Below are 69,212 nucleotides of genomic sequence, written 5' to 3'. Positions count from 1 at the left end.
ATCGGCCTCTGGGTAGCACACAGCAGGACAGACCAAAATAGTGCCGATTCAAAACTACATTGGTATTACATTGACATTCAAGCTCACAGACCACAAGAGTAAGCCGTGGTGTTCATTCTGAACTTGAACAAGTTGAATGCATACTAAAATAGATTCAAAAGGGAACCAGTGGGAACATAATACCCAAAAAGTCCAGGATAAAATAAAATATTATGCATCATACAAAAAGCCAGAAAAAGGCTGAACTGGAATGAGAAAGGGCAGTCAACAGATGCTAACATCAGGGGCCTGGCTGGCTCAGTCGGTAGAGCATGTGACTCTTGATCTCAGGGTCGTGAGTTTGAGCCCCATGTTGGGCGTAGAGCCTGTTTAATGAGAGCAAAACCAAAAACCAGATGCTAACATCAAGATGACACAGAAGTTGGGATTATCTGACAAGGATTTTAAAGTAGCTGTCCCCAAAAAAGGAGAAGAAGAAAGGGAGAAAAAGGAAAGCTTCAGCAAGCAACCATGAGCATTCCAGAAACGGGAAAATAGAAAATTTCAGCAAAGAAAAAGAAGATATAAAGAAAAACCAGATGAAAATTGTAAAACTAAAAAATACAGTAACAGGACCAACAAACTTACTGATGGACACTGTGAGCCATCGGAGATGACAGAGGAAAGAAGCAGTGACCTTGAAGATAGAGCACTAAAACTTCTACAACTTGAGCAGAGAAACCACGAATGAACAAAATGAACAGAACTTCAGGGGCCTGTGGGAAAATACCAACATCCGTGTATGTCACTGGAATCCCACAAGGAGAAGAGAAGGAGTGTGGTGTAGAAAATAGACTCAAATAATAGCCGAAAGCTTCCCACTTTGGGCAAAAGACATAAACCTACGGGTTTAAGAAGCTGCATGAATCCCAAACCAGGAAGTCATAAAAATCCTAAAATAGTGTGCACTAACAGCCAAGTAGAGTCATAGAGACAGAGTTTCCAAGGTTGGGGGACGAAGGAAAACAGAGATATTTGGTCAAATGTTACAAACTTCCAGTTACAAGATGAGTAAGTTTGGGGGATCTAACCTACAGCATAGTGACTGTCGTTAACAATATACTGTATTGTGTACTTGAAAGCTGCTAAGAGAGTAGATCTTAAATGTTCTTGGCTAGCCAGAAAAAAAAAAGTAATTATGCAAAATGATGGAGATGTTTACTAACCCTATTGTTGGTAATCATTTTGCAAAGTATAAGTATGTCAGATCATCACGCTGTACACCTTAAGGTTACACATTGTTACATGTCAATTATATCTCAGCAAAGCTGGACAAGAAAATGAGGTGAAAAGTAAAAAGGTAAAAAAACCTAGAACAGAGTATCTAGGAACTGTGGGACATTTACAGAAGGTGTAACGTACACAAAACAGGAAAACTAGAAGAGAAAGCAGAAGACTGTAATGGCTTACATTTTCCAAAATTAATGATAGATACCAGACCACAAATCCAGAAAGCTCAGAAAGTACCAAGCAGGGGCACCTGGGTGGCTCGCCGTTTAAGCGTCAGACTTCGGCTTGGGTCATGATCTCACAGTTCGTGGGTTCGAGCCCCGCGTTGGGCTCTGTGCTGACGGCTCAGAGCCTGGAGCCTGCTTTGGATTCTGTGTCACCCCCTCTCTCTGCCCCTCCCCCACTCACTCTGTCTCTTGCTCTCAAAAAATAAATAAAACATTTAAAAAATTAAAAAAAAAAGTACCAAAAATCTACACCTAAGCATAGCATATTCAAATTTCAGGAAAAGAAGGGCGTGTGGCTGGCTCAGTCAGAAAAGCATGCAATTCTTGATCTCAAGGTCATGAGTTTGAGCCCCACATTGGGTGTGGAGACTCAGAAAAGTAAACGTTAAAAAAAGAAAAGAAAAGTCAAATTGCAGGAAAACAAAGAGAATATCTTGAAAGAAGCCAAAGTGGGCGGGGGGGGGGGGGGGGAAACGCACCTTACCTATTGAGGAACAAGGATGAGAATTACATTAGACTTCTCATCAGAAACCATGCAAGCAAGAAGAGAGTGGAATGAAATATTTAAAGTGTTGAAAGAAAAACACCAGTCTAGGAGCACCTGGGTAGCTCAGTGGGTTAAGCGTCCAAACCTCGACTTTGGCTCAGGTCATGATCTCAGTTTGAGAGATCGAGCCCTGAGTCGGGCTCTGCGCTGACAGCCCGGAGCCTGCTTGGGATTCTTTCTCTCCCTGTCTTTCTATTCCTGCCCTGCTCGTAGAGGATCTCTCTCTCTCTCTCTCTCAAAAAATAAACTTAAAAAAAAAAAAAAAGTAAAAACTTCAACTTCGTGAAAGAATGAATGTTCTTCATTCTTTCTTCATTCTGGTTCTTCATTCACCAGAAACAGCCAAAATGTTCCTCAATTGGTGAGTGGGTCAACAAACTTTGTTACAGGCAGACAATGGAGTATTATTCCCCAATAAAAAGAAACGAGCTATCCAGCCGCACAAAGACCTGGAGAATCCTTCAATGCCTCGGGAGCTTGGGGAAACAGAGATCTAGGTCTTCGGAGGGCTGGAAACAGAGGTCCTGAAGCCTCAGGAACCAGGGGATTCAACTTCAGTAAACATTCCTTTTGAGGAACTGCCTACATGGTGATGTCCATTCTCCTGGAACGAATCCTGAGTACAAAAGACTTTCCGGCACAGCGAGAACTCGGCCTTTTTCCTCTGCTCTGGAAGGATCCTACCTACTCAGAGAAAGTAGCAACTGGGAGGCCCCGCCGAGAACCCTAAGGAAAGGGCGAAGGGGGGCCACCACCTGCTGTGCCTGCTCTTCCCCTGGGGCCACCTTGCTTCCCCGAGATCTACCCTTAGCTGAATCTGTAGGAAATTAGGGTGTACGTTTGAGTCAGCGTGCTGTTCCAGGGGATCCGGTGTTCCCACAGCCCTGTGGCGGCGGGTTGGAGAGCCATCAGCTTGAAACTGGGAAGGGAGCAGAGGTTCCGGACAGGGAGTGACGCTGCTTTCCAAACAAGCTCTGCTGTAGCACAGCCCATCAGAAAGGAGACGTCTGAGTGACAGGCTTGAAAGATGTCACTTGGGGCCCCAGCCGGGGCTGTAGGGCCTCTGCAGCAGCTGGACATTAGGAAGGCATTTCTTAGAGGCCGGACACGGGGTGGCCACAGTGGCAAACACGAGGTAAGTCCAGTGGCGGGAGTCACTGGGAGTTGGGGGCGTCCAGAGTGCTGGAGTTGCACCCCTTCATGCGAGGGGCCCCTATGGAACATTCAAGGCCTAAGGAAAGCTAGGCAGCCGTAGCAGCAGGCGAGGTGGGTTTGACTCCTAAACAGGGGCCCAGGGTTGGGGCCAGCCATGCGTTTGTCATGTGCTTCTGCCCCTGGGCCTGACATCTCTATCCTCCGGGCTGAGTAAGGCTGGGGGAAGGATGTCCCATCGCATCTGAAGCCCAGAGAAGGTACAACTTCCCTAAGATACACAGCATGTTATAACTGAGTTAGGCTTAGGACTCAGAAGGCATGGCTCCCTGTTCCAGGCTGCCTCCCTCCTTCCCTCCCTCATTCAACCCTTCCTGGGGATGCCCACTGGCTAAATCATTATACGACAGCTTGTCCTATGATACACACTGGGTTCCACATGGAAGTTAGTCCAGAAACCTCGTTCTACACCTGGCTCCCAACACAGACTCCACGACAGGCATTTGCTTCCTTTTTACCAAAAAAAAAAAATAAATAAATAAATAAAATTAATGTGACTTTAGAAGTATTAATTCATTACTGTTTTCCTTTTCCTATTTACAAAAGTATAATTTTGTAGCATTTAGTTTATTTATTTTTTTAAATTTTTTCATGTTCATTTATTTTTGAGAGAGAAACAGAGCATGAGCAGGGGAGGGGCAGAGAGAGAGGGAGACACAGAGTCCGAAGCAGGCTCCAGGCTGTGAGCTGTCAGCACAGAGCCCGACGTGGGGCTCGAACTCACAAACCGTGAGATCATGACCTGAGCCCAAGTAGGTCGCTCAACCGACTGAGCCACCCAGGTGCCCCGCATTTAGTTTATTTTTGACTGCCACTATTATATATGTGTGAAGTCCAATAAAAAATGTCACAATCTGCTTTTTTTTTTTTGCCCATTTCCCTTATTATGCATTTTATTTCGTGATTACTAAGGTCAATAATTATGTTGCATAGGGGCAAGGGAGGGAGGAAATGGCTGTTGCACAAAGGCTCTATGCCAGGTTGTGATCAGCCCTGACCTTTCCAGAAACTTCACGCTGACCCCATGAGATGGGCTTTTGTAGCCCGTTTTACAAGGGAGGACGCTAAGTGGCAGAAGGGGGATTCAAACCCAAGGTCGGCCTGACTCCAATGTGCACGTCCGAAATGCCAGCAAACGTTGAGATCCTGCCGGAGCAAGGTGTGGGGAGGTGGGTGATCAGGGACGGCTTCTCGGAGGATGCGGTGGCGGGAGAGATGCCCACAGGGGAGGGCAGTGAAGCATGAGGACATGTGAGGAGTCAGGGAACTCTGAGCCTGAGCTCTGTCACTCCCTGGCTATATGGCCTTGGACAAGTCCTATCTCTTCCGAGGCCTTGGTGTTTTCTCTCTGGAGTTTTCAAAGGCCTAGGGTTCCACAAATCAGACCAAGACACTGCGTGGTCTGGGCAGTGAGCTTGGCTGGTGAGTGAGCTTGACATTACCCTGCCCCATGTCTAAGAACTGGGCCCCCAAGTCCCCCTGGCCCAGCCCAGCCTATACCCTTGGAGGTGACCTAGGACATGCCCCCTTCTTGCCTCTGATGTCAGGGTCCTAAACCACCAAGTAGGATTATCCTGTTGACCTCCAAGGGTAGTTGTGAGAATTAAAATATCAATAGCTGATACGTATCGGACAATCCTTATATGCCAACGCTGTGCTAAGAGTTTTACACTGATGTTTCTCAATAAATCTTCCCAGCACCTCTGTGAAGTTGTTATTCTCATTGACAGATGTGGCAACACAGAACCAGAGTGGTGATAGTACTTGCCCAAGGTCATATCTCTGTCCTGCTTAGCTTGGTGCCTGTCCCGCAGGAAATGGTAATTCCATCAGAACTAGTTCTGACACATGGGCCCCACGCTGGCATCTTAACATTTCTGGAATGAGGATGTTGCCCCACAACTGATGTCCGAGGAACATGTGAGTCAGCGGGCGGAGGGGGACCAGGGGACTTCGCTGTCTGCTGTCCGGTTGTTCAGGGAGCTGCAGTCAAGCCTGATGGAATTTTACCAGATTGGATCCTTAGATGTCACTTGACATGACTTCTAAATTGATGCCGCGTAGAAATACAAGGCCATGAAGTATACAGAAGGCTATCGCCAGACAGGCAGTACAATTAGAAGTACAACGTGCCGAATGGACCCAAAGAAAGTTTAGACTCTGGATGTGAAGAACTTTGATCCGATCACCAAAGGAGACGATTTCATAAATAAAAACATACTACTGTCAGTCTTTGAAGGGCTTTGTTACGCCTTTTTCGTCAAAAAAGCTCTTATTTAAATGGATATCCTATTTGCCTTGAAAAAATTACCTTCCTATTGATGGCGCCATAGAGTCAAGAAAAATCCAACAAAGCAGTCATGATGCTTCCGGTTGTGAGCAACAGAAAACCCACTTCAAACTGGCTGGAAGTGGCAAAGGCGTATTGGCTCCCGGTCATGAAAAGCCCAGGGCAGTTGGCTTCGGGCACAGCTGGACTGGCGGGAGGAAGCGAACGGCAGCAGGTAGATCTCTCGGCCCCCAAGCTCTGCCTTCTCTGCCGCGGCTCCAGTCCCCGTGGAGGCAGAACGGATGCCAGCGACACCAGCCGCCAACCCTCCCAGGTTTTACGCTTCCAGACTCCTCAGCATTTGGGACCAAACCTGAACCTGACGCCGTTGGCTGGCATTGGGTCACATGACTACCCTGGGCAGCTCAGGGAACGGAAGGTAGGCATTGCCCCATCAGGTCACCTTCCTCCCAATGGACTCAGGCATGGAGTCCACTCCACTCACTGTACCTGGCCGAGGTGGAGGAGGGAGGCTCCTCCCAAGGAAACTTGGGGGCTGCTACCCTAAAGACGGGAAAGTGGATGCTGGGTGACCCCCAAGTAGCAGCCGTCCTTGGAAGGCAGTAATTACCGGTGAAAGGAAATTTCGGAGAGGTGACTTCTACCCGTTCATCCCCCTGACAGCTCAGGTGACCCCGGAAAGAAAAAGTACCACTGCCAGAGCCCCCATCAGAGCGGGAAGAGCCCTTGGAGGTCCCTGCCGAGGTAGGATTGGGAAGCTAGAGGCGGGAAGGACTGGTCCAAGGCCATAAGACGGCCCATAGTTGGGAATGAAACCAGAACACAAATCTCAGGTATCCTGGTTCCACACCCAGTGCTCCCAGCTGGCCTGTGAGGGCCAAAGGGGGCTCTGGAAGGGGACCTCAGCTGGTTCATCACTCTTGGATGAGAAGCCCCTCCACCTCTCCCGAGAGTTTCTCCCAGCAGCCTTAGTGGAGTGTCTTTAACAAGTGTCCTGGGGCACCTGGATGGCCAAGTCAGTTGAGCATCAGACTCTTGATCCCAGGGTCGTGAGATCGAGCCCTGAGTTGGGCTCTGTGCTGAGTGTGGAGCCTGCTTAAGATTCTCTCTCTCTCTCTCTCTCTCTCTCTCTCTCTCTCTCTCTCTCTCCCCCTCTCTCCCTCTCCCTCTGCCCTTCTTCCCCAACTCGTGCACACACTCTCTCTAAAATAAAAATAACAGGGGCGCCTGGGTGGCTCAGTTAAGCATCCGACTTCGGCTCAGGTCACTGTCTCGCGGTTGGTGGGTTCAGGCCCCCCATCAGGCTCTGTGCTGACAGCTCAGAGCCTGGAGCCTGCTTCAGATTCCCTCTCTGCACCTCCCCTGTTTGTGCTCTCTCAACAATAAATAACTGTTAAAAAAATTAATAAAATAAAAATAACAATAATAAAAGTAAATGAAAAATAAATAAAAAGCCTCCTGCTCTCCCCCCGCCCCCACGGCACTGGGGTCTCCCAGTCTGCCTCAGATGGAAGGGTGAGAAGTGCCCTAGATTTGCTCAGGCATTCTCAGTCATCGATGGCGCTGATCTAAGCCCTTGATCTTACGTAAAATGCAGGAAGCACAGCCCCTCTTCCAGCTCCAGCTGTCCCATCCTTTCTGGAGCTTCTGGACCCCCCCCCGCCCCCGCCACCCAGCCAGGCTGGGCCTTTATGGGTTTTCCGTGGCCCTGGGCCGGACCTGATTCTAAGAAACCTTCAGTGTGTCCACATATTGGGTTCAAAGCAGGACACCTGGTGAGCATGAACCCACCAGCCAGGCTGTCTCCAGAACTCCTCTGGGGGAGGGGCTTGGGCGCAGCAATCTCATGTGGGTGCGGGAGGGGGCCTGCCTTTAAGCCTCCTTTGCATAATAAGCCACTTCTATCCAGAAGATGCATCTGTTTGACTGGCAGAAGGGCTTTTCTGATGGACATGAGGAGGGGGTTAAGCACCCATCCGTCCACCCCTTGGTGCCACCACGGTCACCATCAATTTAGATTAGAGGAAGCCTACCTTAACTCGATGACAGGGTGCCAGTGGTGGGAATCCAAGTCCCTTAGCGGGTGGGGAAGATGGGGTGGGGCGGGGTACAGGACGAGATCTTCCCTAGCACGTCAGGACTTTGAACAAGGATCGCTGAGGGCTGTATTTATGGCACAGAAAGCTGTCAATGATGTAAGTGAAAAGGAAAAATATGAGAAAGCATATATATATATATATATATATATATATATACCATGAGTGTGTGTGTGGGTGGGTGGGGGTGCGCGCACGCGCGCGTAATAGCTAAGAACTCAGGATCTGGAGCCAGATTGTCTAGGTTCAGAACTCACTTTCACCTCTTCCTTACCTTGGGCATTTTACTTAAAATTCTGTGCCTGCGTTGCTTCATCTGTAAACTGGGGCTAAATAAACCAGGTACGGTGGAGGCAGGTCCCGGAAGACAGTAAGGGCTCAGACGGTGGCATCCGATAATCTCGTTCGTCCCCTGAGCAGGGACCCCGTTCTCAGAGTGCCGGTGGCGGGGCGGGCCGCACCCTGGCTCCGGAACCGGGGCTCCCCGCCGCTGTCGGCCCCCCATTGTTGCGCCTTCCTGCTCTGCGGATCCGCCGCCGGGGGCAGCTCGGGGCCGGGGCAGGGGAGCATCCGGCCCGGGCGCCCTCCCCGCGCCGTTCTGGGCGCTCCGCCAAGCCCCTCCCGCCGCCAGCGCCCGGGGACAGAGCACTGGACTGCGAGTCCGGGGGCCTCAGTCCTACTCGGCCCAGCGTCTCTGGCCACCCGGAAAACAGCGGAGAAGCCCACCCTCCAGGGCCGCCCGCGGGTTGAGATCGCGGGTGCACCGGGCGGGCACCTGGCCTGGCTCCCCACCTTGAGCACGTCTGTCCTCAGATACTGTCTTGCTCGCGTGGACTTTGACAATGCTGCTCGCCCGCCGGGGTGCAAGGGGGACCGATGCGGCTCCTGGTGTCTGGGCCTGAGTGAATTTCTCAGAATATCCTGCCTCTGCTAACCCCGCTCAACCTCTCCCCGGCACAAGGCAAAAAGTGGGTGAAAGGGCTGGGCAGCTTTCCCAGGCTGGCAGCCGGCAGAGACCAGGATCTGGAGTTCTTGCATCCTGGCTCTGCTGCTGAACTGCTGTGTGACCTTGAGCAAGGCCTTCCCTCTCTGAGTCCCAGCCTCCCTCCTCTAATGGCACAGGAGGACAGGTGTGGCCCGTCACCCTGGCTGCCCCTCTGGCTGCCTGGGGCACCACGGGAAAGTAGTTTGATCCCCTGGGCTCAGTTTATCTTTTCTGCAAAATTGTTATGCCCACACAGATTCAGCAGATAACACCTGATCTTGAGATGCCTCTTTCTGCTGCCCTCTGCCCCGTTTCTCTGCTCAGAAGGCGATTTGGGTCTTCCAAAGGGGAACCCCAGCCTCAGGATTGTCCCTCTGCACTGGGCAGGACCACGGCTGTCTTTCGATATGGGTTCTCCCCACCCCCCGGCCCCAGGAGGCAGAGGGGCTTCTGTGGCCACAGGATGGCTTTCAGTGCTGATGGTGCAGGAGTGAGCCACCCGTCAACAGAGGAAGTTTACTCGGGATTTAAGGAATGAGAAGGAATTGGGGCTTTCAAAACCTGTTCCTAGAGTACCCTCTTGCTGCCTTCCTTCCCCCTGCTCCCTTTTCTATCTGCCCCCTGGTCTTGTGGACTGCCACAGAAACCCCCAAACCCTCTCTGTTACGCCGGTTGATCTGTTCCCAGTTTCTATGGGGGCAGCGGGGGTTGCTTGGATACCCCCATAATCGCCATCAACCCTTTCAAAGCCGTCCCAAATAAAGTCACTCCCAAAGAAATCTTAGGAATATATTGTGCTTTTGTAACTGCCCCCCATAACGCCTCCCCCCAAGCCACTCTCAGCCGAGCTTCTGTTCTCACATTTACCCTCATTCATCAGAGGGCTTAGTAGGGCAAAAAGTTCTTCCACCAAAAAAGTATCACCTTCCAGGGACAGCCGCTGGGAGTATAAAGGCATATTTCCCCATGTGATCTTCACTAAAATTCCACCTTTTGGGAAATGCTGTTCCGATTTTTGCAGAAGTGGCTGGAACTGGAAGGTAGGACTGTCAGGCACCACAGCCCCGGGCTCTGGAACGTTGTGTCTTTCCTTCTCTCCAGCTCCCTCTCGCCCTAGGTAGGTTCAGCTGGGCTGTGTGCCGCACCCCAGGGCACAGCTGCTCCCCCTGCCCGAGCTCTGGTGGTCACAGCTGCCTGGCAGTCACCCCAGACGGAGGCCTGAGGTCCTTGTTAATGTCATTCTCCATACTCCTTCCCATGCTCTGCCCTTCATGCATGTGGTGGGACTACGCGTTTCTGTCCCCTGAGATTAGGTGGGGTCATGTGACTAGCCATGGCCAAGGAAGCGTGAAGAGTGACATCTGTCACCTCAGGGTGGGACATTATTGCCAGGTGGAGACCCCGTGACTACTGACAGCTTTTGAGATGGTGTCTGCTCCATTGCCCTGGGCCCCGGAATGGGAAGCGGGTGAGAGCCCTCCAGCCCTATGTGGACATGCCATGTACATGAGAAATAGTGTTAGGAGCCACTAGGATGTGGGGCTGTTTGTTAGTGCAGTGTGACCCAGCCTACCGAGACTGGCAGAAATCTCCAGAAAGCAAAACCAAAGTGGAAGTGAGAAACGGTGTGGGGGACATTCTGTCTCTAAAGACCTGTTTTGTGTTCTTTCACGAGATGGTCAGTCTGGTGAGAACACAGAGGAGACTTGTTATTTATTATTATTATTTTTTAAGTAATCTCTACACCGTGTGGGGCTCGAACTCACAACCCCAAGATCAAGAGTCGCACGCTCTCCCGACTGAGCCAGCCAGGCGCCCCAGAGGAGTTTCTAACACTCACAGGTCCTAGAGACAGGAGGCAGGAGGCACACAGGCCATGCAGGACCTCATGGAAATACACCAGGGTAGGCGGGAGGCAGAAGACAGGAGGGGGTGTGGCTTGGGCCATGGCATTTATTGGGGTTTCCGTGGGAAAGGCAAGACAGGGCAAGGCAAACAGTTTAGGATTGGCTAGTTTGAATGATTTCGGGGGGCTCTGAGCTGTATAGGTGGTCTCTGTTTGCCTGATAGCAGGCTCTGGGGTGATCGAGGAGACGAATACTGCCTCCTGGGGCTCACAGGCCTGAGAGAGGAGGTCTGGCGCGGGTCTAGAATACCAAATGCCCAAAGCGACTCTACGTGGTGCCCCAGGACCGGCAGGGACAGGGGTGACACTGGGCTGGCCCTTTGTTGGATCTTAGCACGTTGGGCATGAGCGGCTGAGACGGATGCTGCCCACCCAATATCCATGTTCCCCCTTTTCCTTCATAACAGAACCCCAGTGTTACCTGGCAGCGTGCCCAGCCCGCGGACTCCATTCCCAGATCCTCACGCAGCTGTGTGGCTGTGCGTCTAGATTCTTGCCTAAGTAAGTTGAGGTCTGCTTCCAGGTGGGCTTCCTGTAGGAAGCTGACCCAGCGGGAGGCGTCGTTCTTGTCCCGCCCCCTCCCTCCTGCTGTCTGGACTGTAGCTGTCGTGTCCGCAGCACTGGCCGCCGTCCTGGACAGTGTAGGTCATACGCAGTGAGCGTGAGAATTGTGAAGGGCAGGGAGACGTGGCATAGGATGAATGCTTCACAAAACATCCTATAAAAACGGACTCCCCGGGAAGGTGCGCCACATGTCTCACGTGGTTTGGGGCCCAGCTAGAGAAGGCCCGCGGTATCAGGTACGTCACAGAAGGGCCTTGACAAGAGGGATCTCTGGGCAGGTTGAGGGGACTGGGATCATTTTCTCCAGCCATGAAGGAGAAAAACTGGGCAGCCCGGGGAGTGGGGCTCTGAACATGCCTTCTAGAACTTTCTTCACCTTCATTTCTGCCCCAGTCCCCCAGACCTCCACCCCACAGCCATCCCCAGGGCTACTGCTCTGCCAGGCAAACATTCGTTGTAGGGGGTGGTTTCCCCACCTGGGTTTCCATGCAGCCTGCAGAAGGGCGGCCAGGATGTGAGGCAGAGAGAGCTGCCCAGTGGGGAGAAACCCCAGCTCTGCACTGACTCCACCGTGAGCCAGATAAGCACCCCAACTGTACTCAGGTTTCCCGTCTATAAAATGGGGCAATAATACCAGCCCCACGCCCCTCCCAGAGTGCTGGGGATCATCCTCCTCTGTGCGAGGAGGCAGGCTGGAGGCAGGGGTCAGGCAAGCGTGCAGTCGGGCTTTGTGGGCTAGTCTCAGTCCCAGGAGGCACAGAGCAATGACATATGCGTGGGTGGTCAGGAGCCCTGGCCACGTGTCTGATGGACTTGGGGTCAATAGTGTGACTCGTCACTCGCACGAGCCTGAGCTTTCTCATGTGTAAACCGGGCATTATTCCTGTAGACAGGGATTAAAGTAACGGATGTGAACCACTTAATGCAGTGGCTGGTGCACAGAAGTCCTCAATGACTGGTGGGTCAGCCCCACCCCTGGTCTTAGTGGACACCTGTCATTTTTATTGGCTGCCCTATTTTCAAAGCCCCTTCCCGTATCAGATGAGTCCCCCACCTAATGATGCTTCCAATAGAGGAGCCCCAGTGTACCAGCATGCTTTGCGGTGAGAGCCTGGGCACATGACCCAGGTACGACCAGCCACAGTCCCCTGCACAGACCTTTGGAGGAATCCGTGACCCAAGGAGGCAGGGGCACATAGGCCCATTCTGGTGGTGCCTCCATCCAGTTTCTGGAGTCATCAGGGACAGAGGTCTGCAGGGACTGACCACGGCTGGGTGTCAGCGGGATGGGCTGCCCGGTCAGTGCCCCATGCAGGGGGCCGATGCCATGAGAACTCCAAGCTGGGCCCTCTGACTCTTCTAGCCCGTTGGCTCCCCAGTGGTGTTCGGTAAGTTCCTTTCCTGCTTAAGTAACCCGCGGCCGGTCGCTGCTGACTGCAACCACAAACCCCCGCTGGCTCTGCTCCCCGCGCCCAAGTACTGACCCTCCCTTTTGAGGCTCTTCCCTGAATTGCTGGCCTTCCCTTACCCCAAGCTCCCTGTGTGTTTGGTTTCTCTCTCTGTGCCTCCAGCCAGAGCCTGGCTGGAGCAAAACCAGCTTTTGCTGGGAAATCCCAAGAGGAGACCCAGGCCCAGATCTAGGGTTGGCACTAGCACCTTTAAAGATACACATTCGCAAGGGGAAAGCATGCAGGTTCTGGGTTCCAATCCCCGTTCTGTGACTTCCCGACGGCGTGGCCCTGGCTCCACGGCCTACCCCTGAGCCTTAGTTTCCTTTCCTGTTACAACACTCCGGAGGTCGCTTTTTGATAGATTTGGGGGGTCAGAGGAGGTCGGGGAAGGGAAGCCCCACACCCAGCGTGTTGTTGGCATGGGACTGAGAAGAAACTGGGTCAGGAAGACGTGGCAGAGGGTAGCGTTCGTGTAATTCATGTCAGAATCACCTGAGAGGGGAGTCAAAGGCAGATTCGTGGACCCCACTCCCAGAGTTGGATGTGGCGAGGCTGAAGGGGCCCCCGGGATCTGTATTTTTAACACATGTCCCCCCCTAGAGGTCTGTGCTGCCGGTGGCGGGGGCCACTCCTCTTGGGAAGCAGAATGGAGGGTGGTGAGGCCCATGTGGCTGAGCCAACACAGTAGTGGGGCCCCTGACATTGGTTTCATTCTCACCAGAAGCTTCTACAGTAACCTTCTCAGGCAGAGTCCAACTTGGACTTATGTTCCAGAAAGGATGCAGGGAGTTTCTGCAGGGTTCATCTTTGATCACATTTACAACAGTAATGGATCCTTTTCTCACTTCAGCAAGGCAGTAATCCGATAACATAGATACTAGAATAGTCCAAGTTTAGTTAGCCCTTCCCATGAGCCAGGCATTATGCAAGTACTTTATCTATGCTAATAAATACAAGGTGAAATTTTTCTCCTCATCTCTCAGGTGGGGAAACCGAGGCCCAGAGAGGTAAAGTCACTTGTGTAAGGTCACGTGGCCCGAGTAGGGATTTAAATCCAGGCAGAGTGGGATTCCGCATCCATACAATAAGATATCACCTTGGGGTAGTGTGAGGGCGTTAGAGGTTGGGGTCTCCGGCAGGTGCCTGTGTTTCCAGGAAAGGGGCTGAGGTGGTGGGTGGGACCAAGCGGGGTACAAGTGCACGGGAGTGTGGGACATCAGCCCCCTGGGCCTCTGACTCCCTAGGGCCGCCAGCTACCACCTCGAACATCTATGGCCAGTTGCGCAGAAATGGGAGACTCTGAGACCAGGCAGCTTTGTTCAGTTCACAGCCAAGGTCTGGCCTTACCACTCAGGCTGTGTGGCCCTGGGCAAGGTACTTCGCTCTCTAAATCTGGGGGCCGCTGGGAAGAATCGGAGATGCCCAACATGCAGAGGAGCTCCATAGACAGCTCTGGCAGCCAGCATTCAGTGGCGTGGGTGCAGCAGCGGGGCCCCGCCATCCGGAGTCCACACAGAGGGTAGGGGCCCACAGCTGGTGCTTCTGTCTGCTCAGCAGCCATTCCTCCTTCTTCCAGGAAGAGAGAGCACCTGCCTTTTCACTTGAGCTAGATGACTTGTGTTCCGGTGACTTACAGCCAGACCGATCCCACGAGGAAGTCAGAAACTTAACATGTGCGGAGGGAGCTGGGTCTTAGGCTGGCAACATCTAACCCTCAGGATGAGCCTGTAAAGCAGGTACCGCTACTTTTATCGGTAGATGTGGAAACAGAAGCTGAGACAAGTGTACTACGTGCTCAACGTCACAGATCTGGGCCTCGGATCAGATGCCCCAAGGCAGCCCATCTGTTAAATAAGGGTGAGCCACTGCGTTTGTAACTGATGGAGGGGGCATTCGTTCGTTCGGCAAACACTTCAAAGAGCCTACCGTGCGCCAGGCACAGTGCTGGGCCCTAGGGACAAGAGCCCCACAGGCCGGGCCCCTGCCCTCCCGGAGTGCCCATTCCAGAGGGCACAGAGGTTTCACCCCACAGGCTAAATCCAGGTGGCAGTGGCTGTCTGCGACCTCTAGGCTCCGCGGGAACGGCCGGCAGGGCGCTGTTGGGGGGTTTCTGAGTGTACAGCTGCATATTGGGATACCCGTGTCTTAGACTTTTGAAGATTGTTCACACGCATGTGTAACAGCAGAACTATATCCTGGTCGGAGCACAAGCTCCCATTTTTATCCTGAAAACAGCCGCTATAGATCTAGTAACTAGGCCCTGTCCTCAGGGAGCTTTGGGTTCAACTGGCAGCCTGACGTACACAGGAAGAGTCTGACCTGGAGCTCAGAGGCTGGGAAGGCCCCACGGATGCGGGTGACCAGGGTGCCCTCCTGGAAGAGGAGTGGTCTGGTGGGGCAGGGGAGGCGTTCCAGAAGTAGCAGGCAGGCACAGGTACGGACGTGTGAAGTGCACGTGAGATGGGGGGGGGGGGGGGGGGGGGGGGCAGATTCCGCCTGAAAAGGCAGTAACGGGACAGGCCATGGAGGCCCCATGTCCGGTCTGGGAGTTCAGTCTTGACCCTTTGGTAGGGAGCCACTGAAGACTGTGGGCAGGGGGCATGACCCCGAGAGATCCTCCTGGGTAGCTGGATGCGGGGAGACGTGGGAAAGGGGGGTGGCCAGAACACCGCGGAGCGGAACGAAGCCCCTGCACGCAGGTGGGGGTGAGGGGACCCGAGTTCTTGCCCCAGCTCTGTGCTGACGTGCTGTGTGACCACAGGCAAGTCCCTTACCCTCTGGGTTGGCTTCCTCTCAAAGACCCTTTCAGACTGTGACCGAGTGAACTGAGATGTGTGTGTGTGTGTGTGTGTGTGTGTGTGTTGGGGGGGCGGTCACGTGGTTCATTTAGACTCGCTATTTCCTACTTTTCTTTGGCCTTGAAGACCTGGCCTGGTCCATCCCCCATGGCTTATTGCTTCAGACCCATATGGCTCAGCCCTCAGGTATGTCCACGCCTCAGCTTCAAGTGGCATTTGTCTCACTGAAGAGAAAACATGACCTTGGAGCCATTTTCCAGCTGTGTAACTTGAGAGGCACTTTGCCTGTCACACCTACTTAGCAGGGAGGATATGAGCCATTGAGACGATGCCTTTAAAACGCAGGGGGCAGTAAGTGCTCGATTAGTGGCAACTGCCTTTCTTGCTCCGGTTCCTGTTCCGTTTCCTGCGTAGGACTCTTGGCTGTAAGCCCCCCAGAGGCTGGCAGTGTCTCCTCCGTGGGGCTGAACACCAGCTGGGTCCCCAGTCAGGATGTGACAGACGCCCAAGGCTAGTGCAGCTCTGCCCAGGCCCGTCATGGGGACTGTGACGTGAGCCTGCCTGTCCTGTGAGCGGTCTCGATACTCACCCCACCCTGGGTGGGTGCCCTGCGTCATTCCTCACGGGACTGCCCAGCATGCAGGTCCCCAGGCCCTCTCCAGGCACCAAATGTGACAGGCACCTGTGTCCAACCAAACCCAATAGGACCTGAATTAATTTTCTCCCACTTTGCTGTGGGATTTTATTTGACTGTTTGGGGGGATAGGTAATACAGTCGGATCTTTCCAAATTTAAGAGGTACCAAAGAGTGTACTAGAAAAAATCCCCTCCCACCCCAGCACACGGCTTTTGTTGCTCTTTTGTTGCTCTTTCTGGAGACAACCTATCTAAATTCCTTTTTATTTTTATTATTTTGAAAAGTTTATTTATTGTTTAAAAATGTTTTTCTTTATGTTTATTCAGTTTTGACAGAGACAGCGCGAGCGAGAGAGGGGCAGAGAGAGAGGGAGACACAGAATCCGAAGCAGGTTCCAGGCTCTGAGCTGCCAGCACAGAGCCCGACGCGGGGCTCGAACCCATGAACCGTGAGATCATGACCTGAGCTGAAGTTGGAGGCTTAACTGACTGAGCCACCCAGGCGTCCCTAAATACTTTTTTAAAAACAAACTTAATTTGCTCCCCGCCTTACAAAAATCATGAGCATTCAAAGCAAAAACTAACTTTAAAACCAAACCCACCCCACCCTCAGCACCTTGGAACACATACCCTGCCATCCAGACTTTCTAGCATTTTAGTACATGTCCTCCCAGACTGTTGGCAACGCATATCCACTTTTCAAAAAAAAAAAAACAAAAAACAAAAAACAAAACCCCGAAAACCAAACACAAGATCAGAATCACATTGATTTCTCAATATCTTGCCAGTGTCTCAGGTACATTTCCTTGCTGTCTTCCCTTAAATGACATTAACAGCTTTGTGAGCTTCTGAAAGCATGGATGTGTTTAACCAGACCCCAGGGATGGGCATTTGGGATTTCCGGATTTCCCTGTGATAAGCAGTGTGGTGATGGGACCTCAACACCTAGTTTATTATAACACATTCCTAGAGGGGAAACGCTGGGTCACAACTTATGGCCATTTTTTAAGACCCCGGATACCCATCAAACCGTCCTCATGTTCAGCAGGACGGGACGTCCAATCTGATTCCGATTTCCTCAAGACCCAGAAGTCTTGGTTCCTACCCCTCCCAACAGCAGCTGTGTGCCCCTGACCCTGCCTCCACATCTGCACTAAGGCCCAAGCCGTGCTCTGGGCCTTGTGACCTGGCTGGTTCACAGGCTCATGGGGCTCTTACCTGGGTCCACCCGGCTGAGTCAGCTGACAGGGGGTGGGGCGGGCACCACCCTTGCCAGAGCCAGAACCTGGCTGGGACAAGGGCCACCACCCTCCAGGGAGGGGAACAGACTCTTGGCAGTAGCCGGAAAAGGACGTTCGGCAGCATCTGGCCGGCAGGTAAGAGCGGGGGGCCCGTACTGACTGGGACCGAGTCAGGCTTGCTCTCCTGCTATCCTGACCCTCCTGGGTTCCCAGGCAGCTTCCTTTCAAGGTGCTTCCCTCTGGGAGCACAGTGTGAATTGGCGTCTCCTTCTCTGACCCCAGCCCTGGGTCAGTTCGAGGGCCCAGTGATCTTTATCCAGACACCGTGAGGGCTGCGGGCTCCTTCTGACGGCCTGTGCCGGTGTTCGAGAGATGGGACCCCCCCCCTCCCCACTCTGTTCCTTGAAGTGCGCTTTTGGAAGGCCAGGCAAAGAGTGGGTTTCCACAAGGCACTGGGAGTGCAGGCCTCGGTTTCTGTTACTTGTTTTCTCTGTCTGAAGCGGTTTCTAGCAACTTCCCTACCACGGCAAGGAAAAAGCTGCTGGGGAGCTAGGCCAGTGGCCTGACCTTCTCAGAACTGGTTTCTTCCTGTGGAGACTGGGAACCCCCCACCCCCCACACCGTCGGGAGAACTGAATGAGCTCATGGCCGTGAGGGGAGAGTCTGTGCCCTCTGCACAGCACAGTCTCAGAAAATGGTGCTTCAGACGAGGCTGCCACACTGGCTCGTTACCTGGGGCAGCCCAAACTAAAACAATTCTTTTTTGTTTTTACCTAATTTTTCTTTGTCTAAAAATGTTGATTTCCAAACCAGTAACGATTCTGACAGCACCATCGCTGCTTACCGGGGCTCCCTGCGTCCACCCCTGTCCCCTGGTCTGTTCTCCAAACATCGACAAGAGGGGGGCCTGTTAAAATTTAAGTTGGACCAGGGGCGCCTGGGTGGCGCAGTCGGTTAAGCGTCCGACTTCAGCCAGGTCACGATCTCGCGCTCCGTGAGTTCGAGCCCCGCGTCGGGCTCTGGGCTGATGGCTCACAGCCTGGAGCCTGTTTCCGATTCTGTGTCTCCCTCTCTCTCTGCCCCTCCCCCATTCATGCTCTGTCTCTCTCTGTCCCAAAAATAAATAAACGTTGAAAAAAAAAAATTAAAAAAAAAAAAAATTAAAGTTGGACCATGTCCCTCTGCTGCTCAACGTTCTCCAGTGGCTCCCATCTCAGCAGAGTAAATGGCAAATCCTGGGGAACTGGCTTGCTCACTCCTCCTGTGACCTCTTCATCACTGCTCCCCGTCCGAACGACGGACTCCAGTCTCACCAGCCAGATGACCTCGAAACAACAGGCATGCCCACCTCAGGGCCGCTGCCGCAGTGGCCACGCCCTCCACCTCGTCACTCTTCCTGCTCTTCCCTACCCCTTTAGGCTTTTACACAAGTCACTTGTCACCCCCACCTGGCAGTGAGGCCCTTCTGGACACTCCACCCTCCATCCTGCTTTATCTTTCTCCCCATCACTTCCTACCACAGCAAACACACTTATCCAGCTAGAAAGAAACCCTCCTCAAGGACAGATTTTCCTTTTGCTCCCTGCCTCAGTACCTAAAACAGCCCAAGGACGTAGCTACTCAGTAAAGGTCCTGAATGAATAGCTAATGATGACTGCATGCCCTTTACGTGCCAAGTTGCACTCTATACAGATCTCTTTTTAAGGATCTTTAATTTTTTTTTTTAACATTTATTTATTCTTGAGAGACAGAGCGCAAGCAGGGGAGGGGCAGAGAGAGAGAAGGAGACACAGAATCCAAAGCAGGGTCCAGGCTCTGAGCTGTCAGCACAGAGCCCGACGCGGGGCTCGAACTCACGGACAGCGAGATCATGACCTGAGCTGAAGTTGGACGCTTAACTGACTGAGCCACCCAGGCGCCCCTCTTTTTAAGGATCTTTACGTCCCCACGACAACTCTGTGATGCAAGTACTGTCACCCTGTTACCTGTATCACAAAAGGACACTCAAAAGGGACTTGTCTGTGCTTATTTGCACCATCGAGAGGCAGCAGTCTGAATCCAGTCCTGCCTGCCTCCCAGGATTTGCTCCTGCTCTGACTCTCCAGGGCCTGCATTCGGGAGCACCTGCATTCCCTGTAGACGTTCACAGCTTTTCTCCAGCATGCGGTACAGCCCTGAGGGGGAGGAGGGTACCTGCTGGTGGCCTAGCAACAGCCTCTTCCTTTCTAACTCCCCACATCCCTGGGCTAATCTGGCCTTCTAGGAGCTATTCCTCTGACACTAACCCACGCTTCCCTCCCGCACACACTGTCTTCTGAAGGGTGGATGAGCTGTCCACAGGAACAAGTAGGAGTCCTGTAGTTTCAGCTGGTTGGAACAAGGTGTGCCAAAGGAGTGTTCTCATCCCAAAGTCCAAAGATGGAAGCTGACGCCCTTGTCAGCCCTCTTGATCTCCAAGGACCTGACTGCTGGACTGTTGTGGGTGGTGGTATTGCTTATATCCAAAAAAAGCACAGAAACTCAGGGATGGAAATTCTGTGAAGTGCAGGGGGAAGGAAAATTCCTTTGAGAGAGATGGGTTATTTTCCTTTCAGAGGAGCCAATTAATTGCAGGAAGCCGGTACTGAACTGAGCACTGTCAGATCGTAGGAGGCAGCCTTTCAATCTACCTCATCAGGGCACTGGTTTGTTGGGTTTTTTTTTTCCACCCTTTCTAGGCCCAGGGTTTCTCTTCAAAGGACTTTTTTGGGCTTTCTCTTCCCCCTCTGTCTTTTCCATTCCTTTAAGAAACAGTAGCTGGATGCCTGCTGTGTGCCAGGCACTGGGGAGGGAGATAGGCAAATACAGCACAGCACAAATCCAATCCAGGAGGGAGGGAGGAAAGAGGGAAGGGAGGGAGGTAGGAAGTTGGTTCAAGAGGGTGGAAGTGGAGTGTGCTACTCCAGGGATAGGGAGGCCCAGACCTAAGGGTCCAGCTGCCTTCCAGATCTTTACTACCTCATTTTTTCCTAGCTTTGCTGCCCTCTACAGCTGGCTACCAAATCCACTTAGTGGCCTGAGCCAGAAATCTGGTGTGAGTTCACCTCAGCTTCTGCGCTTGGGAGCCATACCCAACTCCTGCCCTCAGGATAAGTCTCTAAATTTCAACGTGGAATTCACATCTCCATGACCTGACTCTTGGTACCATCTGTAGTCACACCTCCTCACTTTCCACACTCACCCTACATTTCATTCATTCCAGACTGCCTTCTGATACTAAAACTCACTCTGCTAGTTCATGCCTCCATGCCTTCTCAGGTGCTGTTCCCTGTCTTGAATGCCATTCATGCCTTCTCCCTCCCCCTTGTTCCTCTGGTGAACTTCAATTCTAAACTTTCTGTTCCCTCAATTCTAAGCTTTCCCCCAAATCCCCCCACACGCACAGAATTAGGCAAACCTCTCTTCTCTAGACCACAGAATCTCATATTCACCTATTCATCATTCATCCCAAACCATCGGGCTTTCCTGGTTGCCTTAGCCTTTTGTCCTGCATCCCATAAGCCAAACTGCCCGAATCCCTTATAAGAAGCAGTGGGTCCAATTCGGCTGTGGGAAGTGATCTGCCCGGCCAAGCACGAACACCCATCCTGGGTAGCGGGGCTCACTCAGCCACTATCGGGTGGGATCCCAGGGTGAATCTGCGTAGGGGTGGGGGGACACCTGCAGCTAAGCACCTGGTCAGAAGTCAGCGCCAGGCAAGGAAAAAACAAAACAAAACAAAACAAATAAACGGCGAGAGAAAGAGTGGGAGGGCCGACGATGTCACAACAGGTAGGAAATACTCGAGAACTGCTTCGGCAGCCTTGGCGAACAAGAGGGACCTTCTTCTCCAGCAACAGGCAGCGAGGAGCAGGGAGCGCGGAGCGCAGGAGTGTCTTTACCCTTTTCTCCCCTCCCACAGCTGCCTTAGAACAGAATCTTCTCAGCAGGAAACGGATCAACCGCCTCCTCCCTCCTCTGGAGGCCGTGAATGGCCCTCTGGGGTCAGCGGCGTGGGGTACGCGCGCTCCTTTTAAAAGCTCGATTTGAGCCGCGCAGCCTCCAGTCCAGTAAAGAGGGGTCAAGGGGCCCGATCGAGCCTTCCCATCCCTTCCTCTGCAGCTTTACCTGATTTCTTTTTGTGGGTGCTGGCGCCAGCCATGAGCACCTGGATAAGGCGAGAGGCCGCCTGGATTCTAGCAACCCAGCCAGCTTACCACCCGCGTAGAGACAGGAGGCCGCCATTTTCCACCCCGCTACCGCGGGGCAATCTGGGAGCCATCGCGAGCGGCGCGCGGGCCTGGGTGGGTGAGGCGCATGCGTTCTAGATGCCGCAGCGAGCCCTCGCGGCCTGGCGGGGTCTCTGAGCAGGCGCGGTAGCCCACAGCGGCCGCGAGACGTCGCTTCCGGCCCGGTTTGAAGCGAATGGTGCGGCCGCGTGGGAGTAGTTTGGAGATGTTTGAGCGGTGTGACAGATAGGGAAACTGAGGCTGGGGTGAAGAACAGTCCCTCGCGACCAGCGGGGCCTTCACCGGTCCCCAGTGCGTGGAGATTGTACCTACCTGCGGAAGTCGGGGAAATTGAGTCTGAGAGAGGAGGCGGATTCGTCCGGAACGGTGGTTCCCGGGGTGGAAAAAATCAGTATGATGCCCCGTAATTGTTATAAAGGCGACACACGGGCAGTGAAAGTAATTTATAGTAAAAGACTATGCACCTCACTTTGTAAAGGCTGGAACTGGATTACACCACGTGATGTTTGTGCCTAACGTAAAATGAGTAAGTTTGGACTTGAATTTTGCCGACAGTTTGTATTTGACTTCTCGAGTCAAAGGCTAGATACTTGTATACAAATGTGTAATTCGGATGACAGCCACAATGCAGACACACATGGGCGTGTTCTGGTGACTCACCGGTGGTGAGAAGGACTGACACTGATTTTCCAAAATGGTGAACAAAACAGAGTACGACCTCCCTTGATTAGCCTGGTATATGCATTTCTGGATAACATATTGCATATTAAAGTCAGGAAAAACTCACTGTATTTTTTTTTTAAGTTTTTATTTTTGAGTCAGCAAGTGGGGGAAGGGCAGAGAGAGAGAGAGGGAGAGAGAGAGAATCCCAAGCAGGCTCTGCACTGTCAGCGTAAAGCCTGATGTGGGGCTTGAACTCACAAACCCTGAGATCATGACCTGAGCCGAAATCAAGAATCGGTCACCTAACCAACTGAGCCACTCGGGCACGCCAAAACTCACCGTATCTGTATATAAGATAGGTTGCAAGCAGGCTTTTTTGCCCACATGAAGGTTTGGAAGGACACTGGGAAAATTGCGCAGGATGGAGGACAGTTTTTTATGGTGAACCATTCTGTGCCTTACAAGAGGTCCAGGTGTCTGCTCGCTGTGTCTTAAATGTTATTAGTGTCCCCTCAGTCTTGTGACACCCCAAATCCCCACACAAATTTCCAATCTGTTCTTGGAAAACCACTGAGTTATTCAAGTAACAGTTTTTGCCACCATGCATGTGTGGTGGGGAGGCACAGTGTGGTGAACAGACACAGCCCCTGCCCTCGTGAGGCGGGGTCTAGTATGAGAAAATACCCAGATGTTAATCGTGTAATATGATAAATAGCTTGATGATAGAGGCAGCACAGATCAGGCTTAGGAACACATGGAAACCCAGCCAACTAGCAGGTGGTCCGATGGCCTGAAAAAGACAACCTAAGAAACAGCATTGGAGCTAAGCCTTTAAAGACCATCACATAGGAAAGGGTGGTGTGCCAAGCAGAGGGACCAGGACGATTAAAACAGGCCCAGGGTCCCCGGCACGCCGTAGATACCCAAATGCTGTCAGTGGATAGAGGGATGATTGAATGAGACCCAGCATATTTGCTGGCTAGGAGCCATTCCCCGCTGTATCATAAACTGTTAAAAGTTGGGGGGAATAGCTGCTTCTCGGTTCTGCCCAGAGCCCAAGACTGAGGTGGGGCTCGCAGAAGGTGGCAGCGGCAAAGGTCCCAGACGCAGAGAAAGTGTTGTGTGGTCCTGGCCTGGGGGTGACTTCCAGGAAGTGGATCTCCAATTCTGCTCTCCCAGAGGGCAGCTGCTAAAAATATGACTGCTGTGCTGCTTCAGTGTTAGAAAAAGCAGGGCAGAGTTGGCCTCTTACTTTCATATCTGCTCTTCATGCATGATCCTGGAAACAGTGACTTGTTTTTGACAGATGGTACCTGCTGAGGACTGTCCCAAGATAAAAAATCTCCCCGAGTGTGTGCAGGGGAAGGCCACAGACAAAGGGGTCTGTTCCCCCAGTGGGTCTAAAGGGGTTCAGAGCCAGTCTCCCTCTCCCCCTGGGACAATCCCTGTTCCTTTTGAGGGTATCATTTCTGCTCCAAAGACTAGACTAGGGCAAGGGTCTGGAGCAGCCTGCCTTCAGGAGCCAAGCAGGAAGTGTAAATTGCCAGCTGGAAACTTTGGGAACCGAGAATACACAGGCAGCCCCGTCTAAGAGGCAGAGATTGCAATGCGGCCTGGACTGGGCGTTGCCATGCACGATCTCTGCTCTCGCGTTGCCAGCTGTTTTTGATTTTTTTTTCAATACAAATTAGAAGTGAAGAATCTTATTTTCCCAGACTTTAAAAGGTCGGCACTAGCTCAAACTTGAAAAAACAAAAAACGAGACTGAGAGGTGAGTGAAACATATTTGGGACCCCTGGTCTTCATGTCCATCCTAGGAAGGTGGTGTCATCAGGACATCAGAACAGCTGTACACAGTAAAGGGGTGCCTGGGGTGGTCACAGGAACTGAGTGGGCTGTGTGCCAGGGGTGATGGGACACCAGTCCCGCCTGCCCAGGTGCAAATCCTCTGGGCATCTTCCCTGAGTGACCCACAGGGGCCAAGGTCGTCCTCATCCATCACTGCTCCTTCTCCTTCTGCACCTGCTGCCTTGACCCTTCACTCACACCATTCCTTCTAATTTGGCATCAAATCCCTTCTCTCCCACATCCCACCCCTAAGCCCCAGGCTGTTGTGCAGACCTCCCCACCTTCCCGCCTCTCCCCAGGGGCTACAACATCTGCCGGTGGGCCTTGCCTCCTCTCTGGTTGTTCTCCACATAGCAGCCAATAGGCCTTCTGCGTGAGCCTGGGATGTCTTACCCCTGCTTCAAGCCCCCTGGTGGCTCCCCACTGCTCTCAGTATCTAGCCCACATTCCCTGAAGTGGCCCACATGGACTTCTGATTCCTCCAGAGGTTGGAACTGGTAGCTCACAGGCCAGATGCAAACAGATTTTATTTGACCTTGCCGAGTACTTCATACATTCAAATTGGGCTACTGCCTAAATGCAAAACTCAAGACACTGCATTTCATGAGATCAGAGGTTTACAAGGAGAAGAGTGGAAGCCCAGGCTAAGATCAAGGCTGGAAATGGGTGGTATACAGTAGGAGCTCAACTACCCAGAGATGAAGAGGGGTGTGGAGGGTGGGGGAGGGATTCTCAAGTACCCTGTTGCCTTTCTGTTGTAACTAAGACCCCACCTACTTTAACCCTGGACTGAATTCTGTGTAGCTGTGGGATGGTGTTGTGCACACCCCTAACAAAGGCCAGGTATGCAGAAGGTACTCGCTATGAACCTGCCAAATTGAACTTGGATCCTGAGTGATCAGACCTCATAAGCCCGCCTGACCTTTGAGACATGACTGGGAAGGACTTGGCCCCTAGTCCTCCTCTTCCTGGCCCATACAGCCCAGAGTCAGGTGAACATGGTGGGATGGAATTTTGCAAGGGCGGCGATCACGGGCTTGGGAACAAAACAGACTTGGGTTCAAACTCAGCTCCCCCATCTCTAAAACGGGGACAATGCCTTCCCGATAATCTTTCTCATCCTGGGAGTCCTGAGTGTCACACATGGATGGGAGGTAGATGCCCATGCTTTCTGTCACCCCTCCTCACCCTCTGTGCCCTGTAGAGTGTTCCAAGGAGCAGCCATGTCCACGCTGTACCCATCTCTGGAGGACCTAAAGATGGACCAAGCCATTCAGGTAAGCCACCGGGCGCGTGTTAGCCTAGGCCCCCTGATGGGGCCTTTGTGACTGCCCCAAGGTAAGTAAGGGAGGCTTGCTTGTCTTGGAAGGTGTTGTGTGTTGAGGGCCCCTGGGCATGCAGGTCGCCACTGTAGGGCCTGCTGGTGGACAGGTGTCCAGAGGTTAAGGGAATGGAGTTACAGCAGGAATGGAAAAGTCCAAGCAGCTGCAGCAGACAGGCCTCTCTTGTGCCCACTCTGTCCCAGTGCTTCCTCCAATTGGGTACAGGTAGACTCCATACTGTAGACAGGCTTCCAGAGTAAACCCCATGGGTCTGGCGTTTTGCCAGCTCATCCACAGAAGCTCCTCTTCTTTCTATCCACCTGTGGTTCCAGTGGGTTTTGGGAATTTGGAACTTCTTGACTGAGAATTTGGTTGGGAGGGGCCTCAGTTGTTCTGACTGTCCCAGGTAGTACGTGGGACCTGATAGTTGGCGGGTCACAGGCTGTGGGGAGAACCTCCCCCAGAAACAGGAACACCTAGAGAGACCGCATCTACATACCTCCCAGGTTCATGGACACCCCACCTTAGGCCAACCAGCATAACCAATGCCCTGACCCTCAGCCTCAGGGAGCCCCAGGCCACAGCTGACCAGTGCTCCCCACCTGTCCCCAGGCCCAGGCCAGAGCTGCGCCCAGGATGCCTGCCCTGCCAGTCTCCCAGCCTTCAGGTGAGTGAGCGGGGCAGGGGTGTTCCTGACTGACAGTGACCTCTTGTGGCCACTTCCAGGCACTTGCCTCTTGTCTGTCGCTGTGCTGTGGGCTTCCTGCACATTTACTCCCACCAGAACCCTTTGAGGGGGACCCGTAGGCCACTAACTCCCCTGATTTGGGGCTACCTTCTGTGGCCGAGTGAGGAGACCAAGATGTTTGTGGTGGTCCTTTGAGTTGTTGGTGGCAGTCGTGATTTAGGTCCTGTAGCAGCTCAGTTGACTTCAGGCCACTCTCTCCCTCCTGGCCACCGTGCGGTTTCCCTGGAGCTGCCCTGGGGTCCCACACCGGCCTCCCACAGCCCCCACAGCCCGTGGATTTCCTAGAAGCTGGGGTGTCACAGCCCCAGCACCACCCCTGCGTCGGATGTCCAACTAGTGCCAAAGGAAGTCCATTGAGTTGAACAGCAAAGTGATCTATGAGGGATTCTGTGTCCCAGGCTGCTCCTGGGGAGACCCCTGCCCCTCAGCCCTTCTGAGGGGAGAACCCACATCACCAGCAAGTGTTCTGTGCATTCTTGGAAGTAAAAAGCATCCCCAGGCCCTGTTTCGTAATACAAACGAGTGACCACATGGGAGCCAGGCAGGTGTGGCCAAGCTCACACTCTTGAGTAACACCTTTCCTCTTCCTTCCCTTCCTTTCCCGTCAGTTTTGTACCCAAGCCTGGCGGAATTGGAAAATTATATGGGTCTTTCCCTCTCCAGCCAAGAAGTCCAGCAGAACCTGCTTCAGATTCCAGAAGGTGCTAGTGTAGGTATTTGTCTCTTGCCTTTTGTCGGCACAGAATCTCCCAACTCTTCCTCCTTGTTGGTCTGGCATTCAAACCAACTGGAATCTCCTCTTCCCCAGCATGCCTGTGGCTCTGTTTCTTGATAGCACTTTTCATTTTGAACCATTATTAAAAGTGCTGTGGGGTTTCCTGCAGACCTGGGTGCTAGAGGGCCACTGCCTGCCCTTTGACCTGTGGCTTCAGGCTGCTGGCCTGAGCCCGCTGGATGAGAAGGGAGGGCAGGGCATTAAACCCAGCCCAAGCCTGCAGGCTTCGAATGAAGGAGCTGCCTGTGCCTTGAGAGCAGGTGCATGGACGGCAGAGCCTAGGGGCAAGTAGCTGGTCACCCAGCTCCGGTCCCCAAATAAACCATAATGCTTGCTTTATTCCTTCTCTCCATGGTTTTAGGGAGCAAGAGAAACCTTGACACAGAAATGTTCACTCCTGAAAATAGGTTCACTTAGAGACTCAGTCCTCACTGAAACCCCCTCCCAAGGAGCTCCAGCATCTCCTTGGGCCTTGGTCAGTGTGCTTGTCTGCCGTCCATCCCTGAACTGGTGAAAGTCAGTGGCAGAACCATGATGGGAACCACTGCGGCCACACACACAGCCACTGGCGAATGAGGGCCTCATGGGAGAAAACCCATAAGGATGAGGGCGTGTGGGGCCCTGAGCAAAACTGGTGACACCTGGGTGTTTCTGCCCAGTGACCCTTGACAGTCATGCTGTGAAGTACAGACATGAAGCAAGGAAAGTCATGTTCTATAAACTTCAATTTGAAGCCTTTGATTTGATTCCTCTCTGTTACCAGTAATTAGGACACGAGTGTGTTTCACCTAAATATTGATAAAAATATGACAAATGAATTCATTTTTATAATTTTTTAAAACTTTTAATCTATTATTATTTTTATTTAAAAAAGGTTTTTTTTAAATGTCTTTATTTATTTTTGAGACAGAGAGAGACGGAGCATGAGCAGGGGAGGGGCAGAGAGAGGGGGAGACACAGAATCCGAAGCAGGCTCCAGGCTCTGAGCTGTCAGCCACAGAGCCCGACGTGGAGCTCGAACTCACAGACTGTGAGATCATGACCTGAGCCAAAGTCGGACGCCCAACTGGCTGAGCCACCCAGGCGCCCCTAAAACTTTGTATCTTTAAATAATCATAGATTCATGGGAAGTCACAAAGATAGCACAGAGAAGGGTACAGAAGATTGTACCCTCCCTCCAGTTTTCCCAGTGGTTATGTGGGAAGTGGCTGCATAACTACAGGATAAAGAAAGGGGGTCTTTTGTGTTGCTACAGTGAGTGTCTGCAGTGGGATGTCACTGTTATCACCTGCATAGATAGACTCACATAAGTACCAGTGCAGCCGAGGCACAGACTATTTCATCATCACAAAGGTCTCCCTTGGGCTGACCCTTCATAATCATGCCCACCTTCTCCCCCTCACCATCCCTCATCCCTGGCTGCCACTAGTCTGTTTTCTGCCTCGATAATTTTGTTTCAGAATGTTATATAAATGGAATCCTTTCCAGATTGGTTTTTTCCACTCAGCATAATGCCCTTGAAATGTTTCCAGGTTATTGACTGTATTAATAGCTCATCCCATTTTACTTATTTGTTTTTATTTCTTTATTTCTTTTAATTTTTTTAATGTTTATTTATTTTTGAGAGACAAAGACAGAGCACAAGCAGGGGAGGGGCAGAAGGAGAGAGGGAGATACAGAGTCTGAAGCAGGCTCCAGGCTCCGAGCTGTCAGCACAGATCCCAATGCCGAGCTCGAACCCATGAACTATGAGATCATGACCTGAGCCAAAGTCGGATGCTTAACCGACTGAGCCACCCAGACGCCCCTGTTTTTATTTTTTAAAATGTTTGTTTATTGTGAGAGAGAGAGAGCATGTATGTGTGTATGAGCAGAGGAGGGGCAGAGAGAGAGAGGGAGAGAGAGAATCTTAAGCAGGCTCTGAGTTGTCAGCATGGAGCCCCACATGGGGCTTGATCTCACAAATCTGTGAGATCATGACCTGAGCCGAAGTCAAGAGTCAGATGCTTAACTGAGCCACCCAGGCTCCCCTGTTTGCTTTTATTTCATTTCATTTTATTTTAATTCCAGTGTAGTTAACTTACAGTGTGATATTAGTTCCAGGTATACAGTACAGTGATTCAGCAGGCAGTTCCATATACATCACCCTGTGTTCATCACGACAAGTGTACTCCTTCGTCCCCATCACCTATACCCCTGCCCCCCACCCACCTCCCCTAGTTCACCCCATTTTGTTGCTGAGTAGTATTCCATGGTATGGAGGTACTGAGGTTTGTTTAACACATTGAGGGTCGTTTTAGTGGTTTCCAGTTTGGGGCTATTACAGACTAAGTTATCGTGGGTATTTGTATACAGTGTTTTGTGCAGACATACGTTTTCATTTCCCTGGGATAAATGTCCCGCAGTGCAGTTGCTAGGGTGTATGATAAGTGCATGTTTACATTAAAAATTTTTTTTTTTTTACTGTTTATTCATTTTTGAAAGAGAGAGACAGAGCACAAGCAGGGGTGGGGTGGAGAGAGAGGGGGACACAGAATCCAAAGCAGGTTCCAGGCTCTGAGCTGTCAGCACAGAGCCCGACACGGGGCTTAGAACTCACGAGCTGTGAGATCATGACCTGAGCCGAAGCCGGACGCTTAGCCGACTGAGCCACCCAGACACCCCTATAAGTGCATGTTTACATTATTTATTTATTTATTTATTTATTTATTTATTTAATTTATTTTTTTTTTTTAACGTTTATTTATTTTTGAGACAGAGAGAGACAGAGCATGAATCGGGTAGGGTCAGAAAGAGGGAGACACAGAACCTGAAACAGGCTCCAGGCTCTGAGCTGTCAGCCCAGAGCCCGACGCGGGGCTCGAACTCACGGACCGTGAGATCATGACCTGAGCCGAAGTCGGACGCCCAACCGACTGAGCCACCCAGGTGCCCCATGTTTACATTTTTAAAAGGAACTTCTAAACTATCTTGAGAGTGACCGTAGTGGCTGTACCATTTTATTTTCCTGCCAGCAACACGTGTCACTCCGGCTCTTCCTTACCAGCATCATCACTAGTTTTAGCTGTTATGACAGGTGTGCAGTGATGTCTCATCACGGTCTTAGTTTGCATTTCCCTGATGGCTCGTGATGCTCAACATCTTTTCCTGTGCTGTTTACAAGCTGTAAATTCTTTTCAGTAAAATGCTGTTCGTAGGTTTCGTACACTTTTCTCAATGGATTGTTCGTTTAAGTCAAGTTTGGAGAGCGCTTTATTCTAGAGTCCTTCGTCAGACATGTCGTTTGTAACAATTTTCCCTCAAATGTGGCTTCTCTTTTCAAGCTATTTTTTTTTAATTTTTTTTTCAACGTTTTTTATTTATTTTTGGGACAGAGAGAGACAGAGCATGAACGGGGGAGGGGCAGAGAGAGAGGGAGACACAGAATCGGAAACAGGCTCCAGGCTCTGAGCCATCAGCCCAGAGCCCGACGCGGGGCTCGAACTCACGGACCGCGAGATCGTGACCTGGCTGAAGTCGGACGCTTAACCGACTGCGCCACCCAGGCGCCCCTCTTTTCAAGCTATTAAAAGGATCTCTAGCAGAACAAAAGTTTTTTAATTTTGATGATGTTCAATTTATGGATTTTTTTTTCTTTCGTTGATCAGGCCTTTCTGGTCTATCTAAATTTGAGTTAATTTTTGTGTAAGGTGTGAGGCTTAGGTCAGGGTTCATATTTTTGTTCTTCTGATCCATGAATAGAAAATACCTTTCCATTTATTTAGATCTGCTTTGATATGTTTTATCAGTCATTTCTTGGTTTTTGTTTTCGGTATACAGTTCTTACATATGTTTTGTTGGATCTGCTCCTGTTTTTTATTTTTGAGTGATTATAGTTGGTATTGTACTTTTTAAAAAGTTTTTATTTATTTTGAGAGAGAGAGAGCATGAGTGGGGGAGGGGCAGGGAGAGAGGGAGATAGAGAGAAACCCAAGCCCTGATATGGGGCTCGAACTCATGAAACTGTGAGATCATGACCTGAGCCAAAACCAAGAGTTAGACGCTCAACTGACTGAACCACCTAGGCGCCCCGGTATTGAACTTTTAATTTGAGTTTTCATGCGTTCACTGTTAGTATATAAAAAATATAGTTGATTTTTGTGTGTTGATCTCATATCCTGTGACTTTTCTGAACTCAGTGATGAGTTCTAGGAGTTTATTTGTAGATTCCTGGGAATTTCCTAGTAGACCAACATAGCATTTGCAAATAGGGACCATTTTATTTCTTTTCCAATCTGTATGCCTTCATTTCCTTTTCTTGCCTTATTCTTCTGGCCAGTTGTTCAAGTACCGTATTTAACAGTAGTGGTGAGAGTGGGCATCCGGTCTGGTTCTGGGCCTAGAGGGAAAGCGTTCATTTTTACACTTTTTGCTTAAATTTTTTTCAAGACAAAAACCAAATTGAGACTTCCCCCCCCCCCACCCCCAGTTGCTCACTATTTGCTGTGAAATTTTCTTTTATTTTTAGGTGGGTTTTAAAGGGGTCCTCTCCTGATGCCAATGTACCTTGCAAAATGAGGGTCCTCTTTCTGTATACTCATCCTCTCTCTCTCTCCTCATTTCTCTGGCTGTTTTTCAGCGGTGTAGACTTTGGTGCCCCCTAGTGGCTTCATGGAGCCATGTCCCCTAGCGGCCCCCACAGAGAAGTGTGGTCTGGGGATAGGATAGGGCCCAGGGACCACTACATCTTCTTTTCCCCATCCTTACGAGGCCCCAGGGGCCGGCTGACCCCACCCTGGTGTGTGCAGATGGTGGGCTCTGGCCCCTGGCTGGGCCAGCTGGTGGCACCGGTGTCTGGGAACAGCCAAGGTGCGCGGCGTGCAGAGATCAAGCCTGGAATGCGCGAGATCCACCTGTGCAAGGACGAGTGTGGCAAGACGGGCCTGCGGCTAAGGGCCATCGACCAGGTAGGGCTGGGGGCTGGGCAGGAGAGAAGGGGGCATCCCTGAATGCATCAGCCACCGGCCCAAGATGGGGCAGCGCGGGGCCCTGTCCCCGGTAAGGAAGGTACAGAGCAGGCAGGGGAGCAGAGGCGCACCCAACCCCAACCCCAAGCCCATGCTCTTCCTCTCAGTCTCCATCCTGCAAGGCCCTAGGGCTGACACTGGGTTCCAGCAGCAGGGACCCTCCACCCGACCCTCCACTACCGTGCCCCGTAGTTCCTAGGCGGTCGGGAGGAGAACAGCAGCACAGGGACCTGGGCACAGACTGGGCCGGGAAGCTGATCGTGGAGCCCCGCCTCCCCCAGGGGCTCTTTGTGCAGCTGGTGAAGGCCAACAGCCCTGCGTCTCTCGTGGGGCTGCGCTTTGGAGATCAGATCCTGCAGATTGACGGGTGTGACTGTGCCGGCTGGAGCACAGACAGAGCCCACCGGGTGTTGAAGAGGGCATCGGCCGAGAAGATCGTCATGGTCGTTCGGGACAGGTGAGTGGCCTGGCCCCCGGAGCCTCTCTGTCTGCCCCCAGCCGCATCCCAGGCAGCTCATTGTCTCTGCCCGCCAGGCCGTTCCAGCGGACCGTCACCATGCACAAGGACAGCACGGGCCACGTCGGCTTCGTCATCAAGAAGGGAAAGGTCGTCTCTGTGGTCAGAGGGAGCTCCGCAGCCCGCAACGGGCTCCTCACCAACCACTCCGTGTGCGAGGTGAACGGGCAGAACGTCATCGGGCTGAAGGTGGGCCACACGGGACTGGAGGGGCTGGGAGGTTGCCGGGTGGAGGGGAGGCTTGTGTCTGTGGGCCGGCTGCTGCCCCATCCGAGCCTCCGTTTCCTCATCCTGAGGCTGCTGCGACGGTTCAGTAAGACAAGGAAGGTAGAGCTCTGAGCACAGTGCCAGGCACAGGCTAAGTGCTCAGTAAATATTCCTATTGTCACTACCACGTGGAGGCCAGAGGAGAGGCCGAAGGAGGGGCGAGAGGGCAAGAGGGCATGTGCAGGACAGGACGCCGGGCTGGGCAGCTGCTTGCGTGGGCACCTCCCTCCTCGGCACTTCTACTTGCACACTGGCTCACGGTCAGTAATAGGAATGCTTTAGAAAATGACTGTTCGGAAATACACTCTGACCTCTGTTCATCTTTTGAGGGCGTGTGTGGTGAGTTTCATCTTTAAAAAGCAAGAAGGAGGGGTGCCTGGCTGCCTCTGTCGGTTAAGTGTTGGACTCTTGATTTCGGTTGAGGTCATGATCTCACGGTTTGCGGGATTGAGCCCGGGTTGGGCTCTGCACTGGCAGGATGGAGCCTGCTTGGGATGCGTTCTCTCTCTCTCTCTCTCCCTCCCTCCCTCCCTCTCCCTCTCCCTCTCTCCCCCTTCCCCCACTTGTGCTCTCTTTCTCTCTCTAAAAAAATCACTTTAAAAAGCAAGGAGCAGGGGTCTAGGGTCTGGTGGACACGGACTGAGGGGTGGGCACCTTCAGGGAACAGACCACAGAGATGGTGAGTCATGTGGCTTGAACAGGTCACCCTGAATAGTAGTTTGATCCTGACTCACTGCACCTCGACCGAGAGCAGTTCTGTCGCAGGTGTGATTTAGAGTGAGGGTCCCTTCCTCACCCGAGGCCAGAGCTCCAACCTCCCCAAGCCCCCGCCCCCGGCAGAAGTGGCCTGAGCAGCGGCTTCTCACTCCACAGCGGGCACAAGCTTTTCAGCCCGTTCTTGGCCCCTGTCAAGGGCCGTCGTCAGGCCATCCTGTCCCTTATGTGCTGTCCACGCTTGACAGTCTCCCCCCTTCTTTGGAGGCTTGCTCTCTTGGCTCATAAGCATTGTGGCCAGGAAGTTCTTCCTGATGTGGGTCTAAGATGCCCCCCACTGCGTATTCTCCCCTCCCTTGGGGGTCAGGCCTTATGCCCCCAAAATTGACTACACCAGTAAGGATTGCAAGTGGCCGTTGCTCTCGGGTCCACTCCTTTCCAGGCCTTCCAGTTCTTTGATCTTCACTGTTCTGGAGAACAGTCAGTCTAAAATGTGCGGCAAATTCTTCCTCGCCAGAGGCTCAAGGCATCGTCATGAACTTGTTAGTTATCCTGGCAGACCATGGTGCTGGTTGCTCTGAGGACTGGGTCTGTTTCCTGAAGGGCCCCAGGTCGCTATGCTTTTTGAGATGGTTTGCTTCTCAAAGCTGATCTAGTTCCACCCTGTGGCTGTCACCAGTCCGATCTCACACGTCTTCTCCACTTGTCCCGCGACAACTAAGCGCACAGCCAGGTTCGATGTATGTGAAAGGTCAGCGGTCTCAGAGTAAGAGCCGAAGCTCTTCTGTGGCCGTAGCTTTAGAGTTTGATCTATCTGGCCCGCTTTGCATGGAGGCTTGTCCTTTCTTGTTCTCTCCATGGTCTGAATGGTATCTGTAGGCCTTTCTCTTTTTACTGGTCAACTGGATGTAAGAGGAAGAGGTCCCGCGAGGGCTCGGCTCAGCTGGCTGGCCACCAGGAGCCCACTGGGTGGACGGGTGCACCTAATGGTCCCCGCGCGTGTTAATTTTCTTTGTGCTTTGGGGCCAGAACCTGAGTGTGACTGAGTCAGGGAGATGGGATAGAAAATGTGGGCTCTGGGAGCTCTCTGGTGGGAAGGGAGACGAGCAGTGCTGACACCCTGGTATGTTCGGGCCCACAGGACTGGCCTTCAGGGTGAGGGTGGGCAGGGGTCCTCAGGTCAGCGGGCCTGCGTTCTTGCTCAGGCCCGGGCCTGTCCTGGATGTCTGCCTGGGAGTCTCACCTAGAGGCAGCAGGTCCTCCGGCTGGGGCCGCGCTGACCCCTCCTCTGCCCCCGGGGTGACTGCTCACTCACCTCCTCCCCAGGACAAAGAGGTCACAGAGATTCTGGCCACGGCCGGGAGCGTTGTCACCTTGACCATCATCCCCACCGTGATCTACGAGCACATGGTCAAAAAGTAAGGCTGCCCCCCTCCTGCCTGCCCCCTCACCCCCCTGCCCACAGCCACACCAACCTCCTCAGCCTCCTCAAGGCTCCCGGCCTGCCCTCCCCTGCCCTCCCTTCCAGGGGGCTGGTGCTTCTGGCGAATTGAAAGTCTCAGAAATGGAAATGAAGGACCCCATGGGGGATGTATGGGCTAGTGGGGAGGAGAAGGTGCTGCCGGTTTGGGCGACTGTCATTGTTGCTGTATCTAGGTTGTCCCCGACCCTGCTCCACCACACCATGGACCACTCGATCCCAGATGCCTGACGCCAAGGGAGGGCAGCGCGGTCCTCCCACCCTCCTGCAGAGGAGAGCAGCGTCCTGCGTCCTCCGGGTTCCAGGGGCCTGCTGCCGGGGGCGGGGCCGTCTGGAGGGGGCGTGTTCCACGCAGGGTCACGTGGGGCGGCCACCGCTACCCGGGGCCTCCGTGAGCTGGACTGAGGCCTACAGGCGGGGATCCTCTGTGCGGGTTTAGATGCCGGACACGTAGGCAGGTCGGCGCAACACTTCTTAAAGTTGCAGCTGGGGCCCTTGCAAGATTTTCGCCTCCACCAGAGACACAGTTCCACGTTTTGAGAGAACAGAACTACATTCTTTGAGAGGATTTTTTCTTTTTCCTGTACTTGCCGTGTGTCACAAACTGGCCAGAGTCCTAATCCTTCACTTCTTTTGAATAAAGATTTGATTTTAAACAGAAGCCCTTCTTCAAAAGTAATTGAAAATCCCAGAATCCTTGGTCCCGTGACCCACCAGGCCTGGTTTTCTTCTAAGCAGTGGTGAGACCGCCGCTTTTTCAAGACACAGTTCTCTGAGAGCCTGCCACCGTCACGTGCTGCCTGCGGGCCGAGGCAGGGGTGACTGGAGCCAGGGAGCGGTGCGGGGCTCTGGAGGAGGGGCACCGGCTTCGGAGCACCCCTGCTCAGCTTCTGCCGAGCAGGTACGAGATCCACTTTGGGAGGGGCCGCAGGGGAGGGGACGGGGTGCATTTACAGGCCCCGCCAAGTCTGACCCTGAGGCAGGCTGGGGGACGCCCGTCTGGATCCTTCACCTGACCCGGGAAGGGAGTGATCCTAGCTGCCGCGACAGATGCGTGGCTGCACTGAACCTGCACGCGGCTCTCTGCTTCCCTCCAGCTCAGAAAGGATCTCTTTCTGCTCAGCTTTTCCCAGCATGCACCCTGGGACTCCCAGGTTGGCAGGGACAGTTTGAGTCCCCTTCACCCCTCCTCAGAAAACAGACACGACATAAAGAAAACAGGCCGAGGGTCTTGCTGCGTTTTCATGCTTTAATTCAGAGCTGTCTGCTGCAGGTACAACTCTGTCTGAACAGGACAAAGGAGACAAAGTGAAGACCCTCCCCACCTCCCCCCTTCCCGTGTCCCCTAAATTCTCTGTCGAGGGGATGGCCGAATGGAAGAGTACGCCGTGACATGTTTGCACTGTCCCCCTAGGTCAGAGTGGGGGTCATGAGTTCCCTGGGCTCAGGCCCTCAGTGGGCCCTGGTCCCAGAACTTTGTCAATGCCTGCCCCTCCCCAGGGCGCTGTCAGTTCCCCGGTGCTAGTGAAGACTGGGAAGGGTGTTCAGTGAAAAGCTTAAGTTATCCCCTTGGGAGATGCTCGGAATAAACTCCGCCGGAGGCCAGCTCTCTGTGCAGAGTCCCAGCCCCAGCTCTGATTCCTGCCTGAGCCTGGACCAGAAGAGCAGCAGGGAGGCCCAGGCCCGGGCCCTCCAACTAAGCTGAAGCCACTTCCGGCTACTGGGCTCTAAGGGACCAGCAGTTCCAGGAGGTAGTTCCTGGGAAAATGTCCCTTAGGATCCAATCGGCTCCAGCTGGAGGCTGGGGAGAGGGGAGGCCCCCACGATTTCTGCTCCAGAAGCCGAGGGCAGGAGGGGAAGGCCACAGCCCAGCAGGAGGAGGTATTAAGCAAGAAGGAAAAGGGGAGCTTTGGAGGAGGAGCACTGTGCGGGCGGCCCGGGCCCCTGGCCTTGCCCTCCGGCCCCACGCTCTGTGCCCTGCGTCACCAGGGCTGGGAGCCCGAGCCGGCAGGCCGCTGTGCCTCCGGCGCCCGGAGCCGCACACGCAGCGCTGCCCCTCTTGCATAGATGCGGACACTGAGCACACACACGCACACACGGAGGGCCGGGCCCGGGCCGCCAGCCAGGGGGCCCCCCCAGGATCCGTCCCAGGGCCGCCGCCTCCGCTGACACGGAGAAGAAGTAAAGCCCCTCAGAGGCCCCAAAAGAGAAGACCCTCAACGCTGTGGGCGGGGCCCGGCAACCCGGAGCAGCAACAGATGGGGGCAGCGGCCCCACTCACCTCATGCGCCGCCCTTGGCGAGGGCCTTCTCCAGCAGCACAGAGCGGGCTCCGGCCCCAGCCCGGACCACGTCCACCAAAACACAAGACACGACGGGAAGGCCACAGATAGCAAGACACAGACAAGAGCAGAGGGGCTACGCGGCTCGACTAGATTCCAGTGGTGAAAAATATATAGATTTTATGTTGTCAAATATAGTCATACATTTATTTTCTCGGCAAAGCTTTGTTTCTAAGGAGACGCTACGCAGCTTCGTGAGTACACGGCACAGGAGGCTGGGTCCACGGCCAGTCCCGGCTTGGCTTTGGATTGGGTTTGTCCACTGCCCCTCCATGTCACGACCCCAGTGTCTGTGGGGCAGCCCCAGCCGGGCCCCAGGAGTTCAGGTGCGGCTTGGCTGGGGTAAGGGTGCTCCACAAAGGATGGCTGGTCTGAGGCCCCCAACCGGTGGGGGGAGCTTTGGAGGCACAAAGCATGTGGCAGAGGGGGCTGTCGCCCCCATGGCTGGGCTGGCTGCCCATGTCCAGTGCATGCAGGTGCCCCCCCCACCCCGCCCCCGAGTGGAGGGCGCAGAGAGGAAAGGCGGAGCCCATAGGTCAGGCAACGGCTGTCGGAGCGGCTGGGGTGGGCAAGCAGCCTTGGCAGAGAACCAGAGGGGCCCCTGGGCCGGAGGGACGAGTAAGACACGGGGTCCCACCAACCCCTCCCAAATGCGGGGCCCAACCTCTGAAGGAGGGGCGACCAGATGGGTGTAAGCCCCACCAGGGAGAAGGAGCGGTTTACTTTGTAAAATAACAGTGGTGGTAAAAGGTCAGCAGCTTTGCCGGGGGACCAGATGTCCCAGGGAAGGAGGGGGGCAGGCCAGGGAAGCTCCCAGGCCAACTGGCCTCAGGCTGTGAGTGGGGAGGCTCAGGGCACCCCCGCTTGCCCCGCCCCATCCCTGCCTGGGAGACATCCCAGGGCACCCTGCTTTGGCCTGGACGAACATCATGGCTTCAGTATCCCATCTTGCCATCCATCCTGCTGGAATTCCTTCCAGAGGCAGATAGGTCAAAGTTTAGGAACCCTCGCCCTCGAAGGCAAACAGCCCCTCAGTGGAGACGCTGGGGTGCGTGAGAACCGAGCCCCAAAGTGAACATAGTGCAAAGCAGAAGTTGGGCCTGAAGCCCCCAGAGCAAGTCGGGGTGAGCTCCAGGGGCGGTCGTGGCCTGTGGCTTCTCAAACCAGCTGAGGACTGCCCCCACGGTGGCGGGGCCTCATCTCGGAAGGCTGGAGGAGCCCCCTGGAGCCGCCGGCCCCTGCCTCCTCCTCGCGTGCTGGCAGAGGCTCGGGACGGGACGGGAGCTGGGCTCAGGTGCGCGCTCCGGGCCCCGGCGCTGGCCTGTCTGGCTCGGCTGTCGTGGGAGGAATGATCTGCGCCGAGAGGGGACCGGATCCCGGGGAAGGTCTAGGACGAACAAACACAGAGAACCCACGCTGCGCTCTGCCACCTCCTGCCCGTCGCGGTCTTTCCTCCGGCCCGTGCCCACGGCCTGGACGACGCTTCTGAATCCCAGCGCCGGGAGCGGCCTGAAGACGCCAGACCCGGTGGCTGCAGACACGGCTCCGAGTCCCGGGCCAGCTGCCTGTACTCTGGGAGGCGGCTGCCTCCGCGTGAGGAGATGATGCTGGCCCAGGAGGCTGGACCCAGGGCAAGGGGCGGCCTGAGAGAGAAGGCGTGGGCGGGAGGCCACCAGACAGGACGTGGGGGTGGGGGGGCAGGGAGGCTCCGGGCGTGTCAGGCCCAGCCTCCCCAGATCAACACACCAGAGACACTGTGGGCCGGGGCCGCCCAGCGGGAAGGTCCAGGAGGACAGGGCCGGGCCGGGGGGACCTCGCTACCTCCTCTGTCTGCAGTTCGTACAATCGGCGTGCCTCCCTGCCTTCGGTCTCTCTTCCCTTGTCTCCCGTCAACGTTTTGGGACGCCTTCCCCCCACCCCGACTCTCAGCCCCCTGACACGGTTCACATCCTGAAAAAAAAAAAAAAGAAAAAAAAAACCACTTCCAAACCCGAGACCAAACAAGTAAGATGCTGCCCTCCGGGAACGAGCGAGGGGGAGAGCGGCACCCCTACAATCAGTGGTCGGGCCGCCGGAGCCGCTGGCGGGGACGCGGACCCCTCACAGCTGGGAGCCGCCGCCCGGCCCGCCCGGGCCCTGCTGGCTCAGCGAGCGGCAGCTGATCCTGCGGATGGAGTGCAAGGCCACCGTGCAGCAGCCCCGCAGCAGGGAGCTGATGTTGTAAATGGGCTGGCCCTGGCGTCGCTGCGAGCGGCACAGCCAGGCCACCGTGGGCACGGCCGGCACCACCACGGCCAGCAGATCCACGATGTAGTGGCGGCTCCAGTAGCTCTTGGGCTCCTTCTCGGCCGCGGCCACCTCCTCCTCGTCTTCCACGGGGCACGCCACGCTCACCGACGGGCTGGGGTCGGCACCGGGCCGGTGCGGGCTCGGCCCTCGGGTGACGGGCTCGGGGGCCTCGAGCTCGTCACCCACCGTCACCACCACGGCCGAGTCGGGGTCTTTGGGCCCCGGGGGGCGGGGCTCCGGCTCCGGGCACCCGTGCCCTGATTCGGGGACCGCCCCGCAGACCTGGGCCCTGGTCACTTTCTCCAGGATGGTGTCCAGGTCCGGCTGGTACTGCACGAAGTCTGTCTGGATGGCACGCTCCTGCACGCAGCTGGCCTGCACGCCGGCCTCCGTGCCACACAGCAGCTTCTCGTAGGTGTTGCTGGCAGGGAAGCGGGGGCCCAGGCTGAAGCCGCCGTGCAGCGAGCCCTCCTCGGGGCCGCAGTCCACGCCCGACGACAGCAGGCTGCTGGCCTCCAGCGCGTCCGTCCGGCTCAGCGTGTCGTCGGTCACCGCGAAGCCGCTGTCAGCCCCGTCCTCGCCCGAAGCCCCGGGCTGCTCGCCGGGGGGCCGGTCCCCGCACACGGCCGGGTCACTCAGCTTGGTGTAGGTGGAGCTGCGGGTGAGGGAGCGGGCGGGGGACCCGCCGGCCGACTCCCCGGCGCCATCCTCCTTGGCCATGCCGTCCTGGGCCACCTCCATGCTGTGCAGCAGCGTCTCCAGCTTCTTGTTCTGGATGTTGATGTCCACGAAGTACTTCTGCAGCCCCTTGTCCTTGTCAATGAGGTTGTTCTTGACCGTGTCAATGACCTGCTTGAGCTGCTTGATCTCCTTGCGGGCCTCCTTCAAGGCCAGCTGGGCCTCCACGCGGTGGCACTCCTCCTCGATCCAGTCCTCCTGCATGCGCGACAGCTGTGTCTTCAGGTCATCAATCTCCGTGTCCCTGCGAGCAGATGACACACACACGCTCACTGCCTGGCCCGTCACCACCACCAAGGGCAAGCAAGGAAGGGGCTGTCACTAAGGACAGAGGGCCGGAACACACAAGGCCTGACTCAGTGCCTCCTCCTTGCTCCACGGGGGGGAAGGGGGCGGCCAAGGGGGCCTCCTCTTGGGGGGGAGAAGACACGTTCGGGCCCCTCTGCATCCCCAGCCCTGGAGGCCGTAATGCAGACGACTGTCCCCATTTAAATCCATCACCTACAGAAGAGATTAGACAAGAAAAACGCTCAGTGTATACATATATGCTGCTGCTATAAAAACCAAACACATCCACTTTAAAATCTTAACGCACAATAAAAACTAAACCTAAAATCTCCGCTCTAGGGGAAGGAACACAGCCCCCTATGAAATCCGGTGCTGAAAACTGTCCGCGGAGGGACACCGGGCCAGGGACGCGGGGGCAGGCCGTGGGCTGCTTTGCTTTGCTGAGGGATGTTCCAGCCGCCATGTGGGGGGAGGCTGCCGATTTCACACCTTCCCTCAAGTGGGGGGATGAAGAGTGGTGGGTGGAACAGAGGAAAGTGATGACAACAGATGGCACTCTTTTAGTCACATTCAATGTCTCTGCTGTGTATCTACTATGAAGAGGGTGGGCCCAAAAGATGGACAAAAACGCACGGGCCACTCCCAAGAGGCGAGGCACGTGCCAGGCACACCAGACACAGGCGTCTGAAACCCCCGAGTCACAGATGAATCCGGGGTGCGGGGGACAGAGGCAAGTTAGATAAACATCCTATCAAGTCTGGAGGTAAAGGCAGCGCGAGATCGGACAGGATGCAGTGAAAGCAGTGAGGACAGAGGAAAGCCATTCCTGAGACGGGAAGTCCTGTCGGGGGGGTGCCCACCGCAGCATCCCTCCCAGCCATGCGGCCCACATGCCCCAAATTCACGGAAATGCAATCCACGCATGGCTAGACCATCACTCTGAGGGTGAGGAGTCCACCAGGGACATCATTCCAGATCAAGCGCCACGCGCTTTTCAGAGTCAGATGGAATGTGCAGCTCAGGAAATCAGGCCAGGACTCATGGTCACAGGGACTGGGATGAGGGGCTGTGGTGGCCGTGAAGGTCGGCAATGGCATTATCTGGAAAGCAGCGGACTGGACCACCCAAAAGGAAACAACTCCGTGATGGAGCTACTCAGAGTGGCAATACTAGATGTACCAGCAGGCACGGGGGACCCTAACTGGGATTCACTCTACGGATACCCTCTGCACTGGCGCTGAGTCCTGGGAGGAAGAGCGAGCTTGGAGGAAGGGACTGGGCATGCTCAGTGTGGCCGGGCCCTTCCCTTCTCTCCTTGGAGCCAGTAGGACCCCAGGCCACGGAGCTGTGGCTTCCCCACCCTGACTAGGACGTTACATTTGAACCGAGCCTCGAAGGAGGAGTTCGCCAAGGAAGCAAGACAGGGGCAAGGCCATCTCGGGATGTGGGGACACGGCAAACAAAAGCACAGAGTCTAGAAGCTTCTTTAAGGAGAAGGTAGGTGACTGCAGGAGGCAGGTATCAAAGCGAACACATGGAGAGCGGGCCGTGTGGCAGGGGGGCAAGCAAAGAGCCGCTGCAGGTTCCCGCAAGCGTGGCCAGGGATTTGAGGTGTCGGCACGTCCATGCCAGGGCGTCGTGCCCAAACCACACAGGGCAGACGTCTGCTCCAGCCGCTGGACCAGCCCCAGAAAGGAAGCGACGTGATGGGCTGTCTGCTTCCTGAGGACATTAGTGCAAATGGCCAGGCAGAGCCAGGGCATCACTGAGAAGATGATGGGAGCTAAAAATAGAAATCCCAACTCTACAGACGAGGAGGCCCACAGAATGCCACCTGTAACTTCCTGTGGTTCAAAACCACAGCAAACCCAAACCGGATTGGCTACTTGGCAGAGCACTGGTCACGGAAGGGGTGCTCACGCATGGCGTATGCTTCTCTTTATATGCCGTGTCCAGGATAGACAAATCCAGAAAGACAGAAAAGATTAGCGGTAACCGGGAGCCTGGACCGTGGCTGCAGTTGTGAATGGTGTTTGTTTCTGGGGTGATGGGAATAGTCTGGAATTAGATACCAGTGATGGGGGCACGATTCTGTGACTATACTAACCATCACTGAATTGTACACTTTGGATAGGGAAACTGTAGGGTTTTTTAAAAAGAGGAAAGAAGCCATGCTCGCGGTGGCCTGCCCCGGCCCTCAGTGCCCAGCACAGCGTGGGATCCAGCTCCCAGCGGCTGTGGATTTGAACTGACACAGCGCAGAGGAAATGATTAAGGTGATGAAGAGATCAGAGGGCAGTCCTGAAGCTTCAGTCATAAAGATTGAAGCCGCTGGCCCAGAAAGGTAGCAGCTGAGAGGGTCACGATCTGCCCTCAGGTCTGGAGAATGAGTTCAGATGGGACCGTGGGGGGCGGGGGGGCTGGGGTCCCCTGGGCTGGGTAGGAGCTCAGGAAAGGTTTCTCAGGATCTCACATCGTCTGTAAGTAGATGAGCAGAAAGGCTTATGGGGCCTGAACTGGTGGGCCCAGAGCCCCCAACCCCCACTGGTGACTCCTTGGGTGGAAACAAATAGGGGCTGAGGGGGTGTCCCCCCCCAACAGGGAAGGTGAGCCAGGAAGGATGCCCTGTGGCCCTGCTCCCCAGGTGGAAAGGAGCCAGGGGGTAAGAAGTGGCCAAATGGGGCTGCCAGGCCCAAAGTGGGAGAGCACCACCTTGGGGTGTGGGGAGGACTGGCCGGCTGTCAGGGGAAGCTGCCTGCAGTCAGGGAGAGCAGCTGAGGGGAGCATAGGGGCAGCTGAGGGCTCTGGAAAGGGGCTCCCCCAGGGCTTTGCCGGAAGGAAAGGGCAGGCCGGGTGCCAGGAAGCCCTCAGCGGCTCCTTCCTCCCGGAAGTGCCCCAGGGCCCTGGGTCTCCAGGCCAGCGGGTCTCCAGGGCTGCCCAGGGCTGCCCACCCACCCCCAGCCCTCCGCCAGCGGCTCACCGGTCCTGGAGCCGGTCCTGCGTGTCCTTCAGCCGCGCCTTCAGGTGCCGGATGCATACCTCCTTCTGCTGCAGTGGGGTCAGGTACTGCTCTGGGGTGGGGGGCTTGACGCCATGGTTGTCGCTGCACAGAGTGTACTTCATGGAGCGCCTGCGTGGGGACACATGTCAGCGCAGAGGGAGGAAGAGGTCCCCAACCATCACCAGACAGCTCCGGGCCAGGCTTTCCCCCAGGAGTCTGGGTGGGCATGAGAACACCCAGACCTTCCGGAAGGTAGGTTCTGTTAAAGCTCTTCTGGGGGCACCTGGGTGGCTCAGCCGGTGAAGCATCTGACTTCCGCTTAGGTCATGATCTTGCGGCCGGCGAGTTTGAGCCCCGTGTCGGGCTCTGGGCTGACAGCTCGGAGCCTGGAGCCTGCTTCGGATTCTGTGTCTCCCTCTCTCTCTCTGCCCCTCCCCTGCCCACGCTTTGTCTTTCTCGGTCTCCCAAAAATGAATAAACGTTAAAAAAATAAAAACTCTTCTGTGTGAAGACCACAGTGGGGAGCTCGGGGGTCCTCTAGTTGGGGTGGGGACACACGACAGCACGCGCATAGCCTGGCACCGTGTTCTGTGCCCTCCTGACGCTATTGGTCAGCTCGGTCCCAGTGGCGATCCCAGAACTCATGTGTCCAGGCTCCTAACCCAGAGAATGCGTTCGGGGGCCAGAGGCTGGCGTGGTCCCCCTCCCTGTGTCATTCCCCCAGGGCCTGCGTGGCGGCAAGGACTCCCCCTCCCCCCCCCCGGTGCAGGAGCAAACACCCCCCAGAGCCGAGAGCCGTCACCGCCTGGCCTGCAGGACCGTGGGGGAAACAGCAGGTGCAGACACGTGTGCATGCATGGCGGTCTCCAAACACACTCTGACGCCCTGCTTGCCATCCTCACGGACACACGAGTTTGCACGGCCATGCACACGTATTTCCTTGGAGTACACATCTGAGTACGATTACCCCGGCCTGTCTGTGTCTGTGCGCCTACCTCCGTGTGCGCACACCCGTGCCCGTGCGTCCTGCCACCCCGCAGCCACCCTCGGGGGCCACTCACGCATACTAGGACGCCGGCCCACACGCGGGTTCACGCAGATGCACGCAGACCCTTGCCACCCGCATACGCGCTCGTGCTCTGAGGGCATACACAAACGCATGTGTGATCGCTCACCAGCTCGGGGCTTCTCCTCGTTAACGGCTGAACCCTGAGCTGGCAGCAAGCCGGGTGCCACATGCAACCTGGCCTCGGGTGGCACAGGTGTGTGTGTGTGTGTGTGTGTGTGTGTGTGTGTGTGTGTGGTGAGCACGCCCTGGACCCAGCTCAGCAAAGGTGGAGGGATTCCCACCCAGTGGAGGACGGAGGGCCAAGGCTTGCACCCAGCAGAGAGCACCCGATTTCACCAACACACGCGGCCCAGCCGCCTCGACTCACAGCTTCCTGCCTGCGGGTTGTTCTGTTCACGAGGAAACCTCCTTGGGTCTTGTCTTAAAAGCCTGGGCACGTTCTCACACAGCCTGGCAGAGGCCTTGTGGCCGTCCGACTCCTGCTCCTTTAGGGGCTGGCCACCCCCGCATCTAGGGAGGGGCAATGACATCACCAGGTCTGACCCTGGTTCTCAGAAGCAGCCACCTCGGAGGGAGTGTGAGTGGCTCTGTGGGAGCTGGCTAATGTTTATGGAGGAAAGAAGTCTTTCTAAACCGTCAGCCATCGAAGAGAATGTGTAGACAGAGGCGGAGAGAAAGAGAAATGATTCTCCTCTACTTCCTCGCCTCGTGGTCCCTAGGTTTAACTCAGGTCACATCACGCGCTGGCCTGTTTTTCCGCGTGACAAGGGGCAGAGGGGTGGCGTGGGTCGCAAGCCGGGGACTCCCCCTCTGCGGACTCTAAGAATCTCCTTCCGAGAGAGAAGCCAGCCAGCGGGGGCCAGGGCCCCACGCTGCGGACATCCCGGCGGCTGCCACGCAGGGACTCCAGCTAGAGGGGCACCGGTCTGTGCCGAGTGACAAGGGGCTTCTCGCGGGGCCCCGGGCTCCAGGATCAGTTAAGCCAGCGCAGTTGAGAATTACAGAACAAGTAGCCATTCTCACGCTTCCTATGCGCTTTCATGGGTTTTTCTTTAATGTGCTTTTTTGCTCTAATGTAACACTTAACACTCATACATTCTTAGTCACTAGCTCTATCCTTGAAGGGGAAAAAATATGTTTACATATAACCGAGAAGAAGAATACACCGTGATTCATGGCTCTCCACTATTCACGCCCCGGAACACCTGGCTGTTTGCACCGAGGCCACAGCCAAGGCCCCGCTGCTCACCCACAGCTGACACTGTCCACAGGGGCAAGGAGACCCTCTCACGGGATTTCTCAGCCTCGGGGCTGGGGCCGCCCCCGCGGACTGCCGTGATGACACGCGTTGCAAAAATCTGCTGTGAAGAAGTATTAAAGTTGCCCGTCATATACTTTTTGAAGTGAACGCATCCGTCAGTGCCACTCACACCTGCTGCGCGCCACCCCGAGCTGGGGTTGCAGCCAGGAGGCTGAGGCGTGGGTCCTGCACACGCGTGTCACCCGTCACGCGTGTCGTGGCGGAAAACTCTGAGAACAGCTGTCTCGGCCTGATCTGAGCATCACTTCGCACCAATGACACCATCTCTGCCGGAAGGCCAAGGCCGGCCTTCGCCAGCCTGGTGGCCTAGGACCCCCAGGTGGGACCAAAGTCCTCATGAGGGCAGCGGCCAGTACGGGCCACCTGCAGACATCAACCCACAGAGACCTGTGGGATGTTGGCCCCTCTTTACAGATAAGCGAATGGAGACTCAGAGACGGGAAGTACGAACGCCAAGGCTGCGCTCCCCCGGCTCCACTGGGGAACGAGGATGGGGCGCCATTACGGCTGTCCCTCCCTGGTTTTCAAGGACGCACAGCTTCCCTTCACCTGTCTCCCCAGCCGATCCTGCTTTTCCCGTTACATTCCGCCATTCCCTGAGGGCACAGCCTGGCAGGTGCCACGCTGTGACACACTCCGCTCTCCTGACCAGCTCCACCTCGGTCTCTCTCACAGGGGCCCCTCAGGAGAGCGGGATGGCAGATGCCGCGAGTGGCTTGTCCCTACCTATCTTGCCCGGCACCACCTGCCCTGCAGCCACGGCCAGTGCCAGCTGGCAAGGCGGAGACAGAGGTCCCGGGGAAGGTGCCCCTTCTCAGGAGGCAGGAGCCCCTTGCGCTGGGTCCTTGTTCCTTCTGGACCCGATGCTGGCCTGATGCCTGGAGGGGTAGGAGCCTCTTGGAACGGCAAGGACAAAACCGTACCCCAAGGACGGCGGGGCAGGAAGACGGGACGGGGTCCCGGACACTTCCGGGCCCTCGCTCTGAGAGCATCACAGGGTGATGTGCGGCTGGCGGTGTCACATCCCTCCCTCAAACAGGAGGAGCTGAGGCTCTGGGACAGTGACCCGCACAGCCAGTGACGCTGGAGTCCTACAGCCCCGGCCCGCCCAGGGCGCCCAAGTGCGCAGCCAGCAGGAGACCAGGCACAGGGGAGGCCTTACCTGGGCGTGGGGCTGCTGTCGCTGCCCTTGCAGGAGCCCGAGTTGCTGCTGCTGCTGAGAGAGGAGGTGCCGTAGGCGTCCCGCACGCTCACTGGCGGAGAGGTGCGCCTGGAGGCAGGGAGAAGAGGCAGGTGCTCGTTCTGGCTGGCGGGCAGCTGCGGACACTGGGCGAACACCGCCAGGCCGCTGCGGCCCAAAGGGCCCCCGCTGCGGGGTCGGCACCGGGGAGAGAAGCAGAGGGGAGAGGGGGACGCACAGACAGGGGTGACAGAACAGACAGTGCAAATCAAGATGGAAAACCAGGAGCAGGCCGGTCCTCCTGGCTCCCCAGGACAGGAATGGAGGCTGGGCAGGGCCAAGGACGGGGGGGGGGGGGTCCCATCTGTCTCGCCAGGGGTCCTCAACTTTCAGGGTCCCCCAACCCCAGAGGAGGGCCCTGAGTGGGCCGAGACAGGTGGGGCAGAGCAGGGCAGGCAGGGGTAGGGACAAAGGTCAAAGTCAAGGGGGCAGGGGGGCCCGAGTGAGCCAGAGTGGATGACGGCATGAGTCCCCTCCGGTAACTGTGAAGCGTAACAACAGCACTGGTGATGGTAGGAATCCAGTGGTTTGATTCTTCAGAGAACTTTTATATCCACTGCATCATTTGAGCCCTTAAATAGTTCCAGGAGGAGGTGAGTGTTGGCGAGCCCAGTTTTAAAGTTGGGAAAACTGGGGAAATGACTCGCTCACGGGCACACTGCATGTTGGTGGCAGAGTGGGGACGGAGACCCTCCCTCCTCCCGCCCTCTGAGGCCAAGGGGGAGACTCACCTGCGGGATCCAGCAGAGGCCCGTCTACTGCCCGGCAGGGACATGGCCATGAGGCTGCGGGTCCGGGTGAGGGGCGGGATGGGCGGTGTCCCCGGGGCTGAGGAGAGAGGGCGCGTTGGGGGGGCCGCGGGGAGGGCCGGACCAGGCCATGTCATCCTCTCGTTGGGGCCGCTGCCTGGCATGGCTCTCCTCTCGCCCTTCAGCAGGACACCCCAGGACCGAGCGAGGGCCCGGCCGCCAGGCTCTGGCCACAGCTCCCTCCACCAACGAAGTTAGCACACTCCTGCCACCTGACTTAAAATCTCGAACGTCAGGGCCTCAGGGGCAGCCGGAAATCAGAGATCCGACCCTGTGTTCTCCAGATGATTGAATGTGGACAGCGAGCTCGAAGGCCTGGCCCAAGGTCACACGGGCTTCGGGGCAGGGCTCCTGACTCAGCATAGCACTGAGTTCTCTACACTACAAGCCGGGACCCCCGATCCCTGACTCGGACCCCACCCCACAGTAGACAGTCCTCCCTCCTCGGCGGGGGCTGCAGGCTGGAGGACTCCTGGAGCAGGACCAGGAACCCCAAATTAGGCTGGGCTAGTCGTGACGTCACCTTCCCAGGGCGCCCGCTGGCGTGTGGCTCAGGGCTTCCTGTCTATAGGGGAGACAAGACAGACCAACATACCAGCACACGTGTAGAAAGACATACGGATACACACGAATGTGAGAAGGTACTATGTCCCTGCCCTTCTAAGGCAGGCCACACACATCTCAGTGAACATGCTCAGGGCCCGCCCACAATGCAGCACGTGCAGCCAGGCCACCCCCCCCACTCCCCCACCCCCCCAGCACGCATGCTACACACAGGCAGGCCTGCACCCATTCATGCAAACACGCATGCTGATTTGGGCATGCGTCAGGCCCTCAGAGCACAGGCTCAAAGCAGATGAGGAAGGGGGGTGAATGGGTACAGAAGCCCTCCTCTGGGGCGGGGGTGGGGGGTGCTTGGCGGGCTGGACCTAGTAGAAAGTGACCAGGCCTGTAGGGACCCTTCCTTGGCACTCTTGACAAGTGGGTAGGGGCTTAGGCTCCAAGGGCAGCCCTAGAAGGGTCTAAGGAGGGGAGAAGCCCCATGGCGGGCTGAGCGTTGGCTGTTGTCGGGAGGCCTCCGGCACTGGGCGTCACCCCAGACCCCTGGAGTCCGAAGCGGGCGGGCCTGGGCTCTTTGCGCCAACCTGCTAGTCCTAGGCCAGCTCCAGAGACCCCAGTTCCCTCCTTCTTCCGTGCTCAGAGCAGGACTGAGGCCAGCAGCCCGGGTTCCTGGAGACCTGGCCAAGGACACCATGCCCCAACCTTCCCCCATGCTGGAGAGCAGCTTTCACCGAGCCCCGCTGCGCGCAGACCCCGTGCCAAGCACATTACGTACAGTGTGCCATTGACTCCTCCCAAAAACCCTATGAGGAAGTGCTGTGATTAGTCCCCTCACAGATGAGGAATCCGAGCCTCCCAGAGGAGGGACTTGCCCCAGTCACGCCCCCAGAGTGTGGGCAGGGGCAACATGGGAACCAGGCCAACACCAGACGCCCGAGGGCCTGGGTCTCAGACTCCGGAGTCCCCTGGCCGGCCCCACCCCTGGTCACACGGGCCTCCCACGTCCACGTCCTCCCGGGAGCCTGGTCAACCTGCCCGGTGGCGGGGCTGCCTCCTGAGAGGACAAAGGCGCTGCTCAGGTGGCCTGTTTCCCGGCCGTGACACAGAACGTGGCCTGTCCCCCCGGAGGGCCTGGACACAGCCAGCATTGTCTGCCCGGAGGTGTCGGGTGCCGGAGCTGCCGACACCATGCCCGTCACCTGAGCTGCTCGCCCCAGCTCCCACCCATCATGCCCCAATCAGGCAGGGCCTCCAGGCAATGTAGGGCCGACCCCTGAAGGAGGAGACGCGGGACCGAAGACAGTGCTCCCCACACTTGTCAGGAAGGCTACCAAGGGCTCCAGGCCTCCTGGGCACAGCTTGGGGCCGACAGAGGGGTGACGTGTTATCACATGTGGGCCCCAGCTCGCAGAGCCGCAGGGCCCGGCAGACCCTGGCTTCTCGTCCCAGGCAGCCCGGCTGCCCCAGCCACCCTCCCGGCCTCACCCCCTTCCCTTGTCGCTTTTGGGGGGATGCCCTGAAGAGGCTGTGCCTTCAGGAGGACTTTTCAGCAGAGGCAGGACTCAGCAGGACTCAGATCCGAGGACAGGCCTCGCTCTCCCAGGCCAGCTTGGGTAAAGGTTGCTAAGGAGCGAGGAAAGTCCAGGCGGAGTCCCGGGCCTCTGTCCTGGGAGGCAGGCAAGTTGCCTGGTTTGCCTTGGAGCTGAGTGTGGCCTCAGTACAATGACAGCTTTGTCTCCTCTGTCCCTGCTCCTACCTGCTCGGCAACCCCACACCTCCCTCCTCCTGTGCTCCCTCTTCCTTCCTCCCTGGCCCAGGGGGCGGGAAGAAGACAGTGTTTGTACCTGGATGGACCTGCTGGTCTCCTGGGAGGCCAGAGCCAGCCATTCATTCAGGACAGGGGTGGAAGAGGCATTTCCCCTGCTGGGACAGGACCTTGCAGGCGGGGGGGGGGGGGGGGGGGGACGGGGGATCCCTCAGGGGAGGGCAGAAGCCACCCAGGCCCAAAGGGAGCCACCTCTCCAGGATCCTACTCAGAAGCCTCGGTGCGCCCCGTGTGCTCTCTCAGGTCCTTCCTCCCCCTCCAGGCCCCAGAGAGGAGGCGGGTTGCCATGGTGTCTGTCTCCATGCTGCCTGCCAGCTCCCCGGAGTCCCACAGCCCTGTCCCCTGGCAGCCAGAGGCTGCCACTTGGAATGAAAGGTGGAAAGGAAACCCTTCACCGTGGGGCGCCGGACTGAGAGTCTCTTCTCGCCTCAACACCAGAGTAAACCCAGGCCCTCACTCCGGCCTCCCTCCACGTCCCCATCCTGCCCACATGATGACCACGCTGCTGCGCCCCCCGCTTTGATCCGTCCCTCCCACACCCAACGGTCTCCCAAAGGCCTACAATGGGGGTCCAGGGAATACACCAGGATCCAGGGAACAGGAGACAGAAGGACGTAGAAACAGAGTCAGACAGATCTGGGCTCAAATCCCAGCTCTGTCAGCCTCCACACGCACGCCTTGGGTGAGCCACACCACCTCTCTGAGCCTTTGCTTCCTCATCTGTGAGTGGGGCCGTCGTGGGGTGCACCTCACGTGGTTACTGTGGCAGGATAACGCATGCCCGGGGCTCAGCCCAGTGCCCGCCACACAACACACGCTTGAAAGTGGGAACTGCCAGTATAGATAAGTGCGACGCAGTGCGGGCTTCAAAACAGAGACCCATTCGAGGCATCACATGGCCTCACGAGGGTCAGAGACAACTCCTCCAAGAGGAAATTTATGCTGGGTCTTGAAGGATGAATAGGAGTTCGGCAGCAGGAGAAAGAGGGTGGGAAGGAAGGAGAAGGCTGGGCAAAGGCAGTGAGTTGTTCAACTGCATGGCATGGCTGGAGAGCTGCTGAGGAAACTAGGGGGTCTGGTGAGGTCAGAGGCCCAGTTTAGACTTGCAGTTTAGAAAGCCCCCCGGGGTAGGGGGCCTTTGTGGAGCGTGGCTGGGAAGGGACAGGAATACAGGCAGAGGCCCAGTCAGGAGGTTATCACGAACTTCCGAGTGGGAAATCAGAAGAGTCTGGGTCAGGGCTGCAGGAGCAATGGAGAAGAGCATCTGGACCCTTGAGAGGCATCAGGGGCCCCCAATTAAGTAAAAATTGGGCACGGCTCTTGATTCTGGCATTCAAGGCCCGCTTATCTATACCCTTGCCAACATTCAAGGCCCGTTCACCCATACCCTTGCCAACGTGCTGTCAGCGGCCTGCTGACCCCCAGGAAAGCCCCATCAGTCACTGTGGCACCTCCACGTGGGCTGTTGGTCCAGCCTGCAGCACCCTCCCTGCCCTGTTCTCATGCACGCATCACACGCCTCCTGCAAGGCTCTGACCTGCACGGCTTTCCCCCTGGACTTTCCCATCACTTACTGTCATGACCACTTAGCATGCCATGCCTTGGGTTGAAACTCAGGGACCACCACCCTCTGGGGGACTTCATAAAAAACAAACACAACCAATGCACAACTGTTAGCAACACAATGGTCTGAGCATGTCTGGTAGGCCGAGGGGTTGGCTTAGATGGTCTCTAAGACACTTCTGGATCCAACCTTCCGTGATCCTGAGCTGTTAAGGAAATGACGGACTTACAATGAAAGCCTCATTCTCCCTCAATGACTAGGGCTCCTGGGTTTCAGTTTCCACCTCGGTAACACGAGGAAACTGCATTTCTCCGAAGAGACACTATGGCAGTTTACTCAATCAGTGAGTCGTTGGGGGGAGAGACCAAGCACTTGGGTTAATCCAATATTCTGGCTAAGTGAAAGTCCCTGTATGTACTATCAATGAGTTTTTGCAACGACTCGGCCATCAGTAAGAGAAGAAAGCCATCCTAAAACCCCAGGGAACAGAACAATCTGTCTCTGATGACTCAGGCCTCCGACAGCCGCGGAAAGCAGAGGACGCAACCGACAGAACAGAGCTTGGGAGGGGTCCTCTCTCTGCCAAGGCAACACGAGAATGCCGAACAGTGCTCCCAGCAAACAGCAGAGCGTCTGGTGCTCCTCGAATGCCAGTGTGGTGCAAGCCTGGGCTGGGAGCGTGCCAGCAGCCGTACTCCGAGTCCCGGAGGATTAGCGCTCCGGGGGCTATCCACGGCGGGGGAGCTCAGTAAACCTTCCTCTGGCTTCGTGACCCCGGCTACTGTGGGTGTCCAGCCCCCGAGAAACGGATGGCCTTTCTTCCTGAACCTGGGAAGGCATTTCTCCAGCTCGCTTCCTCCGTCCTGCGCAAGCCACCCTCAGTGCTGGAGCCACAGGTGGGGGCCATCGGACTCCTTCTTCTCGCTGCGACAGCCCCAGCACAGCGGCTGGACGGACCCCCAACCCAGACGCCAGGGGTGGGAGAGGGGTGCTGCCCCAGGCAAGCAGGCCAGCGCTGGGGGCTGCAACGGCCGCCACGCCACAATCTTCAGCGACTAGACTCAGATTTCGGACCTGGGTGAGCGTGGAGCCTGGGTTGGTCTTCAGACCCCCCAGAGGATTTGCCTCTGGGCCTGCTGAGCGGTGGGCTCAGGCCTCCTCATCACCTGCAGAGGCTCCCCTTGTATCTGTTCCACATACGGAAGGCCCTGCCGTGAGACTGCTTCTCTATCTGAAAAAGGTTTTACAGGCTTAACCGTGTACTATGTATTTTCCACAATGAGCTACTTCGCGTCTAGTGGGAAGGCTATCATCAGACAGACCAAGATGAGCGTGGGCGAGGCTGTGGAGGAACTGGAGTTCTCACGCACTGCTGGTGGGAAGGTAAAGTGGTGCAGCCGCCGGGGAAAGCAGCACGGCAGCTCCTTGGAACGTTAAGCGTAGGGTTAACGTGTGACCTGTCAATTTCCCTGCTAGGTCAATATCACCCGGAGCATAGGAAACTGGGGTGCAAACAAGAACTGGTTCGGCAATGTTCGTAGCCACAGCGTTCCGCACGGAGGGAAACAACCCAAATGCCTGCCAGTGTCCAACGAATGCATAAATAATATGAGGGATAGGTAGGTAACGGAATATCACTGAGTCAAAAAAAAAAAAAAAAAAGGCAGGAGGTACGGACACCTGCTACAACATGGATGAACCTCGGAAGACGCTAACCGAAAGAAGCCAGATGCAAAAGGCCACACGTTATATGATTTCATTTATATGAAATGTCCTTGGCAGGCAAATCTATAGAGACCGAAAGCAGACGAGGGGTTGCCAAGGGCTGGGGGAAGGAGGAGCAGGCGAGGACCGCTGGCAGGAGTCTCTTTTGGGGATGATGACAATGTTCTGGAATTAGACAGTGGTGATGGATACACGCCTCTGTGGGTATACTAACCCTCCCTGGACTGTACATTTTAAAAGGGGGGATTTCAGGGGCACCTGGGTGGCTCAGTCGGTTAAGTGTCCGACTTCGGCTCAGGTCATGATCTCACGGTCTGTGGGTTCGAGCCCCGCATCAGGCTCTGTGCTCACAGCTCAGAGCCTGAAGCCTGCTTCAGATTCTGTGTCTCCCTCTCTCTCTAACCCTCCCCCATTCATGCTCTGTCTCTGTCTCAAAAATAATAAAATAAAAAATAAACATTAAAAAAAAGGGGGGGGATTTTATGGTGTGTGAATTATTATCACAATAAAAAGCACATTTTTAAACTGCCATAATATATATTTTAAGCTATTTTTTTAATGCCTGTTTTTGAGGGAGCGAGAGTGAGCGGGGGAGGGGCAGAGAGAGAGGGGGACAGAGGATCCCAAGCTGGCTCTGTGCTGACAGTGCAGAGCCCCGAACTCACGAACCGTGAGATGGCCTCAGCTGAAGTCAGATGCTCAACCGACTGAGCCACCCTGGCACTGCCACATAATATATATTTTACGTGAACAGTTGTAAAAGGACGGGGATGGTCCAAAGAGGGGAAGGGAATCACTGAGATGGCTCAGCCAGTTGCTGTGGGGTGGGAATAGAAGCAGCCCTCCGCCCTCCACCTGACTCAGACAGCCGGGCCCGGGGGGCCTCCCTGGTGCTCCTGACCCTGGGTCAGCCCAGAGGAGACAGGAGACCGTGGCTGCCCCTTTGGAAGCTTTGCATATCCACCAGCCCGTCTGCGCCTCACCGGTCCCCTGCGCAGGGAGGCCCGGTAGAGACGGTTCCTACTGACACATGGGAAACCTGAAGCCGCAAAGGTGGCAAGATTGCCCAAGGTCACACCTTGGCCTTCCAGGTCGTAGGCGCCTGCATTTCTACCGCATCACGAAGGTCTCATCACACAATAGAACTGGGACACATATCGTTATGCTGCAGAAAAGAGGAAAACCACCTTCCCGGGAGACCCTGAGGCCGTGGTGTTGATGAAGGGGACACCACCGAAACGGGAGGCAAGCAGAGCAAGGATGAGCGTTGAAAAAGAAATTCCTCCTATGCCTCTCCCCAGCCAGCACCTCCAAGACCCCAGGCCATGTGCCCTCCTGTATGGGGAGGGGGCGGCAGGGGAACACTGGGTTCCATCCCCCCTGCCTGCCTGCACACACCCATGGGGAGGCGGGGGAACCGAGGGGCTCTGGTGCTGGCCCCAGCTCGGTGGCTGCCTGGCAAGGGGACTCTGGCAGATGGAGACCCTCAGCGACCTTGGCCGCAGCATATGCTTTCCTGGGCTTCCTGGCTGATAGAGCTGTCAAGCCTGAGCCTGGCTCCTCTCCCTGCCTCCTCCTCCTCCTCCTGAACTTCCAGCTCTCCAGCACCAGAGGAAGAAAGGATGGTGGGGCCGCCACGTCTAGGGACTCTGCCTTTTGTCCAGGTCCCTGCCTTGCCCCCTCCCCCACTCCCACATTTGTCCCCAGGTACCAACGAGGCCAACCCACTCTCAGAATTCCAGGATGGAAGGGGTCTTGGCCAGACTTCGTCACAACCCATCATTGTACGGAGAGAAAATGAAACCCAGAGGCTGTGATCTCCAGTGATGAGGCTTCTGCACTGCGGCCCATCGCCCCCCCTTCCCCATCCTCCTTTGAATCCAGGCAGAAGTTCTATAAAATAAGAACAAGAGGGGCAGCTTAAGTAAAACAGTCATGGAAGGAAGCCTAGGGGTGAGACAGAACAAGTCCCACCCCCCTCCCCCCCCCCCCCCCCAGAGCAGCTCACAAATGACCTGTAGTAAAATAGACGCCGAAAGCGAGGCCGGGGAAGAAGGGAACGAACACAGCCTGACCACGAACAGCAAACACGGCGGCAATAACGAGGCTCAGAGTCAACTCTGGGCCTCCTGGCTGCCATTGCGATAAAGGAAACCATGCTCAGTGTTCTTGGTCTCATGGTTAAGGGAGAGCAAGAGGCAGACCAGGTCTTCCGGGAGAAATAAAGATCTTAAAACAGAGGCTACAAGAGACATTGTTGCATGGGATTTGCTGTGGGGGAGGAAGACTAGGGAACCAGCAGGGAGAGTCCTAAGACAGAGGAGAGCCAGTGTCCTCTTACCCAAGGTGCCCTGTGTGTGTTGCGCCTTGCTGATGAGAGACTGAAGGACACGAGGAGCACAAGGACCAGAGGCCTAAAGGGATGTAGACATGTCCTCCGATCTGCCGGGGACCACAGTCCCTTTCTGCGGGGACAGCGCCCTCCTAATCTGAGATCAGAGCGCTTCCTGGGAGGCACATAAACTCATGCTGCCTCTGGCTCCCCCTCCCTCCCTCTCTTCCGACACGACACGACACGACACGACACGACACGACACGGCATGACAATCTAGTCCAACTGCCACATTGTCCTATAGCCAGAAAACCGCAGACTCGCCAAAGGCCACAGTGTGAGCTGCAGGAGCAGGGGACTGAAGGTGGGCCAGCTGATTCCCATCCCACCAGCCACTCTGGGCGTGTGGCTCCTGGTTGCAGCCAAGTGCCATCCGTCTCCTTGCGGCTCCTGGCGGCTCCACGTGGGGACACTAGTTCCGCTCACCCCACTGTTCCTGTTTGAGCCCAGGAGCCGTGCCTGCCCCACGTCAGCGTCCTTCATGTCTCCTCCCGGGTCCCCTTTCCTTGCCAGCTGCCAGCTGCCCTGCCATCCTTAGCAGCTAGTCCCTGTCCGGCTGATTTCTACGGGCATTTCTCGTGTCAGGCTGAAGTCTCTCACCTTTGCCAAGGTCCAGGGCCCGCGGCAAGACCCAGTATGGCTCACACTCGCTGTAGGAGGGTAGGTGATTACAAACCCTTCTCTCGGGAAGCCTTCCCTCCCTGGAGGAGCTGCCCAACCCCTTCATTTACTGAAAATGAGGCTTTAAAAACACTTTGAAAAGGAACTTCTGCAAACATCTATGTTCTATTTTAAAAGTCCTTCGGAAGAGGTTAAGAGGCTTAATCTAAACGAAAGAAACCATGGCTTTGGGCTCAAATATACCTGGATTTGAATTCCAAACTCCACCAACCGCTATATGACAGTAGGACTATACCTCTCTGAGCCTTAGTCTATCTGTAAAATGGGGCTACTTACAGTGTGCATGAGTATGGTTATGGTTAGCAATGACGCAAGCGAAATGCCTAGCAAGAATCCAGCATACAGAAAGCATTCCACACACAGTGGAAATTATTTACTAACCGAAATCTATTCTCGCTTTTAATCATATATATTAAACCTTTATCCCAGTCCAGAATCTAATCTGAAGTGTTATATAATAGCTGGTATCTCCAGGGTGCCTGACCACAGAATCATTTACACACACTTAGGTCTAATGGCCAAAATAAAGAAGGAAAAGGAAAAAAAAAATCACAAACCAATCATTGCCTACCAAACGGCAGAATTTCAGGACATCGTCACTTTGATCTGACAGAATGTCTTAAAAATGAACGTGTCCAAAGTAGGAGTTCCTGATGGGAATGTGACGCCTCTGAGGGCCTCCCTGCTCCCTCTCTGGCCCCAGCCACCATTTCTTCCGGGGGGCTGCAACAGTCTCAGCCCTACAACCTCAGCACAGTGGCCAGAGGATCCTTTTAGAGTGTGAAATCTGGTCATGTCTCTCCTCCGCTCAAAACTTTTCCCGATGGTCCCATCTTGGAATAGAAGCTTTGACTTCTCTTACTTACTCTGACTGAGGCTGAGCCCTGCATCCCGCCCCACCCTCCACCTCTCTCTGACCTCACCTCTTGCTCCCCTCACGCATGGCTGTTCTGTCCACACTCGCACTCAGGGCCTTTGCACATGCTGTTCCCTCCCAGCTCTCTCCCCCCTGCAGGTCTTTACTCCAAGGTCACCTTCTCAGTGAACCTGCCTTGACCCCTTTATTTAAAATACAACTGGGGCATCTGGGTGGCTCAGTCGGTTAAGCATCCGACTTTGGCTCAGGTCATGAGCTCATGGTTTATGGGTTTGAGCCCTGCGTCGGGCTCTGTGCTAACAGAACCTGGAGACTGTTTCAGATTCTGTATCTCCCTCTCTCTCTCTCTTTCAAGAATAAACATTAATTTTTTTTTTAAATACAACCCTCCCTCCCCTCTTTTCTGTTCATGCTCTATTTTCTCCACAGTCCTTATGTGAAGACATTTATGCATTTACTTTGTTATCTTTGGAATAGAAGCTGCAGGGAGGTAAGGATATTTGTGCATTTTATTCTTTATCTAATTTGAAGCACCTAGACCAGTACACCTAGTACATCATAGGCCCTCGATAAATATTTGCCGAATAAGAGTGTCTGCGTGCACTTGGGTTGAGGTCACCACCCAAGTAAGTGCAGGTTTCTGAGCAAATGAAAACAGGGGCTAAAAAAAAGAAGCTCTATGGCACTTTGTTTGTATCATGACAGTCCTTTCTACACACGGTGTCTTCTTTAGGGGCTGGTCTCTTCTACTAGAACCATCTGAATCTTCAGTAGGTAGCAGGGACTGGAGTGCAACCCACTTAGTAACCGCATCTTCAGGGAAAGGATGAAAGCTGTTATTTAACTGGCATCTTGCCAGGCACCCAGGATTATTCTCTCAATTCACGCTTATGTGTCCCCCACAGGTTGGGGTGCGTTCCCTCCATTTTACCACCAGGGACGCTTAGGTTCCGGGGGGCCAACTCACATGTATGAGAAAAGCGTGACAAAGTTAGGACTCAGGACTGGTTGCAGCTGCCCCTCCAAATCACATCCCCACACCACAAAATCCAGTTCGTTGTCCCAACTACTCCTAATCCTGACAGCAGCCCCCGGAGAAAGATGAAGGGAACAGGACTATAGTTGATCCTCATTATCTGCGGATTCTGTATTTGCAAATTCACCTACTCGCTAAAAATGATTTGTAACACCCACAGTCAACACCCACAGTTCTTTTACGGGAGGGGTGGAAAATGTCAGTTTCCTTGATGTGTAACTTCCCAGCTGGGGTGGAAGGCAACCTTGTTTCACTTCTTATACTGCAAACAAGTGTCCTCTTTGTGCCACATTTTTCACATTTTGGGGCTTTTTGTTGGTGACTTTGCTGTTTAAAATGAAAACAGTGTAGTGCTGAAAAACCGTCTAGTGTTCCTGGGCACAAGAAGGCTGTGATGTGCCTTTTGGGAAAATACGTGTGTCAGATGAGCTTTGATCAGTATGAATTACAGCGCTGTCCGCATGAGTTCGATGTGCATGAAATCAACAGCTGACACTAAAGAAGGTGTCTTTAGACAGAAACACACACAAAATGAGGTTCAGTATTGATCTGTTGACGAAAACGGTGTGACCGGAGGCTCGCAGGAGCCTCGCCCTGTGTTCTCCCTCAGGAACAATGGTTCAGTATTCACTAATTCAGGGTTTGCAGCGGCTTCACAGAACATACTACTGCAAATAACAAGAGTTGACTATACTAAGCCCAGCCATCCAGTGCACAGTCCTGCACACAATAGGTCTAGCTGTGGCTATGCACAAGCATGTACACGCAGACCCACTCGTGTGCGTGTGCTCCGCTCCATGTACTAAACACTGCCATTAGCACCAGCACTGGCAGGTCCCCTCCGAGGGGTGTAATGACCGCATTCAGGAGCTCGGGAGGTAGAACCAGATGCTCCCGGATCCAAATCCCAGGGCAGCTGGGAGTTGTGTGCCTTCATGCTGGTCACACCCAACTTCCTTGTAGATAGGGGAGGTTAATCAGTGTCCTGATGATAAAGAGAGGTTGTGCGGGACAACTGCCAAGCACATAAGCCACAGCTGGGATACAGTATCCAGCAGGCAGCAGGGCAGAGCCTTTTAAAGCCCATGTATTTGCCTAGGGCAGGTAAGGGGGCCCAGGAGAGCCACTTAGGGCCACCTCTTCCTGAGCAGACTGGCCTTCCTCCTCTTACAGACCTGGACATCATTCTGCCTAGTATGATCTCCAGGAGCATTTGTAGACTAGGAGTCCAGGAGTCAGAGGGTCAAAGCCAGAAGGTACCCAGGGGCAGGGGACTCCAGAGGTCCCAGACTGGCAGCCCTAAGGCCATATCATGCCTATAGACCACTTTCCCTCAGCCTGCACGTGTATTTTAATGAGTCAACATTAATAAATCGAGACATTTCATATTTTAAAAAATCCGGATCTCTGTCTTGTCTTATACCACCCAAAAGATCTTGCCTCTCTGTGTCTGCATTCCTGCACGGCACTGACCGGCTGAGGCTGGGAGGTGGCTCCTTTTTGCTAGTGTTCGTATCAGTGCCCTTGTACTTACACCTGGACTGTTTTTTGCTTGTTAGCTGCCTAGCACTGGAGTTTGGAACCTCTGGTCTAGTCCAATCTCACTTGACAGGATCTGAACTCAAGGGTGGGTGGTACTTGCCCAAGCCCCCAGGTAAATCAGTGGTGGTGCTGGGACTTGAACCCTAGACCTGCAGCTCTGAATCCAGGGCACTGAGATGCCCAAGGAGGCTGGGGACGTGGAACGGGGAACTGGAGTGAGGGGGAAAGGAAAAGGCTGCTGGGGCCAGAGGGGTAAGGCAGAGAACACCAGCTCTGGCTGCAGTCGGCAGAAAATTCTCTTCTTCCCACCTGCTGGCAAACACTGACCTTCCCTACCCTGTAAGATAAACTCCTGCACGGGCTCTGTTGACACAGTGTTCTCAGGTGTCCCTCTACCTGTCCTGTCCCAGCCCCCAGCTCCCCCACCCTTGCCTCAAAGGCAAAGATTTTCATAATCATGGGGGGGGGGGCATGCGGAGCCAGAGATGGGTGGGGGGAGTGCTTTGTCCTAGGGCAAAACCTAGTTCTTAGCAAAGGACTGACCGCGAGCTTTAGCTTCCTTATCTGTAAAATGGGGGTTTCAATTGTGAAGATTTAATTAGATAATGCACAGGAAGAGTCTGGCGCATACCTCCCAGTGAACATTCGCTTCTTTCCCCTATTTTATAAACCAAGGGCCTGGAGACAAATGAATGATTCATTCCAAGAAGGTCACAAAATGAAAAGGGACTCCCTTAGCTCCCATGGGCTAATTTTAAAAGGTTAGATACAGTTACATTTGTGAAAATATTTATTATAGCTATAAAAGTAGCACACACTTAAAAAAAAAAAAACCCTCCAGTTTTGTTGTTCAAAGACAAGCCCCTGATTAGTTTCACTGCTGCTTCTTCCAGTCTTTTTCTTTTTTCTTTTCTTTTTGCTTTTTTTATTTTTTTTTTAACATTTATTTATTTTTGAGACAGAGAGCATGAACAGGGGAGGGTCAGAGAAAGAGGGAGACACAGAATCTGAAACAGGCTCCAGGCTCCGAGCTGTCAGCACAGAGCCCGACGCGGGGCTCGAACCCACGGACCGTGAGATCGTGACCTGAGCCAAAGTCGGACGCTTAACCAACTGAGCCACCCAGGCGCCCCTCTTCCAGTCTTTTTCTAAGCAGAGGGGAAAAAAATGTTTTTTAGGGGAGATGGGGGTTATTTTTTATGTAGTTATAACCCTGGTGTGTATGCACCTTTGTATCTTTTAAAAATTTAACATAGCTTAAGAATTGCCGGTCGCCATGGCATATTCTTAATAAAAAGTTCTGTTTTTAAAATGTTTTCTTTTTTTTAAAGTAATCTCTACACTCAATGTGGGGCTCAAACTCACAACCCTGAGATCAAGAGTCGCACGCTCCGCCCACTGAGCCTGCTGGGCGCCCCTATAAAGAGTATTTTATGGGCTGCATGATTTTCCATTTCATGGGTCATCATGGTTAACTTCTTCCCTTGTTGAATATTTAGTCTTTCTCACTACCAAAAAGAATGCTCCAACGGATACCTTTGTGCATAATTGTTTTTCTGTATTTTGAACTACTTCCTCAGGATAGATCCCCAGTGGTGGGTTTATAGCGTCAACGGATACGCTGCCAAACTGCTTTCCTAACGGGCTGAGTTACCAGATGATTCTCCCACCCATAACACATGCACATTGGCTGTGCTTCCCGTTTGACAAAACCACTGGCACTGAGCTCTGTCTCCTAAAAGGCAAGGCGTTCAAGCTCAAACACGGGAATTATCCAGGGTGATTCTTCTGAGTCTCTTCGGCTTTGGGGCAAGTAGGGTCACCCCCAGTGGCAAGGGGGTGGGGTTAACTCCCGGAGAGACGTAGCTCAAAAGTAGCCTAGCTCCAAGCAGGACTGAAAGCAAGTCCCCCAGAGCCTCTCCCATGTCCCAAGCACAGCACCCCTTACCCATGTGGCAGCGCTGGCAGGCCCCTTTAGTCAGTGTCCACCTAGCACCTGCCTGATGTGTGCTGGGTCCTTGAATGGTCCCAGCACTCAGATCCTGTCGGTGAAGGGCTGGGCTCAGGAGGGAGTAAGTCCCTCTCTAGAACTCAGGAGGAGGTAGCTGTGAGCAGGGCTCTGAAGGATGAGCTGCCTGTGCAGGAGCATTCCAGATGCAGTGCGGGGGGGGGGGGCCAGCATTATGGAGGCGTGGAGGTGGTGGTGAAGGAGGAGATAATGGTAGAGGAGGGGGAAGAGGAGGAGAGGGGAGAGGAGGAGGGAGATGGGAAGGAGGAAGAGGAGGAGAAGAGCTACAGGGGTAGGGGCCCAGGGGAGTAGAGAGGGAGGCTGGGTGCTGGGGGAGGGCCTTTCACGCCTCTGGGTTCTGAGCAGAGGAATGACAAGGCTGGGATTATCTTATGGAAGCTAATGCTGTACCAGCTCTGCGGGGAATGGGGTAGAAAGAGGAGGAGAGGCACCAGGAGACTCTAGATGGAAGCAGGGGAGAGGGAATGAGAGAGGCAAAGATGGCTTCCAGAGAAACTGAGGACAGAGGCTCCTCGAGGCCCAGAAGGGAGGGGCTGTGGGGAAGGAGGGCGAGGGGAGGAAAGTGATGGCGCCCAGGCATCTGGGAAGGTCAGGGGCGATAGACACTAATCCTGCCTACCCAGTGTTCAGTCTCCCCCTTAGTCACAGAACCCTGTTGTGGTTCCGGGGTGGTGGTACACCCAACTTAACCCGCACAAGCCTGGAGGGTGGCAGGGGCAGTTCTGGGAGCGGCAGCACCCGGCCTGGGCTTGCGAATGTGGCTGCGGTCACTTAGCCCTCAAGGGCCCAGAGACAAGCAGGCATCATGCCTCCAGTGGCTCGGGTCTTCCCAGATGCCAGGAGCAGAGTGGACTCCGAATCGAGGCCTAGCAGACACGTGCTGAAGGAAGTCAGGCCAGGCCACCAAATAGATGACCCAGAAGTCCTGAGAACCCCATGAGGTCGGTCAGTCTGGGTACAGGAAAAATGGCCTGAGAGGGCTCCACGGTCCATCTCTCCTGGGACACAGCCTGGCACAGAGTCGGGAGCCAGGACATGCAGCTCTGCCACCGACTGAGTCACAAACCTAAGGGCACGGCTCTCTTGACCCCTTGGGACCTCAGTCTCCCCATCCACAAAATGGCGATAATACCCCCCCCCTCCCTGATGGAGCTGCTGTGATGTCCCAGGATCTGCCTTCCTTGTCGGCCTGCTTCCCATCACATCTTCTTCCTAACCATCTCCCCTGAGCTCACCCTGTGAGCTCATGCTTTTGCTTATGCGGTGCCCTCTGCCTAGAAAACCCTTCCAAGCTCTCCGCCTACTTGTCTTCCAAGTTCAATTCAAGCATGGATGCCTGTGTGTAACTTCATGGGAGACAGAGTTCATGCTCCCTCCTGGGTGGTCCCTTGCACACGCTCCCTTCAGAGCCCTTCTTCCACCAACAGGACACAGGCTATTTGCACACATGGTCACCTGTGGACCACAATCTTCCGTTTTTTGAGGGTTTCTAAGAGCCCCCCCTCCCCCCCCCGCCCAGCCACAGGCATCTGGCATAAGCAGCATGTGGGCTGCCGGCTAGAGGTCAGAGGGCTCTGGCACAAGAGGCAACGATGCCCTCAACCAGGCACCACCCAGCCCCGAGCAAAGCAGGAAAGGTCGCCCAGCACAGCTCCAGCCTGTACATGCCCACACCTGGCCCAGTGTGAGGTCAGCAAACCTTCCTCCTCCTCTGCCTCCCAAAGGCCTTTGGATGGCAACAGACGGTGCTAACACTGCTCTGTGTCCTTGGAGTTGGGACGGTCAGCTAGAGAACTCTACTGGCCTCTTGCTCACAAGCTGTGCCCACCTTAGAGACAGCTGAGGGATGCTCAGAATTACCTGACTTGCCTAGGGCCAAGGAACAAGAGGCATAAAGTACCGCACCGTGGGCCCTCTTCCTCTTGAGATCAGATGCCACGCCCCATGGGATCTCAGGGACTGAGAAGCTGTTGAGATGTGTGACCTTTAAGAACCTCTAGGAGCCGTCCTTCTGGATTCTCCATACAGTGCAGAAGACAAGAATCCTTCAGAAGTAGGGGACCCACAGGAAGCCAGTCTCCCTGTGAGTCTTTCTCTCTCTCTCTCTCTCTCTCTCTCTCTCTCTCTCTCACCCACACGTGCACATGCACACCGAGTCTGAAACCCCCACTGGGCCCTCTAGGGCAAGACACAAATTGGGAGAAAATATTTGTAGAATATGTATTTGACAAAGAACTTGCATCCAGAACAGATGAAGAACTCTCACAGCTCAGTAATAAGACCAACAACCAAATGATTAAATCTTTAACCGTGGGCCAAATGTCTGAACAGAAACTTCACCAAAGAAGATGCCTGGATGGCAGATAAGCACACAAAAAGATGTTCAACATCATTGGTCATTAGGAAAATGCAAATTAAATCCATAAAGAGAGACCACTGCATACCTGTTAGAATGGTTAAAATGTAAAAGACTGATCATACCAGGGTGCCTGGGTGGCTCAGTTGGTTAAGTGTCCAACTTCGGCTCGGGTCATGATCTCACAGTTCATGGGTTCGAGCCCTGCGTCGGGCTCTGTGCCGACAGCTCAGAGCCTGGAGCCTGCTTCGGATTCTGTGTCTCCCTCTCTCTCTCTGCCCCTCCCCTGCTCACACTCTGTCTCTCCCTCTCTCTCAAAAATAAATAAACATTAAAAAAATTGTTTTTAAAGACTGATCATACCAAGTGCTGGTGAGAATGTGGAACTGGAACTTTCATACACTGATGGTGGGATTGTAAACCCAGAGTGGGGGTATAACCACTCTGGAAACACTTGGGAAGTTTCTTAAAGAGTTAAATATATATTTGCCAAACGATCCAGCCATTCTACTTCACTCCTAGGCATTACATACAAAGACTTACATGCAAATGTTCACAGCAGCTTTGTTTGTAATAGCAAAAAACTGGGAAAAAAAAAACAAACAATTGTCCATCAGCAGATGAAGGGATAAACTAATCGTGTTTTTTTCCTTTATCCATATACTTGAATACTACTCAGCAATAAAAAGGAATATATTGATATGCAAAACATCATGAATCCTAAAATAATTATGCTGAGTGAAAAAGTCAGACCCCTCCCCCCCAAAATCACATACTGTATGATCCCATTTATATAAAATTCTAGAAAATGCAAAGTCATCTATAGTGATAGAAAGCATATCAGGGGTTGTTGGGGGATGGGGGAGGTATGAGAGGGAGGAATATTACAAAGGGGCAGGAGAAACCTTTTCAGGATGATGGGTTTATTCATTATGTTAATTGCGATGATGATTTTAGGGGTTACACGATGTCAAAACCTACCAAATTGTAGACTTTAAATACATGCAGTTTGGGGCTCTGTGCTGACAGCTCAGAGCCTGGAGCCTCCTTCAGATTCTGTGTCTCCCCCTCTCTCTGCCCCTCCCCTGCTCATGCTCTGTCTCTCAATAATAAATAAACATTAAAAAAAATTGTTTTTAAATATGTGCAGTTCGTTGCATGCTGCCTTCAATAAAGTTGGAAGAAGGAGAGAGGGGAAGGGGCCGGGGAAAGAGGAGGAGCACACGGGAGTCTTTCTTAGGATGCCAGGCACACGCACGGACACACACACGCAGACACTGAGTATGAAACTGCTGCTTGGCCTCTAAGAGTCTCTCAACCCAGGATTCCATCTAAAAGCTACTTGTCATTTGCTCAATGCTTTTCCAGAGTCCTCCCCGTGTGCCTGGCTTGAGCTGGGCACCGGGGGTTCAGAGATGAAGCAAACCCAGTGCTTGCTCTAGGAAGTTCATTCTTTGCTCGAGGAAGTCCATTCTGGAGCAGATTTCCCAGAATTCAACCCACACACTTAGCCACACGCCTCAAGCACACCAGCCGGGTTCCCTTCACACCTCCCCTGAGGTCTTTCTCTGCTCTAGGCTTCCTCCACAAGCAGAGGCCAGCTTTTCCTCTGTGCTGGCCAGGCGGCAGGGCTGTCTGTGGAGACACCGCTCGCTGTCTAGACCTCAGCACAGCCCAAGCAGAAAGCGGCGGACCTGGGCTGCAGGGCTGGCGTGACTTCCGCAGAACGGTACCTGCCCCTCCCTCTGAGGGGCTGCCAGAAGCCTCTCCTGACGCCTGTCTCTCTAGGGTGGCTTCTGTGCCAGGCCTCACAGGCCGTCAGCCAAGTCCCCTCCTTCTGAGGCTGCAGACCAAGCTTCCAGAGACCCTGTGGCTGGGAGGCCCGGCCAGCGCCAGCTTCAAGGGGGCAGTCTGGAGGCCTCAGGCCCTAGAGACGCGATCCTGACAGAGCTGCTGAAAGGGACACAGTTATGGCCTTTGAAGCTGTGGGCCCACAAGCAGATCACAAACTGCCAAAGTTAAGGACGCCATATGCCCTGACCCAGGCCTGCTGTTCCAGCCTTGTTTCCCTTCTTTGCCCTCACTCTGGAACTTTACATGAGAGGCGCAGAGGGACAGCCTGCTGCAGACACATTTTAATATGCGCACTTAAAAATGTTGCCTGGTTGGCCACATTTTAAAAACAAGGGAGATCACAAACATCCCATTTCTAGCGTATAAATCAGAAGGCCTGCAAACACCAGACCCACTCTCTTGCCTGGGAAGGGTGGCAGGAGCAGGCCAGCAGCCACCCTCTTCCAAACAAGCACTTTCCAGTTTGCTGCAGTCCCTGAACAGCCCAACGGACCTGTTTTGCCTCTGTCAATAACTGCCTTCAAGGCCCCTTGCCTCACACATTTGATTCTGGCATACAGACCTCCTAATGACCTTATGAGGTAGACGGCATCATGTCCCCATTTTACAGAATAGGAAACAGAGCAGCGTGGCTCCAAAGCCAAACACAAGAACACTGGTCGGTGACTAAATGAGTGAACCGTGGACCGTACTCTTTTTAATAAAGCAAAATGTATTTACTTTGAAGGCATACCTTTTTATCCCCCCTGATATTATATAGTCTCCTTACTCTGGGGACAGAGGTGTTAAAATGCTCCTTCTTTCACTCTACGGCGGCGAGAGTAAACAGAAATCTCTTTAAGTGTCACTTGAGCGGCCTTATCGGGCAAAATAAAAAGTTGGCAAACCTAGGATGGATTGCCAAATGTACTGATCTTTGAAATCTAAGTGTGAGAAGCACTGCTCTGCTATATAGCCTGCTTCTGCCATTTCTCCTGGTTCAAAAAAAAAGAAGAAGAAGAAAGAAAAAGCAAAAAACCCACCTCTATCGGCATCTCATCCTATCTTTGAAGAGTTGGCTTTTGAACTGAGCATTCCCCAAACCTTCTCTGTCCAGCAAACCCACAGAGCATTTGTTCATGCCTCTTGTTATATTTATCTCATTCTTCCTCAAGTTACGGTTATCTATATCCTACCCACTCTTGCACCCCCTAAAGCAGTGACAGAACAGAAGAAACTGCTGAATTGTTGGCCAGTCAGCGCTTCAAGAGAACCCCACCTCTGCCTGGCATTTTGTAGGTGGGGAAGAGCAAAGGGCCTGGCCTCAGGCCACCCAGGGAGTTGACAGCAGAGCCGAGGTGAGGACGGGAGTCTCCCGATGCCTCGGTGCTGGCTTTCTTTCCACTTCTTTCCACTTCACCAGGCTGCTTCCCAGAAATTCCCTTCTGCTTGGCTCAGCACCTCAATTCAGAGGACAGTGCTGAGCATGTGACAAACACTTCATGAATCTCTGTCCATTAGGAGGTGCAAAGCAGCCAGGAGAACACAGGCCTCCTCCTCTCCAAGGGCTCTCAGCTCTAGCTTCATATCACCTGCATCAAGCCTTCACTCAGCGTGAGCTGCCCATCAAATGAAGAAATGGCCCTCCGGCCCCTGGTGACCTGGATGTAGAAAGACCCCATATGGCTCAGGAATACAGTCCCAATTAGGCCAGAGTTATGATCCCAGCCCTGCTGAGTAACCTTGGGGAAATGCCTTCACCTCTCCAGGTGTCAGGTGCTCCAGACAGGTGGAAAGCTGAGAATAGATATGAAGAATTCCCCAAGCCTACTGGCTTGGTTATTCAGCACTAGACAGGCTTTCCAAGAGGAATTTCAGAGTCCTTTCTCTAGAGTGTCTTAAGGACAGGAAAGGTTCTCATCCACCTGGGACAAATGGATTATTCCATTAGAGCTGTGCCAGAGTGAGCTTGAATGGCTCCCGCCTGCCCCCAGACTCTGTGGCCACTTTTTGTGTTGCTGGGGTCAAAAGCCAACATATCTTTTTCTTTTTTTATGTTTTATTTATTTTTGAGAGCAAGAGAGACAGAGCATGAGCAGGGAGGGGCAGAGAGAGAGAGAGAGAGACAGAATCCCAAGCAGGCTCCAGGCTCCGAGCTGTCAGCACAGAGCCTGATGAGGGGCTCGAACTCACAGACTGCGAGATCATGGCCCGAGCTGCAGTCGGATGCTTAACTGACTGAGTCACCCAGGCGCCCCAAAAGCCAACATATCTTTAAAACAGTTTGGAACTGCCCTAAAGCTGGATGGATGAGGATGATGCTGATTCACAAACTCAATTCAGAAAACAAGGACACTACGATGGCATCATCTCTATAAAGCCTTCCTGATCCACTGAACAGGAAAGATCATCTCCCCTCTCCGACACCCCACTATATACCATTATCAGTCCACAACCCAGCTCCTAGACGGTTTATCACACCTACATGTTTAGATGTTTGTCTCCTACTTAGACATCAGTTTCTTGAAATGAGGGATCACCTCTTCCTCTTTCCTGTACCCCATGCACTTAGCCCAGGGCCTGGCTGAGAAACCATAAACGAACGCTGAGCCATGTTTAGCTAGACAAGGAAGCCCTCCCACCTCTATTCTGGGACAAGGTGGCATTTAGTTCTTTTAGAGCCCACAGATGCATCCAGTCCATCTGCAGGATGGGAACGCCGATTTTCAGAGGGATACTGGCTTACCCAAAGTTATGCAGTTAACGAGAGGGCTCAGACTCGAAGCAACCCTGTTGACTCTCAGTACGGTGCGCTTCCAGCTCTTTCTCAGCCTCTCCGACACATTAGCTGTGTAACTCTGGGCA

General features: G+C 54.4%; 2 protein-coding genes and 1 non-coding gene across 5 annotated transcripts; 2 read left to right on the top strand and 1 right to left on the bottom strand.

Annotated features, from left to right (window-relative positions):
• Positions 1-286: 286 nt before the first annotated feature.
• On the top strand, positions 287-359 carry TRNAK-CUU. The gene has a single exon. It is a non-coding gene; the product is annotated as a tRNA-Lys (tRNA).
• A 16,089-nt stretch (positions 360-16,448) lies between these two features.
• SDCBP2 (syndecan binding protein 2) lies at positions 16,449-35,737 on the top strand. Of its 3 annotated transcripts, none has more exons than XM_030309896.1 (9): positions 16,449-17,357; positions 25,206-25,278; positions 25,936-25,990; positions 26,680-26,780; positions 31,634-31,792; positions 32,134-32,309; positions 32,387-32,558; positions 34,677-34,768; positions 35,007-35,736. In XM_030309896.1, the coding sequence occupies exons 2-9, from the start codon at positions 25,225-25,227 to the stop codon at positions 35,059-35,061; spliced, it is 864 nt and encodes a 287-aa protein (XP_030165756.1). In that variant the 5' UTR covers positions 16,449-17,357; positions 25,206-25,224; the 3' UTR covers positions 35,062-35,736. The 3 variants fall into 3 exon arrangements, with proteins under 3 accessions (XP_030165756.1, XP_030165757.1, XP_032448481.1); XM_030309897.1 differs by lacking the exon at positions 16,449-17,357 and adding an exon at positions 21,237-22,016 and having other exon boundaries at positions 35,007-35,737; XM_032592590.1 differs by lacking the exon at positions 16,449-17,357 and having other exon boundaries at positions 22,450-25,278; positions 35,007-35,737.
• A 1,552-nt stretch (positions 35,738-37,289) lies between these two features.
• SNPH (syntaphilin) lies at positions 37,290-49,427 on the bottom strand. The gene is made up of 4 exons (XM_030309891.1): positions 47,849-49,427; positions 47,040-47,147; positions 43,467-43,616; positions 37,290-40,442 (listed from the first exon to the last, which is right to left on the bottom strand). Exons 1-4 carry the CDS (start codon positions 48,028-48,030, stop codon positions 39,272-39,274), a joined length of 1,611 nt encoding a protein of 536 aa, XP_030165751.1. The 5' UTR covers positions 48,031-49,427; the 3' UTR covers positions 37,290-39,271.
• Positions 49,428-69,212: the final 19,785 nt, after the last annotated feature.

The sequence above is a fragment of the Lynx canadensis genome, chromosome A3 (assembly GCF_007474595.2).
Source record: "Lynx canadensis isolate LIC74 chromosome A3, mLynCan4.pri.v2, whole genome shotgun sequence".
In the NCBI taxonomy this organism is placed as follows: domain Eukaryota; kingdom Metazoa; phylum Chordata; class Mammalia; order Carnivora; family Felidae; genus Lynx; species Lynx canadensis.
The sequence above is the reverse complement of the archived record's forward strand: the minus strand, read 5'-3'. Positions and strand labels throughout refer to the sequence as shown.

Excerpts from the sequence above, each read along its gene's own strand:
- SDCBP2 (XM_030309897.1), top strand. The coding sequence starts at position 25,225 with ATGTCCACGCTGTACCCATCTCTGGAGGACCTAAAGATGGACCAAGCC. Across the intron at positions 26,781-31,633 it reads AGATTCCAGAAGGTGCTAGT|ATGGTGGGCTCTGGCCCCTG; the intron begins GTAGGTATTTGT and ends TGGTGTGTGCAG. Across the intron at positions 32,559-34,676 it reads AGAACGTCATCGGGCTGAAG|GACAAAGAGGTCACAGAGAT; the intron begins GTGGGCCACACG and ends CCTCCTCCCCAG.
- SNPH (XM_030309891.1), bottom strand. The coding sequence starts at position 48,030 with ATGCCAGGCAGCGGCCCCAACGAGAGGATGACATGGCCTGGTCCGGCC. Across the intron at positions 47,148-47,848 it reads GCCTCTGCTGGATCCCGCAG|GCGCACCTCTCCGCCAGTGA; the intron begins GTGAGTCTCCCC and ends CCCTGCCTCCAG. Across the intron at positions 43,617-47,039 it reads GACAGCAGCCCCACGCCCAG|GCGCTCCATGAAGTACACTC; the intron begins GTAAGGCCTCCC and ends GTCCCCACGCAG.